Source organism: Harpegnathos saltator, unplaced genomic scaffold, assembly GCF_003227715.2.
Source record: "Harpegnathos saltator strain DR-91 unplaced genomic scaffold, Hsal_v8.6 scaffold562, whole genome shotgun sequence".
Classification (NCBI taxonomy): Eukaryota; Metazoa; Arthropoda; class Insecta; order Hymenoptera; family Formicidae; genus Harpegnathos; species Harpegnathos saltator.
The window spans coordinates 1,271,248-1,337,066 of record NW_020230385.1 but is presented as its reverse complement, the minus strand read 5'-3'; the positions used below and the strand labels follow the sequence as shown (position 1 = coordinate 1,337,066).

At 45.7% G+C, this 65,819-nt stretch overlaps 4 protein-coding genes and 1 long non-coding RNA gene across 5 annotated transcripts; 2 read left to right on the top strand and 3 right to left on the bottom strand.

The window, feature by feature from the left end:
• The first annotated feature begins 9,974 nt into the window (after positions 1-9,974).
• LOC112589641 (uncharacterized) lies at positions 9,975-14,661 on the top strand. The gene is made up of 3 exons (XR_003113682.1): positions 9,975-10,178; positions 14,120-14,425; positions 14,490-14,661. It is a non-coding gene; the product is annotated as an uncharacterized LOC112589641 (long non-coding RNA).
• LOC105191871 (probable cytochrome P450 6a13) lies at positions 10,201-16,066 on the bottom strand. Its single transcript, XM_025303704.1, has 5 exons — positions 14,597-16,066; positions 13,776-14,352; positions 13,045-13,266; positions 12,067-12,318; positions 10,201-10,994 (listed from the first exon to the last, which is right to left on the bottom strand). Exons 1-5 carry the CDS (start codon positions 14,951-14,953, stop codon positions 10,828-10,830), a joined length of 1,575 nt encoding a protein of 524 aa, XP_025159489.1. The 5' UTR covers positions 14,954-16,066; the 3' UTR covers positions 10,201-10,827.
• A 4,051-nt stretch (positions 16,067-20,117) lies between these two features.
• LOC105191862 (uncharacterized) lies at positions 20,118-28,190 on the top strand. Its single transcript, XM_011155600.3, has 13 exons — positions 20,118-21,627; positions 22,008-22,196; positions 22,588-22,823; positions 23,078-23,289; positions 23,402-23,478; positions 23,621-23,817; positions 23,885-24,045; positions 24,394-24,562; positions 24,711-24,904; positions 24,985-25,114; positions 25,178-25,367; positions 25,448-25,590; positions 25,938-28,190. Exons 1-13 carry the CDS (start codon positions 20,118-20,120, stop codon positions 27,948-27,950), a joined length of 5,421 nt encoding a protein of 1,806 aa, XP_011153902.2. The 3' UTR covers positions 27,951-28,190.
• Positions 28,191-28,200: 10 nt separating this feature from the next.
• Positions 28,201-33,662, bottom strand: LOC105191882 (nose resistant to fluoxetine protein 6). Its single transcript, XM_011155645.3, has 10 exons — positions 32,461-33,662; positions 31,508-31,793; positions 31,269-31,429; positions 30,871-31,036; positions 30,471-30,664; positions 30,023-30,164; positions 29,618-29,807; positions 29,358-29,500; positions 29,179-29,287; positions 28,201-28,286 (listed from the first exon to the last, which is right to left on the bottom strand). Exons 1-10 carry the CDS (start codon positions 33,159-33,161, stop codon positions 28,231-28,233), a joined length of 2,148 nt encoding a protein of 715 aa, XP_011153947.1. The 5' UTR covers positions 33,162-33,662; the 3' UTR covers positions 28,201-28,230.
• A 9,258-nt stretch (positions 33,663-42,920) lies between these two features.
• Positions 42,921-44,622, bottom strand: LOC112589645 (UDP-glucuronosyltransferase 2B14-like). Its single transcript, XM_025303715.1, has 4 exons — positions 44,614-44,622; positions 43,967-44,189; positions 43,646-43,668; positions 42,921-43,166 (listed from the first exon to the last, which is right to left on the bottom strand). The coding sequence occupies exons 1-4, from the start codon at positions 44,620-44,622 to the stop codon at positions 42,921-42,923; spliced, it is 501 nt and encodes a 166-aa protein (XP_025159500.1).
• Positions 44,623-65,819: the final 21,197 nt, after the last annotated feature.

Sequence of the window (65,819 nt, the reverse complement as noted above, 5' to 3'; positions counted from 1 at the left end):
CTTCTAAACTCCATTTGTACGTCTGCCGCCCCTTTGCGATTACCGATAAATTCAGTTTTCTTGATTGCTCGCGCGATTTCAAGTGGCCATGATATGTGCGAGAATACGGCAATATATGGGAATAATATATGGTAATAATAACGGCAACATATATGGCAACAATATATGGCAACAATATGTGGCAAACAACAATATATGGCAATAATATAGGACAATAATTCATGGAATATATTTTTCGTTACAAGAGTCAATGCAAATTTGCGGCATGCACAATGTAATAATAAAAGTAATAATAAAGTAATAATAAAAGTTCTTTCTGCGAGCTTTGAGTCAGACACTCACCAATGATGATATTAATGATGTCCTGTTGCATCCAACCAGATCCACCAATGTCCGCCCATGTCCGCTGTCGCTCTCCATGTCGCGCAACATCCATCTTGCAGCTCGTCCCACGGTGATCGCTACACTTTCATCACACTTCCGCGACGCGGTCGATACGCGGTATTAGAACGGCGATATTTACATCAATTAACGAACGTTTTACTCGCCATCGGTGGAAACTTTTTGCGCGCTGCGAAACGGACTATAAACTCGATCGGCGAGGAGTAAGAACCGTGTGAAAATTTATTGACTCGTCCAACTGATTTTTACGGTGCTTTTCGCGATTGCGTCTGAAAAGTCGCGAAAATGTGGGATTATCGATATCTACGAGTGAAATATTCGCGACGCGAATGCACGCGAGGAAAGATTAGACAATCAGAAACCGGTCCCCCTTAGGGAGCGCAAAGAGAGAGGAGCGGCGCAAAGTTTTCACACATTATAGCTCTGTCACGACGAAGCTTACGTTCGCGAAACTTTGGCGAAATGAGAATTTAAGTTTTCTTTGTTAGCAACGCGAGTAAAAACGCGTATATTGACAACCGCGGTCGCGATATTCAAAGGCACGCGAGCGAGGATACCTCAAGCTCGGCGTGCGCTGGCGCAATTTCTACGCGCATTATACGCTACTCGAGACAATAGGGATTGTGATGAATAGACAATATTGCCAAATAATTCTACAGCCTGTTTTGCAAATAAAAGAAAAGTAGCTAACGATATCGGCATTTATTTATGAATATATTTTATACGGACAATTGAATATTGTCAAATAATTAAATCGTTAAGTAATTCTGCGGCCCGCTTGAAAAATAAAAATAAAGCAGCTGATGTCGGTGTCGCGTTTGTACATATGAATATTCTCTTATTCAGATGACTGAACATCGAAAGAGAATCATTCAGTATTTTAAATCTTGCATGTAATGCAGGCTATCGATCAAGTAATCCCCTGATTGTTTCGAGCAATGTATTTTATTCAACGTCACAAATACACACATGCAAGTATCTATTTGCAATTCGCATTGACTCGAATGATATTTTTTAGTCCCACATCCGTCATGCAGAATATTGTTTCTCTTTTTATTTTGACTCACCGAAACGACTTGCAGTCAGAGCCGGCCACGTTCCGCTTCAACTCTGTAAACAAAAAATTCACATTTGCTTATCAGATTTGACCAACGAGTGCGGGCGAGTAAAAGAGTAGTTTACCCTCTGCGATCGTAATTCAAGTCGAGCCGGAAATTATATCCCAGCTCTAGATCGCCAAGGGTCAAACAGAGGACTATAGTAAACTTGTAAACTTACCTTCAAGCCGACTCTGCTTCGCCCGAACCGGATCCTCCGGTGCGGCATCCGCGTCCACCGGATTGCTGTTGCTTTCCGCAACAACTGAAACAAAAAAATAATTTTCCCGGTTGATAACCTGCGGTAGAGAGAGAATATCTTTGATCGGGACCAATCGAAAATATGGATATATTTTGATACGGAATTTTTATCTTTATATTTTTGTTCCAACATTGAAAATTTAAATGGGACTTGAAGCTTTCAAGAGAGCTAATGAGGAACAAGTTACAAAGGCAAAGATCGTAAAGAGTTGAACACAGATGTGTAGGAAACTTGTAAACTTTACCTTCCGGCCGACCCTGCTCTGCCCGAACCGGATCCTCCGGTGCGGCATCCGCGTCCGCCGGACTTGCTTCCCGCAACGTCTGGAACAAAAATTTAGCGTTCTTGGTTGGTAAGCTGCGGTAGAGAAAAAATGGTTGGTCGGGATGAGTGAAGAATATTCGCTACGATTTTTTTCTTTATTGACATTGAATGTCTAGATAGGAGCTCTTGAAAGAGCTGACGAAAGAAAATGACAATAAGAAGCGGAGACAACAGTTGTGTGCTCTCGAAAATATTCTTTTACGGATGGACATTTAAATTCAGATCCCGTAACAAGAGTAAACAAACTTGAAAGAAGCGCTGACCGAAAACAAAAAAGGTCGCAGTCTAAGAAGCGATATGACGTTGAATATTCTACACAAGACCAATATTCTCACACAGGAATTGAGAATGATTCAGAATGTTTGATTGAGAACATGATGAATTCGAGATCCACGTCCATGGACCGTTATCCGTCTCTGTCTGGATCAATATCTTTTGTATACAACAGCGCAATAAATAGACAGACAGACAGAAATTGACGAGAGTAATTGCAAATTCATAAAGTGATGATTACTAGTCGGATGATGACGGATTGTGAATGCCGAGCGCGAAATTCCGACTTCTTATTCCCGGAAAATTCGTCAAACGTACGCTCTCGTTATCGGATTGTGAATGCCGAGCGCGAAATTCCGACTTCTTATTCCCGGAAAATTCGTCAAACGTACGCTCTCGTTATCGGAAACCTCCCGCGTAATAAATGATTCCACATACCTGGAAACGTGACGTATCGCTGCCGGCGTTCTGCTTCTCGACTGCTGAAGTCCTCCGGATTTCACTCGCTCACGCTTCTAATGCTGATACTCGCGATTCGACCGTGCAGTTAATGAATGAGATGCCGACGCGATGCCGATTGAGTATCTCGAGGACCGACGAGATATATTTCTTTTAATTACACGAGACGGAAGTGACGAGAGCGTCGCGCACGGCTGCTGCTGATAGAATGAGGTCGAATACATGAGGTGCGCGAGTATTATAATACGAAGGGCAAAAAGTGCCGTCGCTCGCGAGCCGATCAACACAATCGGCGCGATGTAAACATTGCGGGCCTCGGCGGCGGTTGAAGCAAGAGAGACTTGCCTTTGAGCGTCTCTTGTTTTCTCGAAGGTTTCGGAACGACGAGGGGAATGCGAGGAGGCCTTTCAACTGTACGCGACATTGATGCACTCTATTTATTGATTACTGAAAATAAAGAAAATTACTCTGTCGAAGCATCGGACATTTGTTAGCTTTATGTTAATTAAAGAGGAATGTATACGATTAGAAAATGTATTAGCAACTAATTGTACAGAGTGTAAGTTGTTGTGGCGCCGTTTTCAGAGAATAATTAAAGGTCATGGTAGCGTTAAAGAATGGAATTTCATCCTATGCGAATTTAGTCGCGCTCTTATTAAATATTAGTCTGTATAAAATGTCGTATTTAAAAGTATTGTTTCGCATTCACGAGATTTTGTCGTGAATTCTGCTCTCAGATTGGATCGCGGGTGAATACTTTTTAATGCGACGGGGAATAGAACGTGAAAATCTTGTATGCCTCTGAATCCGAAAACGATTAGGAGAAGAAGTGAATATTTTTCAATACGAAAGTTCGCATTTAAAAATTATCGATTGCGATTGAATACAAGGCATATTTGAAACGAATTGAATCCTTGTTAATGCGAAGCATTCACTACTGCCATCTCGCATTTAGCGCGGTGAAATTTAATGGGAACTAATACTTTTTATTTTCCCTTTCTTTGGATCAGAAAGCAGAATTCAGACGTATTCAAAATGTCAATACTTTTTAATGTTTCAGTTCGACATTTTATACAGGGAAATTATCCGCTGCGGACAATAACTCTTCTACTTTTCATTTAATATTCAATGATGATAAATAACATTTAATTGCATTCGTTTGGCTTTTTTTATTTCGAAAATAAGAAAATATATACCGAGGTGAGATTTTACCCATGACAACATTAACGTGATTTTCTTTGATGTTTTTTTAAAAGTTCAAATATTTCGTCTACTCGCGGGATATTTATAATAGGAGTCTCGTCACGTTAATTACGTGAATAACACGTGCTCCTCCGAGCGGATCGAATGCTCACCGACGGCCACTATCAGTGCCACGAGCGAATATCCGGAGCGGACGGGATGCTGAATTAAAAAACAAGACGAAGTGAACGGGACGCGGACAACGATACATCATGCGTCTCCATACATGTCAAATTGTTTATTATAGAAGAGACTTTGATACGGCAATATATATTCGAAGATTTAACATTTAATACGTACTTTTATTTTTTCTGCTCCCCCCCTCTCCCCCACTCTTTTTAGACCACCGGGCATAGTCTGGCATAGAGATGGCAACTGTCATTGCAGCACGGACATAAACCGCCTGAAAGTGTATGTAGCATGGACTTCCACCATATGCAGATTTTACCACCGAGACTTGAAAGTGGATGTACTATCGTAGTTCCCCTCTCAAAATGGATGCAGATGGCGTCCTTTCCCAGTGCGGAAAGTCGGTGTCGCAGAAAATGTCGTATTGGCCGCTCTCAGGTTACTCTCTGCTCCCTGTATTTTATTGGTGACAGAAGTGACTTTAGTTCGTCTGGGATTGGGTACAAAGGCAGGTGGTAGTGCAGTCGACTCGGCATCATCATCTGTTAGTCGCCATATTGAACAGTTTCTGTTTATCAGTGACTTGAAAAGGCGTTTTGCAGTGTTTTGTATATTTAAGTGCCCAAAAAAGAGTATTTCAGTGTTATATAGGAAGAAAGAAGGACCAACGAAAGACAAAGAGCGTGTGGCGTATATTCATAATCATAATATTGACATTTACTTAAGTATTTATGTATATATATGTGTCATTGTGTCTGTGCATGTATTATAAGCTGTATGTGTATGATGCATGGTAGTTTTATGCATTAAATTTTTTTAACCACACCAGATACATAGCAAAAGTGTATTTGACAGTCCACAGTCTGCAAGTGGGACGGGAAAAATATGATGCATTAAACTTTCTTGTAATTAATTTTACTTTTATTGTAAAAAATATAACTGTTTAAAATAATATTTGTAAACATGGCAATAAAAAAATACAAAATAAAAGTTGTAATAAATATATGTAGTTTTATATTTATATTGTATTTCTAAATATGCATATTGAGTTGTGTAGTTGTATATAGTTGTATGCCGCTGATATCTATAATTTTCTATTTTCTATACAATTATTTTATAAAATTATACAGACATAAAAATTCTATCATTTCATTTTACCTAATAATTTTGAAATTATACATATTACACAACTCAATATGCATATATATAATCTTGTACAAATGTGAACGTAGAAAAAGAAATATTTTAAATAAGTATTTTACAAAACTTTATTTTTATGTCTACTCATACGTGCTAATTAATAGGGCAAAATAATGATTAATTAGCATGTATAAGTAGACATAAAAATAAAGTTTTGTAAAATACTTATTAAAAATATTTCTTTTTCTGTGTTCACATTTGCACAAAACAGTATATACAGGGTGTCCCATTTAACCTGACAAATCGTAATATCTGGAAAACTACATGTCGGATCAAAAAAGTGGGTAATGAAATTTGTTCGTCTCGAAGGGGGACATCCATGATATCAAACTCGACCTCCCACCCCTCTCCCGGGGAGTGGGGGTGGGGGGCAACTTTGAAATCTTAAATGGGAACCCCCATTTTTTTTATTGCAGATTCGGATTCTACGCCACGTGCGTAAGTTTCGTCCGAAACTTTTTTTTTTATTCGTGATAGATGGCGCTGTAATCGCAAAAAATTAGATTTTCTGCAACTCTTCAGAATTCTTTTTAGCAACATTTTATGTCATTGCTAGAAGTTTTCCGTGCGGTCTTGAAATATTTCTTCCCTAATTGTGGGCAGTGCGTTGCGAGAAAGATATGAAGATCAAGACGGAAGAGATTTTGGCTTACCGATAAGATCTGCTGCTCGCCTCGTGCTTCCTCTTGTGGCGCGTACGCATCGGTGGTGCGACAAAGACGGAGAGCGATTGATCGTCTATGCTTGTCTAACTTATTATCTCTTGTAAGGGGAAGTAGAGTGAGCAAGAACCGTGCACGCTTTGCTGTTACCGTTAGGACGGATGTAGTGTGCACACATTTTCTCAGGGGACGCGTCGGAATTCGGCAGAAAAAGCGGCCCGCGCTTATATAAAATATTGCAGTAAAAGCAAAGAGGTTACAAATAGACGATTCCAAGGAATTTCTAAATGTGTGTGATTTAATTTTACACAATTATTTAAAGTAGCTTTTTATTTTCTATAAGTATAGCTATCGTCTGAACTACAATCGGAACACAAATAATAACATGGTAGCATTTAGAACAAAAATCGTCTATTTCTGGCCTCTCGGTAAAGTTTAATAAAAAATATTAATTATTAATGAATTTGGTTAATTGTAGTTAAAACGGTAAAGAGAAGTCTATTTTATAATGCTGCCAAGTTGCAAGTCGATTGGTCAAATAGTTATTGAGATATCGTGCGCACCGTGGAACCTCCTTGCTTTCACTGAAATATTTTTCATATTTTTAATCTTATATGTAGAAATTTATATACATTCTTTACAAACATCACATTAAACAAACGCTCAAAACAAAAATCCTGTAATCTTAAAGAAACAGGATATTAATCTAAAAAATAGAAACGATCAGAAATAATCGCTCGGTACTTCTAATATTAACGAATTATATTCCGGTTAAAATAATATAAATCGTATAATATATTCCGGTTAATATAATATAAGTCGTATAATATATTCCGATTAATATAATATAAGTTTATAAGTTTCACTGGATAAGTCCAGTGAAACTGGACCTAAGTAAGACTTACGTTTAACCGTTTCACTGCTACGCGGCGCAAAAGCGCTGCGTTCATTTGTCTCGAAAACCGCGACGCAGCGCTTTTGCGCTGCGAGTTTCAGTGTGTCTTTGTTGCTCCGTGGAAGTGAACGTAGTCTGACCTCACGCGTACTTTGTAACACGAGTGCATTCTAAAATAACTTTTTACCGTTTTTATATATTATTTTTAAAAAATAACCATGTCACGGGCTATTATTTCGGACGTTGATTCGATTGCTAGTGATTCTGAGGATGGTGAAAGAACAGACACAAGTAGTGATGATAGCATTATTATAACTCATCGAAGAAAAAGACTGAGGATTGAAAGTGAGTCTTCTATCTCATCTTCATCTTCAGAAACAGAAGAAATACCAACTTTTACGAATATTCCTCCGACAAATGTGTTTTCCAAAGCAACAAATAATTTTTTCGAGACTCCTGGACCACATCAAAAATTATTGACGATATCGAAAAGGAGTGGATGAATCATAAAAATAGCGTGTCAACACAACCATCTTCATCAACCAAAAAATTTGCGCTTGAAAAATTACCGGGACGTAACTTACGACAATGTGCGGTGTGTAGCAACAGAAGGAGCGGGATCAAGCGATCCCGCCTTATTTGCGCTTGTTGTAAAAAAGGCCTTCACGCTATTTGTGCGGCAAAACATAGTTGTTATACATAAATTTTTCATGTAAGAGTCAGTGATCTTCCCCTAATCAAAATGATCCTTTACGTGCTGATCATAAGAGAAGATCAATAAACTTTAAGTTATCTTTTTATAAATTTTAATTTTCAAAGAAAAAAACAATTTAATGTTTATTTTTTCTTATTCACAATCACAATTAATATTGTTTCTTTATAATACGAAAAGAATTATTAAAATTGATTGATATTTGTCTAAATGAGAGTGTTTTATTTGACAACATCAAGTCAAAATATGTCCCGCAGTTTTCGTGCGTTCTTGCAAGAATTGCTTAGCAGTCAAACGGTTAAGCGAATGTTCTCTTGAAACTGAAAACATTAATAATAATAATAATTATAATTATATTTCTATTTATCTTTTTTCTATACTATCTAACTATCTATCTATCTATTTCTCTATATCTATCTATCCATCTATCTATTTATCTATCTATCCATCTATCTGTCTATCTATTTATCCATCTATATCTATCTCTATATCTATCTATCTATCTATTTATCCATCTATCTTTTTTCTTCCTATGTATCATTGCAACCTATCCTGTTCTATCCATATTTCTTGCAAATGCAAACAATTAATATTACATTAATTTTTATATTAAAATATATTTTTTATACTATAACATGCTGAATTAATAATTAATAAAATTCAACAGGTTATACTATAAAAACAAACACTTATGTAAAAAAATTATTATATTATTAAAAAGTTTGCATTTATTTTTTGACGGAGATCACCATTTTCTCGCGGTTTCCGTTGAGCAACAATATGCACGTTATCTATTCGTAAAATTAAATAATAAAGTCGTAATTGAAATATGATAATAAAACTAATTTCTTCTTTTACTAGACTAAATTTATTTTTGCTACGAAAAGAAAAATGTAACAATGGAATATCTTTTACAAAACAAATAACATTTCATTTAATTTTTAATTTAAATTTATTAGCATAAATAAATTATTCTGTCATATACTTTAATAACAAATCATTTTTAAAAGATGTATATATTGGCTAAGAGTGGATTTCTATTAACTTTTCGTCTCTCATTATAATTCTCTCTTCTTTATTTGTGCATTAATACTAAATATTCTTTATATACATATATACTATATATGTGTCATTTATTTATATATATATATTGTCATGTAATTAATATATTTAACGAAGCCGTAAGAACACGAGAAGAGAGGAAGAGCGAGCAAGTGCGTGAGAGAGAGAAAGAACGAGCGAGAGAGAGAGAGAAAGAGCGAGGTATAGGAGTAGCGAGAAAAATCTCGCGGCTCACGCAGTCAATAAGCTAGACGAGCGGGAAAGAAACAAATAATATGTCGACGCTCGTCTAGTCTCCCATGTGCTACCTCGCGTGCGTGAAAAATAATTCCTCGCTTCGCACGTTCCCTTGACACGAGACGCTACCGCGTCTTTTGATGTCTCTGGAGCGTGAAAGATGAAAGAAAAGCGGAGAGATGTTCGCTTAGTGATAAGATCGCCGCTACCTCGCCTCGTGTTTACTGCCGCGCGCCGCTCAGTAGTGAGACAAAGACGGAACGATTGTCTGTCGTCTGTCTTTTTCTAATCTACTATCCATTGCATGGAAGTAGTACGGACACGAACCTAGGCGCATTTTACTTTTATCACCGTGAAAGTGCGCCTAGCGGACGTAGTTTAGGCGCATTTTGGTCAGATGGCGTATCTAAAATGCGCCTAGCCATATCCCCCGAAATACGGCCGGTGGCCGCTCTCATTCTTCTCTCTGGTTTAATCCAACGTTGCGCAACTTTGCAAATTTATACCCACGGAGACACAGCTCCGCGGCTGGCAGAGAAGCTGGTGTGGTCCCGGGGCGAAAGAGACGGGGCTAGGCGACAGAACGACGGCTACGTGGATGCGGTCCCGCGGCCGGTGGTGGTTGCAGCACGGACATAATCCGCCTGAAAGTAGATGTAGCACGGACTTCCACCAAATTTTACCACCGAGACCTGAAAGTGGATGTGGCATCGTAGTTCCCTTCTCAAAATGGATGCAGATGGCGTCCTTTCCCAGTGCGGAAAGTCGGTGTCGCAGAAAATGCCGTGTTAGCCGCTCTCAGGTTTCTGCATCCACTTTCAAGTCTCGGCGGTAAAACCTGCATGTGGTGGCAAGTCCGTGCTACATCCACTTTCAGACGGTTTATGTCCGTGCTTTTCATCATGATGATGGACCTGCCATATGTAATATCGCATGGCCTGCATTGCATTTAAGCACGAGTTGTCGCGGCTCGTGACACAGCTAGGCGCATGCGCACTAAAGCCTGGTCGTAAAATAATATCCTTCCATTACTGCGCTACTAGTGTTGCGAGAAGTATCGTTCTACCTTTATTCCGTGCTAAGCTTGGACTAGGATGAAACATTTTGAATGCTCGAAGCGGTTTGACTGCAGCCTAATTAACCCATCACAGACTCGACGAATCACATTGTTCAATCATCCAAATTGTCGAGCTCCTGACAGACCTTTCCCGTTTGTTCAATGGTAAGTTGATTAACAATTTCAATTCAATTGTTGCCTATATTTAAGAACATCTATAATTCATCATCGGACATATATGGGTCTTTTTATTGGCTACAAAGCACTTGAGGACGTCGAAGTTCATCCGTAGATTAATTGAGAACGATTTAAATACGAGATTCGATTGAAAATATCTTTGAAATAGATTCAAGCCTTTTTCAGTTGAGATTCAAACCGATTAGTTGAGTTTCAAATATCAAGTTGTACAGTGTGTTTCATGACGCCACTAGATGGCGCCGGGTAGACCGTTTAATGTCGCAATAATATTACAAGTCATTTCATTTAATGCGAATGTCTTGATTTGTGACACTTGCGCTTACTTTTCTTGATAAATTATCTAATATGGATCTATATTTATCTTAAACTGTATTATTACTCTAAATGTTACATATTATAGCACATTCATAAATATTTTGCGTTTAACATAAGATTACATCCGCTTAAAACTTGTGAAACATTTCTTTTTCATTAAAGAAATCTTTATAAATAGTGCATTAAAGGTTATTATTTATACACGCGTATAAATCCTTAATGCAACTATGCAAATGATCGATGTTCATTTCCGTTTCGCAAAAAAAAAAGAAATAAATAAAAATAAAAAGGATCTACAGATCTAAGAAGACTGCGTAACAGAAAGCCAAAAGCCAGCCTCGCTCGAGGTAACGAGACTCCGTCTGCTGAATTTGATCGGCACGATCGATTTATCGCAGATCTCGACCCGATGATTCTTGAGGAACGATATCATGCCCATCTTGATCTGCAGCAACGCGAACCGCATTCCTACAAACATTGCGAAACGTGAATACATCCGCGTCAGTTGTATCGTGATGATGAGGCGGCGCTTTGTAATATCTTTTATTAATCTCTACTAACAAGCTTATCGAAACGTGTTACATGCTTATCGAAACGTGTTGGACGTTTTTTTGCAGAAAGTACGCGCACACGTGGATATTATAATCGTGTCCTGTACGGTGCATAAATCTCCACATTCGTCTGAGCAAATTTGCCGTTCACCCCTCAGCTGAATAATTATTTAGGGCGAAAGTTATCGCGATAATTCGCGATCTCTTGTTCGTTATTTGTCAATTGAAAATAATAAGAGGAGTAAACGTCAGAGGAATTCAATGCGATATTGTTTCGCGCTTGAGAGTTGGCCGAATCGATACGAATCGACGTGAGAGGAAATATGTTCGCGGCAATAAGAGGATCGAAGGCGGAGTTATCGGATATTCGCGAAGTCTATTACTGTACAATGTCTCATTGACCGTCACGAAATAATTCGCGTCGTTGTTCTCGGGTAGCCGATTGGGATGAAGAATCGATAATATCTTTCTGATGTACGCGCGCTACGCAGTGTATTACGTAATGTGGTCGCGTTGAGTCAACAGATTATGAATTCTGTATAGGCTGTTTGCCTAATCGATTATTCGCGATTATAATGCCGATACCGTTCCCAACTATTTCACGAGGCGATTCAAAATGAACAATCTATTCATATCACGACCGCAAAATCACTGACCGCAAAAGTCGTGGCGCAGTCTGAAGTATATCCGACAGATTAGCGAAGTCCATTAATTAATTCCTCGTAGATCAAACAACGCAGTTGGGATTTATGGCTAGACGTGGTTAAAGCGCAGCTAAAATCGAAATATAATTTTCTCCGTTTCGTCGGTAATCGAAAACGCTCGATAAACTTTTTAGCGATAGAACTCTCTCGATTACATCAAGTTGAGCCGCGAATCTCCCAAGAAGTTTTGATTGTTGAAGCAGACGAGGGAGATTTTAACGTAAAACAAGAGCCGGTCGAAATTCGACTGGGTGTCACGGCAGCTGGACGAATCAAAGTCCATACCTATGCAATTACGTGGCCCTTCGCCAAATGGAAGATACGTGTAAGGATGCCTCGTACGTTTATTCTCCTCCGTGAACCTCTCCGGATCGAACGTCGCCGGGTCGGGATAATAATTCGGATCGTGATGAAGTCCGTAAATTGGTATGACCACCCGCATGCCTGCTGGAAGTTCCACTTTGCTATTCGGTATTTGGTACTTGTACTCGCACTTTCTCGAAAGCAGCGGGGCCGGCGGGTACTTTCGGAGAGTCTCTGAGCAGAGGGAGTTCGCGTTTATTACTCATCAGAAATTATTGTCCCACTAGAAAATCGTTTCGCGACGCGAGAAGATTCTTCAATTAATATGTTGATTAGATCATGACCTCTTATTGTTCCTATTACTCCTATTACTCCTATTAGCTGTACGTTTAATTTGCCGTAATTTGTTTAATATCATTCGCATATGCACATTACGTCTTCTGTTGACCAAGAGTTTGCTTTGATCTTCTGCTTCGACGAAAAAAAGGGAAAAACCAGCCATCTTTTACAACATCTTTTATAACAGAACCGCGAGAATTCATAAACAACGACATTTGAGTAAAAAAGATGTTTCTATTGAATGCAACAGAGAGAGAGAGAGAGAGAGAGAGAGAGAGAGAGAGAGAGAGAGAGAGAGGGAGAGAGAGAGAGAGAGAGAGAGTCGAGTTTGACTCGATAGTCGTGCCGTACGTTTTAACCGACTCAGTTCTTGAGATGTGGCTGCGTCATATAGTAGACGTAATGTGTAGAATATCGCTGTGGAAAATCGATATTCTTTCCTTTCTCTCGCGTTTCCTTCCTTTTAAAGATTTCACGCTTTTCACGTAATCTTTAAGAGCCCAACGAACTAGACAGTAGATTGAGGATTTGAAGCCCGTCGTTCGCGAAAATGCCCTTTGACGAGAGCGAATCAAGTTTCAGCGTTCTCCTCGTATCAATGATATCGCTTCAGACCCGTACCTAAAATTACCATGTCGAGATATTTCATTTCCTGTACCGCCTCGTAAGTTAATTTTCCACCTCGCGCCTCTATGGCGTCGCGGATATCTCGTCTGGCCCGTTCTTGGATCTCCTGGTTGGAAGCTAGCTCGTGAAGGCAGAACGCGATTGTGTTGGAGGATGTTTCGTAGCCGGCGGCGAAAAAAACGAACGCCTGCGCCGCGATGGTGTTCTCGTCCAATTCTATAAATAATTTCACGCGATCAAGCCGGCAGAGAGAAGGTCCGCATTTGTTTTTCCACGTTCAAGCCCACGTACAAGTCTCTATAAATTTCTCCACATATGGGTTCCGCGGCAACGTACGCACCTTCGCTCTGCCGATCAATATTATTTGAGCGAGTTTGATTACGGAGGGAATTTTATCACGAGGATCTCTTCGTGCCGCTCTTATTTCGTTACTCTTCCCTCGATACCGGCTAATATGCATTGAGAGCATCAAACGCGAGAGTGAACGTTTGCGCAGCTTTATAATCACTTAGTATCCAAACCCGAAGAAGAAGCATATTCGGATGAAAAAATGTTTCAAGCGAACAATTGCGACATTTATGCACGACACTCAATCGATGCGAAGTCTTACATCGATTTTCGTGAAACGAAATGTTCAGCGATCGCTCGAGGAGGTGTCTTTGCAAAGAACCCAACGCTCTCTTTCGCTCAGACCGAAGAGACGGACCGTAACAGGTTGAGTTTACCGATTTCCTTAGCTGCCTGGGCGTCCTCCTCGCTGTAGAACTGCGTGCTTCCGGCTTCGTTCTCCAACGTGCCTCTGTTCTTCAGCTCGACCAGTAAATCCATGAAATCGTGCCTCCTCGTGCTGTTCTCCTCCCTCTGGCTGATCATTTGCGACACCACGTTCTTGAAGAACCTGGTGACACTCGGGTCGATGACCTGCACGCCCAGCCACCTGTACAGCCTCGGCACGGCCGTTCGTAGCATCCTCCAGAGAGTGGCCTTGTAGCTTGGCTTCGAGAGCCTCTTTGCCGCCCTGTGAAACTCGGATTCCTCGTTGGTGAGCGCATTTATCTGTATGCCGAAGGCGCAGCTGCCGATGACGTCGATGGTGAATTTCGCCGCCAGCTCCCGTACCTCGACCACCGTTCGATCCACGTTGCAGCTCGTGTCGATGAGCTTCTGCAGCTCCTCGCTGCACTCCACCAGCAGGTAGAACATCCGCTTGAGCTTGCCCGATGAGAAGGCGGGCGTCAATTTCGACCTGAGGCCCTTCCACTTGCGCCCTTCGAGATTGAACAGGTGTCCGGAGAGCGGGTCCTGACGTGTACACGAAACAGATCGATGTACAAAGCGCGATGAAATTCACGTGCAACGTCAGTGAAAATGCCGAGTGAGTAGAAAATGTGTAGATGTGTGCGTAGCGGGGTTTCGAGACTAACTCAGTTCTCATTCAGTTCCTCTAGCGGAGGAGGCACCGATCGAGAAGGAGACCAATCGAGGACGAAATTAAAGGCAAAGTCGTCGATCGCGAAGAGACCAAAATCCGGACGACGACACGTACCTGAAAGTTATTGATCGGAATCCCACGGTTGGAGAAGCAAGCAAAGTCCTTCACGCACACACTCCTCACCAGATCGGGATCGCGTATTATCAGGACGGGTGATCTTACGCGAAACGCACCGAAGAACCTTTCATCCTTGAACCACTGGTACATCTCTTCGACGCTCTCCGGCACTGACTTGCGGAATAATAGCGAGGAGCTGAAGTTGCCGACGAGCACAGTCGGTTTCCTGAACGGTACGCCGCGGCATTCCCAAAAGTTGAATGTCGCCGTGAAGTATAAGTACAAGGCACCGAGGAACAGGAGCCCGATCAACAGGAAGGGACGGTCCAGTAATTCCGTCGCGACGTCAAGCATTTTCCTCGACTTGTACTCGACGCGCAAATTTCCCGAGAGCAACCGCTTTCTTGTACGCTTTTATAATTTACAGAATTAAATACTTTAACCATTCGCGTCGCGTGCAATAATCTGTAACGTTACGTCACTGCTATGTGCGCGATTTAATTCATAATACGTTTAACAATTAATAATTCATGATGCGTCACTATCAGCGACGCTACAATTGACGATGTATAAACTACACTTGTAATACGGCTTTTAATAATAACGCGACGCTCACACCAAGCGTTGACTCAATTGTTATACCGGATCGTTCACCTCGAGTATCGATTTAACGTTGCGGAATTGTCATCGCGGTGAGGACGTTCGGTTACTGAAGTCTATTTTTAACTCCGCTCTACAAACGCACGCACTTTGCGGCACAAAGGAGTATCGGGAAGAAGGATTATGACGTTTACGGGCGCATTGTGTTTGCAGTGACGGGTTCGATTATACGTGAGCCTAGTCATACGTGCGCGCACAAGCGCTCGCACAGCTGTTTAACGGCCGAGCTCTTTAACGCGAGTGTGCACAGTTCGCCGCTTTAACGCGTATATTTTCCCATCGAGCATTAAAACACTTTCCGTCTGAGCACGAGCTAATATCTATCGTACAAATTGGATGTAAACATTCGGGGAATACTACATCGACATGCGTCCAATATCGTGATGGCGATAACAGTAATCTAATGAAATCTCATGAAAGCAATTAATCTAATCGAAAGGTTTTTCTCACATGAGTTACATGAGTTAATTTGCCGGGATTAGCGCTAGATGCAACTCGAAAGCCTTCGAGCGCCGAAACGAAGCGTGCGTACAGTTTGATGAAGTGCGATTCGTGCGACTCTTGGACTCTTTTAATACTGCATTAATTACGATGATAAGCGTTAGGCTTTATCTAAATTCTCCGTCCCGTGTATGAGAGCGACACTTCAAGTTCTGCGCACTTATAGACGACTTTTACTTCGCTTGTCGCAGACCAGCGTACGCATACCGATCGACGCACTCTGTCACTGAAAAGATGCACACTCACTGGACGCTCGACTTTCCGTGAACATTAGCGCCTCATTAGCGCCTGAGACCGCTTCGTTTAAATCGCCCGTCGCGATGCGAACGGCAGGTAAACGTCGTCGCACAAGGTAGCCACTTGCCGACGCGACTTTGTTTGCATTGTTCGCGATTTCCAGGTGCAAGCCGATGCAACGTGCGGTCGTTGTCGTCGTATGATTGAAGTAGAAAGGAGCACGAAAGGAGGTGACCAAGGGAGAGAGAGAGAGAGAGAGAGAGAGAGAGAGAGAGAAAGAGAGAGAGAGAGAGAGAGAGAGAGAGAGAGAGAGAGAGAGAGAGAGAGAGAGAGAGAGAGAGAGAGAGCGAGAGAGCGAGAGGAATAAGGAGAGGAAAAATAGAGAGAGGGAAAAAGAGAGAGGGAGTGACAAGACGGTGGGAGGAAGGCCGAGAACGATAGAGGGAAAAAGAAAAGCCACGACGTCCGCACATCGATGTGCGTCGTATCGTTCCCGCCGACAGGCTGACCTCCCACCGACTGGAAGTTATGAACGAACGCACGCATTTATACAGACCTTGCGCTCGCATTGGTCTTAAGGCCGGGATCTTTCTGGTAATCGAGTACGTAGACTAGCTGATATCCTTGCAGAGTTACGTCTCGGGTTATCATTAAGATGTTTCTGCTCGCCGTCGTCCGTTCTTCTGACGAATAACATTGGTCCCGTCGAAAGATGTGAGAAATTCGCTTGCATCTTTCGCGCAATTCTGTGTGTCCACCTTTTGCTTGGCCTCCGTTTCGTGTCAGCGCGGGAGATCGATGAGAGAGGAAGAGGAAAGTAAATAAAATTCGCGCGCAACACTTGCTCTCGCGCTGCATTTATAATTTAATGTATATATATATATATATAAAAAATGTATATATATATATATATAATAATTTAGTCACACGCACACACACACACACGCAGAACAATTCTTCGATTGTTCAATTAAATTCTTACAATCATGCGCGTAATCTAATCGTTTTACGATTAAGGTTTATGCGATCGGAGATTCGCAGAACGCGTGACTGATCGCGCGACTGATAGTTATCTTCAAAATACGATACAGTGCATTACGCGCCGGCAAACATGTACGGCACTTATTTATTTTTTATGTTCCATGTAATCATAACAATTTATTGGACTTGAGTCACATCTTTCGTGTTGATTTGCTTTCTTCTTTCTTTTCCTTTAAGAAGATTTCAAGGAGAATGCAAAGTCTTAAAAGAATGAGGAGATTTTAAATATAATTTTATCTACAAATAGTATGCGAAATTTTTTCAAATTGTTTCACCTCCCCCCTAGTCCATTTTTACACAAATTAATAACAAAGTTCTTGATTTTATAGCAGGTTTTTGTAAAAGACTTGATTCTTTCTGTGTCTATTTTCAATAAAAATTTATGTTTAAGATATGAGGAAGCATATAAGTTGTTGATGTGTAATAAACGAAGTATATTATATCGTTGTTGACTTATATTTATCTCAACTTTTTCAAATTATCATCTGTTACTTAGGCAATAAAATAAGAGTACGGGAACGTACTTTGTTCGACAAATAACAAATTTATGAGCGATCCGTTTAATGCGTCATTAAAAATAGGACACTCGGCGACTTTCTTGAAGCTTGATTGTTCTTAAATACGGAAAGCGCGAGAGAAATGCAATCGAAATGAAATCGATCCGTTCTTCCCCGTTGCGGGACACACATCGCTACATCAATGAAATATCGAACGCGCACAAACACTGCGTCAAGATCCAGACGCGTGTCTAGCACGGCAATGTATCGTAAATGAAAATAGATCTTGCGCCTTTGCGCTCATCCTAACAACGTTGATCTCCGCTATGGACACCTCGATGGAAACAAATGGCGGAGTATAGGAAATTGCGTGCACGCGGGTGCTGTCTGGCGCGTTTATTCGACGTACACCTTCTCGGCGAAGGAATGTCTCCTTCGCTATCGATCTTATCAATATGGTACAAATACTCGAAACGGAAACGACGTTGGGCGGCACGGCTCAAGAGTCCGGAGGCAATTAATATTCATCGCATTCTTGCCGAGTATATTTTTAGCTGCTTATCTTATCTGAAATCCTTTGACACTTGGACTTGTTTTTAATTTCCAAGTTTCGCGCATAGTGAGACGTTTCCATCTGGAAAGCAACTCTTACGGTAAAGAACACCGTGATTACGTCGAGATAGTTTCCGCGCAGCAAAATCTCGTCGCAATCGTGCTTGATAAGAGGAACTCAACGTTCTCGTTACTTCACGATAATATTTCGTGTTATATCAGAGGGGTCAATGTATACTTATTTTTCTCATCTACAGGTAACGCGTTATCTCGCGGAGATGTTTCGCTGATTATGAATACGAGGCATTTCATTTACATTATGAGTGATAAGGCAAAGTACTTATCCGCGGGAGCGCGTCATCGCGCCCGATTGAATCCTATATTTTTTTTTATGTACACATTTTAAATTGCGGAGGAAGATTATGTCTGTGACGCTTCACCTCCCTCGAATCAGTGGCCAACTGCGGGTAACTGGCCGACTACAGAGCTCACTGTCTGCTACACGAGCGACTGATTGCCGTCGTGGCAAATGTTTCGCGCGATGCACGACGGATCTCGCGGTGCATTCCCGCATTTTCATTCAATCGTTGAAATTTTCATTTCAACGACGAGGCGTTTCATCACTTTGAATAACGTATCGTCGCTGAGCGATCCGTGTTTTTCTTTGGTCGCAGCCTTCTTTGTGTCGTACAATCTTTTTGCAACTTTGCAATTCTCGAGGAGAGACTAGAGAGAACACGTGAACGTGGACGACGACAATCTCGTCGTCGAGATGACCGTCATGTATAGATGACAATTGGCTGTTCGTAATTTTGTCCTCGCTAATTTGTGCGCAAAATTCGCCGTTCGTGTCCTCTGAGATTGATCAAATTCGTGGTAAGCGGATCACCATGTTTTCGTTCGCTATCTCTCGATCTAAATAGAACTATGAATAAATAATCGCAATTACCAAGTGTAATTGTATTCATTTGAATGGAATCGCTGTTCTGGAAATGCTCATTAAAATTTCATCACTCGCTGCCGCGGAAATCAACCTATTCAGATGCGATCGAATGATGTAAGTAAATTAACAAGAACAAACGTGATTCATTTTAAATGATTGCTAGAGCAAAAGTCGCGCGAAATAGCCAAGAGAAGGAAGAAGAAATTATCGCTTTATAAAACGTTATTCTTGTTATTGTTATTGTTGTTGTTTCTGCATGCACATTTTATCTATCATGTTTGTGCTCTTTATGTGTATATGTGTGTGTGTGTGTGTGTGTGTGTGTGTGTGTTGTGTGTCCCTTTCGCAGATAACCGTTGAAATATATATTTAGAGCACGGAGATTACTGCCAACTTAGAGCGTTCCCTCGGCATTTACCGCCGCCTTGCCGCGGAATAATACGAATCGAAATTCGGCGCGGCCGAGTCGCAGTGGCGCCGCTTTCACGGTGCATTGCATTTTACTTCATTTTTCCCACGAACGTGGAAGAACGTGGAGTTTTGACCTCCTTTCCTTTTGTTGCGAAATTACACACACGTCGGAGAATTACGTGGACACCTGCGTGCGGACACGCTTGCGATTCCAACTTGTGTAAGGAAGATCCGCTCGAGCGCGGGTCGGCTGGGATCGTCGGCGCTCAGTCCGGTAGCGCGGACGCAGTCGCAGCTGCAGTCATAGGAGAGGCCGCTGCCGCCGCTGGTGGTGGTCGAGATGTTGATGCTAAATAAAACTCCTAGCTGCTTGGGCCGATGCCATGCGTTCTAATTTCCCCGAAGGCACGGCCGGCTGTGGACGCGGCGGCCCGGGCTTTGCCACGTTGGCCTGCGCGATAGATCGCCGATTGGTGCCGATTCCGCGTGATCGCGAGCGCGAAGAAGCGAAGGAACGACGAGTCGTGGGTGGAGAAGAAAGCCGGTGCCGGATCGTCCTGGTCGTTAGCCCGGAGGTGAAGTCGAACGACGACGACACGCGTGATCGAAGGACGGCGGGCCTCGCCTCGCCAGCGGCGTCCGGTCCTCGTCTCTTCGATGTGAAGGCCGCTCTGTCATGGCTGTCGCCCTTTTGGGCAAGTGCGTCGCGCTGCTGGGCCTCGTCGTGCTGCTCTACACCACTTGCTATGGCTTCCGGATTCGCGATGTGCCGCAGCCGCACTCGGGGCTCTGCGTTCCCACGCTTGGCAGAATTTGTCCCGACAAAATGACGGTGACAACGGCCACGACGAGCGGGGGACCGATGTACCTGGCTCGAAAGTGGCACGAGAGCGTGGTGTCGAGGGCTGCTGGCAGCCGGAAACCACCTGCCGAGCCGACGTCGGATGAAGAAGCGGAGGAGACTCGTTTGAGGGTCGAGAGGGCCGCGGAATATTCAAGAGACAAGGGTGCAACTAGATCGAGAGGTTCTAAGGTGGAAAGCGTCGAGGTGGAGGACGACGATGAGGAGGAGGAGGAAGAAGTGTTGGTGGAAGTGGAAGACGAAGGGGACGAGGTGACGGAAGAGGATGACGATGGATCAGTAAGGGATTCCGAGAGAGATCAAACGGATGAAGATGAGGAGCAAGCGTCCGGTGCCGAGCTGTCGGATGAAGACATCAAGGATGAGAAGAAGCGCCCGATATTGAAGAAAGAGCTCGACGAAAGTGACGACGACGATGAGGAGAGTGAAGGTGATGATAATGACGATGACGAAGGTGTTGGCAAGAAGATTTCCAAGAAGCAAGTGGGAGGTATCGAGACGAAAATTAAAGCCTCGAAGACTGTCAAGTCGGTGAAATACACTAGAAGAAAAACTGCTGACGACGACGACGACGACGACGAAGAGGATGAAGATGACGATGTTAAGGATGAAGATAGCGAAGGAAAAGAGAAGGAAAAGAAGGTTCGAACTAAAATAGATAAGCGACAAGTCGTAGAACCAGTTAGAAAACAAGTGAGCGTATCATACAAGAAACAAGACCAGAGTAAAATTCAGGTTTCACAAAGCTACGTTGATAAAGACGACAAAGACGACGAGGAAGATAAAGAAGTTGATACTGGGAAGGCCATTCCAACAACTAAAAAGTTGGAGAAAGTAAGACTCGCGGATAAGGATAAAGCTAAGACGGCTAAAATTGCACCTAGCAAGCCCGCTGAGGAAAAGCCGAAACAAGAAGAGAGAAAACCGGCCGAGGTCGCGAGGCCGAAAGTCGAGAGCGTGAAAAAGACAGTCGAAAGCACGAAGAAACCTGAGCCGATCGAAGCTGCGAGGAGAGCCGCGGAAGGTGCGAAGAAATCCGTCGAGGCCACTCAGAAACCAGCCGAGAGCGCAAAGAAATTAGCTGAGAGCGCGAGAAAAGCCGAACCGGTGAAAACGACCGGCCCCAGACCTAAGATCGAGGCGTCCGGTGCCACGGGGAAAGTAGACGAGAAATCGAAGATGCACGCGAAGGCGGAAGCTCCGGCTCCCGCGCCGAAGATGAAGAAGGAGCAAGCGAGACAGAAGCCGCAGAAGGCGGACGTGAAAAAAGCAGCGGCGAAAGCAACTTCGAAAGTAACGTCGAAGGAAGTTTCGCGGGCGGAGAGTGAGTATTATGTGAAGATGCGGTTCGATATGAAAAGCGGGCTTCCCGTCTGAGGATGTTTGGTGTTTCCGCGTGAATAGGCACTCTGTATATATATCGGCGGTATGTAGCAACTTAATTAATAATCTAACTTAATCCAACAGCCGCTTTCTGAGCTTTCGCTCTCATTCTTCTCCCGCCGGAGTTTTCTCCCGCGCGGAGAAATCCCTCATTGTTTCTTCCTAGATGGAGGATTCTCCGCGGAGGGGGCTTTTTCGATTTTCACGGTGCCTCTCGGTTAACGCAGCGCGCATTAGCAGCGAGTGTCTAAATATCCTCGATGCGACGCGGAAGCGACCGCGGGATGAAGCACACTCTTGCGTGATCGTTGTACTTTTTAGAGCGAGAGACGAGGCCGAAAACAAGCAAACATACTGGCGCATCCGTTACATTGTCCGAGCTGAATGATGCAATACTGCATGTGCCGACCTTCGTGCCAAATTTCATGAACGTTGAAGACCCCGAGTGTCAGCGGCACGGCAAGATATTCCTGCGACAATTGAGAGGTTACAAGTTGTGGGCGCTGCAAAGTGAGTCGATTGACAGAAATAACCGTGTTCGCTCTATTCTCGAGCATCGACCGGCCGAAAGTCATTACGATCGTCTCAGTTTCGACGGGTTTCTTCAGAATGCTTCGTCTAATAACTATTATTTCCGTCGAGACTTTTTTGCCAATAGTGTACTTACCGTTCTTACAAATCGAACAGATCGCAAGTTTCCACGTACGATCTAATTGCTCTCTTCGTGATCTTCTTTTTTTCCTTTTCTCTTTTCATAAACTCCGAGCGAAATATGTAGATGCTGTCGAGCGACTGGAGCCTCGGTCCAAGTTTTCCCGTGTTTGTTTGCACAGCCGAGTGTTTTCGGCTTGGAAAAACAGCATCAGAGCTTGGTCGGTATAAGGGCTTACCTTGCTTGCAGTGTTGGACTCGAGCGCAAAGATTCCGTCAGGCTTGTTGCGAGGGAACGTGAATCAACTCGGGGATTACGACCAATGCTTGGGTGTGTTGGCGCATGTTAAGGTGGATGAGAGGGCGATAAGAATTCAGGGGAAATATTGTTTGGCTACGGTGGACCTGCACGCTTCCCATCCGGATATGAGGCTGCCGGTCAATCTAATGCAAGCCCGCGCTTTTATACGAGGCAACATGCACGATGTAAGGAGTTCCGCCGGGAAATAAGTTAACACGAAATAGAACGCTTCTGAGAGAGTGCATCATCTGTCTTAGACTTAGAATGTACATTTAATTGGCTAAGTGCCCGGCGAATGCCAAAGGCACGCGCGTATGCACACACAGATACGCACAGTGTCTTCTGTCTGATTTGAACGATGAAAGAACTTTTCTCGAGGCACAAGTGCGGCGAGAAAAGCATCACGAAATCCCTCCAATGTGCCAATCGAATGTTTCAGCCGGGTCATTTCATTCCGAAATTCACTACGATGAATTGGGCGCTGTGCCTCCCCGCGGTGTGTTCCGCCAAGGACGCTGAGCGCGCGTTGGAAAGCGCCCTGAGTGATTACAATGCAACTGTCGGGATTAAGTTTACGGTGGACGTCGATCCTAATCTGTGCTACGTCAAGCAAAAGTCTCAGAGTTACTCGAAGGAGACGATCGGCGTCTTGTACGTATCTGCCCTTGCTTCGTTACTCGTCCCGAGAGGAAAGAAACGCGAGAATATCCGCGCGAGAATAACCGTCCTAACTCTCTCTCTCTCTCTCTCTTCCATTTTATAGATACTTTTACGCGATGGTCATTTGTCTCGTTATTATAGCGACCGTGAGGGATTACCTGGTGGAGACGCAAGGAAAGGGTATGGCGATTCTCTTTCCCGCGACAGATAGATCTCCTCCTCGACGGAGAATCGTGAAATTATGTTTACGCAAATATTTCAGCAGGGCGCCGCGTGGCGCGTCTTGCGATTACCGCGCATAATACGCGTACCTTTTTCGCAGGAAATTACTCTGAAAGGATAATCATGTCATTTTCCTTGCGAAGGACGATTAAAGCCTTATTGAAGGAAGAGACGGGTGCTGCGGATATTACGTGCATCCACGGAATAAGAGCGCTGGCTATGATCGCTCTTTACGTTGCTCACCAGCTTATAACAATTTCCCGAATACCGCTTAGTAATCGTACCTCTTTCAGCGAGGTAAGACTGCCTTTTGGATTATAACGTTCGGCCGTATCGCTGCATCGATCGAATTCTGTTTAAACAGATCGCCAACAGCCCGGCCAGTTCTATTTTGCGAGTATCGTTAGTTTACACGGACGCCTTCCTGCTGCTAAGCGGCGTCCTCACCGCTTACAATATGGCGTACGAGCTGAGAACTCGCGGAGAGATTCGCTGGTTCTGTCGCTTCATCGGCAGATTCATCAGGTATTTAGTGCTCTCACCGACAGTCGTTGCTGCAGGTCGTTTGATCGATGAAACGACGCGTGATCGTGAAATCGTTATTATCAGACGTATGTTATTTGAACGAATAAAACTTGCCTCTCTTAACACGACAACGTGGGCCATCGCGGTGGCCCACGCGACAAGTCACGTAAAATTAGTCCGGCATGGGACGTGTTAAAACATTAACAGCTGACGACGATAGACAGGCGATAAGTTAAGTTTCAATTTGGCTGCGTTCAGCAGAACATATTTACCGTCGTTCCGGGTGAGACGACTTCCGAACATTGTTTTGGATATCAAACGTTCACCTTACTTCGCGGTGCATTCCAGGCTCACGCCAGCATTGCTCGCCGTCGTGTTCTGGTATGCCTTCGTGATGGAACATGTCGGCTCGGGTCCTCAATGGAACAGCGTTATCGCGGCGAACGCAGAACTCTGCAAGAATAACGCGTGGACGAATTTGTTATACGTGCAGAACTTCTTCCCGTTCGAGGAGATGGTGAGTAGGAGAGAAAGAGAAAGAGAGAGAGAGAGAGAGAGAGAGAGAGAGAGAGAGAGAGAGGGAGAGAGATATGTACATGTGCATTTGAAACATCCAAGCATCGACACGATTTTCTCTTTTCTTCCGGTCCTTTTCGTTCGAACAGTGCGCTACGCACACGCATCAGCTGGCTCTGGATATGCAGCTGTCGCTCTTGGCTCCTATCTTAGTCTTCTTCCTACAATACAAACCCCTCATCGGTATCCTCCTGACGGTCTTCCTCATCCTCCTGTCCGCCACGCTTCGTTACGTCGCGACGGTGAACAATTATCTGTCGCTCGTCATCTTTCACGGGATATCGTGAGTACATCTCGAATCTTGAATCGTCTCTGCGCCGCTACCACGCGATCTCACCACGCTGCGTATTTTCTCGATTGCAGACTGAAACGCCTTTACAAGACTGCTAATTTAACTTACACATTACCACTGCACAGAGCCACGCCGTACGTCTTCGGCGTAGGCCTTGGTGTGCTGTTAGATTACACCGGGAAGAACGTCAGGATCCACAAGGTACGCGAGTGGCGCTTACGTAGTAGTCGCGCCTGATCGAAGCAATCGAGGTCCTGATTGCAGGTGTTAGTGATCTTGGGCTGGTTGATCGCGACGGCCTTGGGTTCATGGTCGTTATTTTCACCCTGGCGTCAGGCCAGACGAGACTATGTGTACGACGCTGAAGAGGCTGCTCATTATGCGGTAATCGGGCCGGTGTTGTGGGCAGCGGCTCTATGCTGGTCAATATTTGCCTGCTTCACGGAGCACGGAGGTCTGTTAACGCGGTCTGATAATGCCGGCCGGTATGCAAATAACACGAAACACTGATGACAATAATCGCTCGCTCCGCAGGCGTCATTAACAGATTTCTCTCCAGCTGTTGGATGCTGATCGTCAGCAGGATGTCGTACGCCGTCTACTTGACGCAATTCGCAGTGTTTTTCCACAACATTGGGACCACGAGATCCTCCGCGGAGTTTCAGCTCTACAGGGCGGTAAGTCGCGGGGATATTCCCGAGATCGCTCGTCGCTTGAAAATATCGCGGCACGGCACTATGCATACACAGCGGCTAAACACGTCTCTCTGATTGTCATTTCTTTGTTAGAGTATATTCTTAGAGCTCCCGAGAAGCTCCCTTTAGAAGCGTCAAGCACTAGAGAAAACAACTTGCCCCGGCTAGAAATAATTTCGACACGTGAGACTTCGTCCGTTCGGAATCGGACAGCCACGTTTAGACGCCGTTTAATGGACGACGGAAACGTACACACGCGCGTGCGCGCGCATACATACACACATACACACACACACACATGCGCGGTTACATTATTTTTATATTTGCAGATCGATCCTCTGGAACTAGCGATAGTGATAGCCGTGTCGGTCGTTTTGACGTTACTTTTGGATCTCCCGATGCAGGAGGTGAAGAGCGTCATGATGGAGAGCACGGACACCTTGGCGCTCGAAGCTTCCGAAGACAAAAAGACAAGCGTCGAGAACAAAGACGAAGTGGCGGAAGCCGCGGAAACGACGGGCGAGCAAGCGAGTGTTCCAGAGGACGACGAAGTCGTCTCGGCTGAGCGAGGCTGGCGAAAGGATGTAGCTGAGGCTGCAGCCGACCTCGTGGAGGAGGAAACGGCAGATGTGCCGACCATGAAGAAAGTAAACGGTAAGCGAACATTCGTCGATAGCGAAACGCACGATTCGCGAGAAGAGGCGTCGAGTAGAAATCGTGCCAAAGCGGCGACTAGAAAACCATCAAGAGACACAGACGATGACGACAATAAGAGGCCCGTGAGCAGTCAGGGATACATGCCTGATGACTCCGAAGAAGATATCGTCGAGTTCCTCAGGAGTCAGCGGGAATATGAAATCGTGGGGCAACGGAACAAGCCTCTGTCGTCCAGAACCAAAGATAGCAAGAGATCAGCGAGGAAGAGCGAAAATGATGACGACTCGTGGCAGTTCCAGCAGCCCGAGTCCAGAGACAGGACTCTGGCCAAGGAAGCGGACGATTATCATTCTTGGGAATTCGTCGGCAAGGACGCTTCGTTCGCCAGAGACCAGCAGGAGTCGGGCGCGAAAGCACGCAGGACATTTTCCTCAGAGAGCGAGGAGGAGCCAGCGGGCAAACGAGCGCCGAGGCCTGAGCGCGTTTCAAGTTCTGAGACGAGGACGAGCGACGAAGAGGAGTGGGAGCACGAGTTGCGAATACGGAGGAAACAGTTCATGGAGAAACTAATCTCCCAGCAGCGCGAGTCACTGGGAGAAGAAGAAGACGAGACTGATGCGGAGACTTTGAAGCGCAGGTCCTCCGCGGAGGGCAGGATAGCTTTGTTGAAGGACGACCTCTTGGGCGAGGACAACATGGACTCGTGGACCGTCAGTGTTGGGCCGCGGCTCGCGTTGCTTGGGTCGTCTCAGGAACGAAGCGAGCCTGAGGATGATGGCGGCATTTACATGCGGCGAAGGGAGTATCGCGAGCAGGGCCCACCATCGAGGGAGGAGAGCCAAAGTGAAGAGGAGAGTAGCCAGGACACGTCGAGGAGGCAGTCGTACACCAGCGGCAGCCAAAAGACTTCCTTGGAGGAGGAGGACGACGTGAATAGCCACAATTTCGTCTTGACGAAAGAAAGCAAGAGGGAGTCTCTGCAAGATCTGTCCAAGTTATCGCAGGAAGAACTGGCAGATTCCGGCTGGAGCGTCGTGAAGAAGGAGGGTGCCGAGCTCTCGGTGAAGCCGTCGACCGGCTTGTTCAAGCGAGAGTCGATCGTGAAGAGTCAAGCCAGCGAGGAGGATCCCGAGTATCTCTTGCCGGAGCGACCCAAGCTGGTTCAGCAGGAGCGCGAGCATCCGTTCAAGAAGGCCTGGCAGATGCAAAAGTCCAGGTCGGAAGAGGACGGCTCTGCGGCGTACGCTATCAAGGATCTTAAGGATCCTAAGGATCCTAAAGATCCCAAGGAACAGCATGAGAAGAAGTCCAAGGAGCAGGAGGCGCCGATCAAACGCGAATATAGCGGTGAGCAATCCGAGGATATCGAATCGTTCGCCGACGATGAGGCTGAAAGCAGTGTGATGTTGCAAAGTAGGAGCACTGACACGGAGGATAACAGGACCGGCTCAAAGTCTGGCACGGACGAGACGGACTCGATCTCGACGGACCACAGCAGGTCTGCGCGCGACGGAGACCACGGGCAAAGTTCGAAGTCTGAAACCGACGAAGATTCCGCGAGATTTAGTTGGCCGGTTGACGAAGAGGAGGAAGTGGAAGAGGAGGTCGAAGGTGAAGGCCGCAGAATCGGCCAGAGAAGGAAGTCAGAGGAAACGGATTGGCATTGGGAGCAAGAGGAGACTTGACGAAAATAAAATTTTAGACAATTTCACGAGAGAGTTATTACGCGTTATCTTCAAGTTCGCTTGAAGATGAGGATATTTTGACGAAGAGAGGTGATCGATCTGTATCATGGCGCTCGAACGTGTTTAGCGAGCGAGAATTTTTACCGAGACACGAAAGACAGGAAGATATCCGAAGAAAGAGAAACGACCGAGATTTATATTAATCATTATATTATAAGTTATAATAAATGATGAAGAAAATGTTCTACACAGACGAGCGTTTTATTTCTCACGTCTTACGTTAAGTGTTGGACGCATCAATTCTCTTATCGGGATTGTGCTTCGGTGTTTGCTTCTCTGAAAAAATTATATATGTTGCATACATACATATATATTGCTTATTTAATTGTTTAATTGCGAGAGAGAGAGGGAGAGAGAGAGAGAGAGAGAGAGAAAGAGAGAGACAGGGAGAGACAGGGAGAGACAGGGAGAGGGGGGAGAGATAGATAGGGAAAGAGGAGAGGAAGGGAGGAGTGAGGAGGAGTGAAAGGGGAGTCAGTTTTTATATTCAGGACCGTCTTGAATTCATCTTCAAATGCTTTTTAGCCAATAAAACGATGCATATAGCATCTGAAGATGAACTTAAGATGGTCTGGAATAGAAATGTTAAACGTCGAAATTCATTGGTTATACGGTTACGCGTTATTATGCAGAAAATATATCATGAAATTTTAAACTGTATGAGTTTAATATATCGTATGTTGAAGTCGGATATTATTAAATTTATATTACACTACAGGGATTATTTTTATGATTTATAATATTTGTTCTAAACTTTAATATAAATAAGCTAAAATGGTGCGCGCGCAGCGCGCGCTTGTAGTGTCCTAGTTTGTTAAAATTAGTATCGTAATTGCAACAATAGTCGATGACATTTTAATTTAATGAGTTCATATATATGAAACAATAATATACAGTGCCTATAATAAACTGATAATAAAATTATCAATAAATCTATGTAGCTTTTAAAAATGCGGCATGATTTGATCGAATCGTTATAATTAAAATAATTTGATTTTCAATAATTAATATTTACCTTGCTACTTTATTTTAATCCTATCGTCGATTATAATACAGGAAGCCTATTCCAATTTTTCATTAAAAATTTACTAAAAGTTTATCATTATTTCCGAAATATAATTTTTTCTGTACAGTTTACAACTATTTTTCATTGGTAATTATGATGTACCTTTTCGCAAAAACATCTGCTCAAGACGAAGTATCGGTGATTCGAACATTGTCGACAGCATGACGGCTCCACCGAAAGTAAGCATTATTTGCGACAATACCGTGCGTAACTAAAAGAAAAAATACATCTGTATTTTACCGACTATATACTCACGCGTTAAATTTGATAGTTGTACTAACTAATTGAAAATTATTTAGATACTGTGGCGTTCGCAGGGTCGCCGTGCTGTGTAACACGACAAGACCATTTACCAAATACGCGGAATATGTCAATCGGCTGAGAACGACAAACACTCTATGTCTCAAAAAATCTCGTATGGGTCCTGCAATCAAAGATAACACATCGTTCTTGGAGAATCTATTAATCATTAATTAATTGTACACAATGTATACAAATTATATCCCATTTTTGAGAGTGACTTTGAAAAGTGACTACCTACCCGCGTTATCAGTAATAGATGCAATTAAAATCCAACCAATACCCGTGCACCAAAAAAATCGATGCAGAGGTGCATATATGGCGGCCTCGACTCCAGTAAAGTCCTTTCTTACAGTATAAAATACGGTGATGGAGAACATCGATATCAGCAGCGACAGTGTTGCAAATAACCATCCGAATTTGACAATTATCTGCGCCGTGCAATTTACATTTTAATGAACCTAATTTACACCACGGCTGTCTATTTTATTGTATATACAAGCGCGAAAATAACACGTGCTATACTTGGCTGTTGAAAGAATTTAATACACCTAACGGTAAACTTTGTTAATTTTATATGACGTTCATACTGATTTCCGCGTTGAAACGGAGAAATATATTCGCAAAAAATTTGCGCTGAATATACCTTCGACAATTGACGTTTGTCCGCTTGCAGCCGATAAGCGATGTAGCCACATACAAGGCCAATGCAGTACGATTCTGCCCTCATGTGGGTTTTAATATAAGAGTTCATGAAGAAGTGATTGGTTGCAGTGTCTTTAATTTCACTGCAAAGATATTTCATCGAATTATCTCGAGAGGGTCGAGCGTTAAAATTCGCACACTATGCAAAGTTAAATATAACTCTTTAGTGTCTTGTATTACTGCAAAATAATTAACAGGTGTAACATATTTTCTAAATATGTTTTAAATCCATCATATTGACCATCATATTAACAGGTGTAACATATTTTATAAATATTTCTTTACACCAACGACGATTACGATAAGAGTTGTAATGAAAATTACATTTATAACTAGGAGCATTTGTGAAATCGTTTCTTGTTAATTTAGAGATTGTCTGAGAAACATACCGCGAGTAAACCATCAATGTTGGATCCAAATTGTCGAGAAGCGTTATCGCGAACGGTATTGCCATCAAAATCGCTGTTACACCGATGAGCAAACATTTTCCAATTTTGCGCCATCTCCACAAAGGATATATGATTGCCGGTGCTAATATGAAAAGTTGAGTATCCACTGCGAGATACCATGATTGGAACATGCACTAGACAGCGGAAGATAATTGCGAGGAAAAATAGACGATTATAAATGCTAAGTAGCACGTAAATAATAACTCCGGAACTGTTTTCTCTCTGCTTTTTATCATTTTGCCAATTGCATGATGTAACGCATTTATTCCGCATAAATTGCTTTTGAGGAAAATCAATAATATCTATAATTCGCGGCGACATTTTTTTTCGGAGAACTTACTATTTTGTCCGTGCTGACGTAATTATTTACGTATAGAAGATTAGTCCACCACGAAGCCAAACACTTCTCTTTCTCACGTCTCATCATAGACCAAAGCGGACCACGATCCAGCTGTGTCAACCACGTGGCATACAGGCCTATTATTACCAAGTAGGCTGGTGTTAATCTGCGTTGAAGGAAATTATACGTATGTTAAAACAATTAACACGTTTAAAAGTACAGGTGCCGTGAGAGCACATGCATTGCTGAAAACGATGTAACTCTCTTTTACTCAAAAATTTCCTGTTCCTTTCTTTCAAAGGTTACGCAAGTTACATCAATGGAGATTGGAAGAGGAATTTGAATATCAATGTTACTTTCATGTTTACTCTCATGGTGCATTCATTTCATATGCTAACCTGATGTAACGTACGGCATATAAGAGAAGAAAATTAATCGATTTCTTCTTATCGAGTTCTTGAAGAAGTATTTTGCAGAGGAGAAAACCGCTCAACAGAAGAAACGTGTCGACCAGCAGAGCATTATTGGTGAATACAGAATTCTCGATCCTGCTTATCGCCTGTAAGACAACGTTCTTCCTTATTAAGGGGACAATAGTCGCTTTTCGAAAGTACGAAACGAGGGTTTGAGTTAATACCTTGTCGTAAAACTTTTTATCTAACAGTGGACCACTCATGATGAATACGAGCGCGTGCCCGGCGACGATGAATATCATTGAGAGAAATTTTATACCGGCGACACAGTCGATATATAAGTTGTCGACGCGCGAGGGGCTGAAAAGTTTCTTCAGATTCCATATTAGAGAGAATGAAATCAGAATGGTGGGCAAGATTCCGTCCGGTATTTTATCTTTGTTTCTTAAGCAGACGGCATGAAACATGGTGCCACCGAGGACTATTAAAACTATAGACAGGATCACGCATCTGTACGATATAGACAGAACAGAAATTACAATATTGTTACATTCCTGTTAGACGAAATCAGGCATTGAATTTATTTAATGAACTTCTCGTACATTGCACACTTTCGCACATTTATGTTGAGGATAACGCGTTCGCTACTTAATAATTTCTTATATATGCACATAACTTTACATTTCGAACCGAGACAATTCATAAACGATTTTGCTGATAAAATTAACAACTAGCGCGAGGTCTGACAAGAGGGCTCTCAACGACCGTGGACTTTGTTAATCGAGAGAGTCGTGGAAAAATATCCGATGGTTTCACTGAATAGCAAATATAGTTTGGCTGAATGGCCTGTAAACTTCTCTTTATCACAGTTGTATCACAATTTACGGACAAAACTGTTACCGTTCTCCTTCCCTCTGTCGTGTCATTCATTTCATTATTCACTTTACTTTCGCACGTCACACAACTAAATATTTCCACAAGTAATATATACTTGGATATTTCCATCGATTGCTATGAATTGTAAATGGTTGTAAACAAGCCCCTTCTGCAACAGCGCGTTTGCCTTTACATGCATCGAGACATTTGACATTTACAAAATGTGTTGTAACATTTATCGGCGATTAACATCTATAAGAGAACAAGAGAGAGAAGGAAGACAAGCATATTCATAACTCACATGTAAACAATATCCAGCGTACCGACGGCCTCGAATTCGTCCTTGTAACACGACGTCTCGGACGTCGCGACCGTCAGCTTCAGACGAGAGTCGCTGAAGGCCGCGTCCAGAATCCTCTGAGCGACCTCCTCGATATCCTCCGCCGCGCATCCGGCCGGCAAGCAGATAGCCCAGTACAATTTCCTTATCGGTTCCCGATACCGTTCCTCGGCGCTTCTGAAAGCCTCCCATATAGAACCGTTCTTACCGAGATAAATCTCGGGCACTTGGACGTCGACTTCGCTCAGGCAGTATCGCCCGCGAATACCCGCCGGTGCACCGTCGTCGAGACCCAGGTCCAGGCACTCGTCGAAGTTGCCCAACTGATAAACGGAACCCGCTAGCACACCCGTCGGAATTTTCGCGCTAGCGTCGTAAAACTTCACCGCCCATCCGGTCAGGTTGTGTAGACCTGCCAAAACGGACCGGCATTCGCTTCTGCAAGTATCGTCGCGGATCGCGTCGATCGTCGGCTGGAGCAACTCGAGCTCTCCAGTTAACAATGCGGAGCTCTCATTGCCGCTGTCATACGGCGGTAGCTGTCGGCGGACACCTCCACGTCGGACGATCCTGAAAATGTGTTCTTCGTCCGTGATGGAAACACCAGCGATCATCAGGAGCAGTGACAGCCGCAACGCGTTCAAGATCACGGTCGATATCATGGCCGACCGAGTTCTTCTCGCGCTTCAATTTGCAGACAAGTCTCGTTCTTCAGGAAGCCACGGCGAGTAATTTCATCGTCGTCCTTGCATGAGCGAGCGAACGAGAGTGGATAAGCTACTTCCGAGACTCGAGTGAGTTGCAGTCTCGCGCGATGATTCAGGAGGAAGCGCCAACGTTGATCCGTCCACCCGCGCGTCGATCAGTCCTGTTCTCGGGAGATCGTGATGTAATCGCGATCTTGAGCGGCCGATTAGTGATTCTTAGTGGCTATCGCGGCTGCTCGCTTCTGAGTCCACGAAGCGACTGCCGCTGATCGTCGAGGAGGAGTCTGTTCAATAACCTTCTTAATTCCCTTTCTCTTGCTTGCTTGCTCCTGTATTTTTACACAGGATCTCGCTTCTCTCTAATCCATTTCCTCTCCTCCTCTCTGTTCCTCACTCCTACTCTTTCAGGGCCTAATGACAATTGTGTGCAATATTAACCCTTTATGGGCCCGTGTAACTTTCAGGTCACATGCTAATATATCGACATTTTACCAAATAATTTTAGTTTTCTTCACAAGATGACGTATACGTCTTAATTATATAATGTCTCTGAGATAACCAATAACAATATAAATAAGAATAATAACAATAATAACAATAATAACAATAATAATAATAATAACAATAATAACAATATAAATTGTTTAAACTGGCAAATCTGCATATATATGTTTATAATTGTTGATTTTCCATTCCATAAATTTTTTTATATTTAAAACAAAAATTCGGCCCATAGAGGGTTAACTTATGAATCTAAATATTACACCGTCGTGATCATAGCAAGATCGAGTCAATATTCCTTGATAAAAATCGATCAAGAAATAAGAATAAGCAGAATGATATATTAGCATTTCCGTATGATTGATCAAATCACGCTTTCAATGTCGGCACTGGATTGCTGCACGTTAATATCAAGCAGTTCTGTGCAATGATTCGGCGAATGACTGCCTACGCGAATCGGCAGTTCGATTATAAAACCCGTTTGGTCGGCGTGGAGACAAGGAAAAACATGTTGTCTCGATTGCAACGCACGTGCGTTGCGTTTCGCAGACGCGACGCGACTCCCTTTGCTTTTCTTCCTGAAGTTTTTGTGATGAATCAAGGGATGGATCGGAGATGTCAACGCGTCCAATTCACGTGGCAACGGGGCTCGGGGATTGAAACCGTCATCATTTCGGTGAATTCAATTTTCGATCCGATGGATGGATGGAGATCAATTCAATTATCTCAGCACCATTGACGCGTTTCTTTTTTATCACAATATAACGCGCCTGCCTTATAAGTCGCTTTGCATTTTTCCGTTCCTCCACCTCCACATCCTGTAATATACATCCTCATTTGCTGTCACGTTAAAGAGAGAGAGAAAGAGAGAAGAGAAAAAGACATATTATTTACAGTCCGGTATTGCGGGATTACGCGACCATCGATGCTAGAGTTACGACGCAATTAGTCCCCGCTAATATCCCGCAATTGTTGTCTGAAATTCCTCGCGAACAGCATCATCGACATATCGCCATAAATGTCATTAGAAGTGTCGAGCGATATTCTTCATCGCTGCCGCCTCGACTACGTGGCGTAAAACATAAAATTCCACGTTGCGACTGTGTTATTAAGAATTTATCGAGATTACGCAGAGATTTGTTAATAAAACGCGCATTAAAAGAAAATGTACACATCTCGGTCGCGAAAAATCGGAAGATCGAGTTGCGATCGATTAGGCTACGTCGCTTACGCAAACAACGGTTGTCTTATTTTCCACCCGCGAAGGAACGCATTCTCAAGGCCGAGGAGGAAAAGGAGGAGGAGGAGGAGGAGGAGGAGGAGGAGGAGGAGGAGGAGGAGGAGGAGGAGGAGAAGGAGGAGGAGGAGGAGGAGAGGAGAGGAGAACTTCTGCCTCGCCGCCTTCTCTCGTCCTTCCGCGGCCGTCTGGTATACTTTACGGAGCAAAATCTCGTAAAAGAGTTGGCGCGCGCGTAACGGGTGGAGGCGATCCTCCGCCGGACGTTATCCACGCGGGTGATGTACGCTCGCGTTTATGGCGCCACGGGGATTACTTCCGTTCACCATGCCCTATCCGCCGCTTACCTACGATCCGCGGATGGCGGCGGCGGCGGTTTTCATTGCTTTCGCCCGGTCGACCGCCACGTGGCGGTTTGCCTCGTTTATGCCTGTCACACAGGACACGAAGGTAAACGAAGGCTTTATAGTACCTTGGCGGGCTCGCACACATCGCCAGGTCGTGCCTGCGCGATTACGCGCCGCCGCGTAAAGCCGTGTAAAGATCGCGCGAGCCGCGCCGCAGCCGATCATATTTCACGCTTACGATCCACCCGCGGCCGTTTTATTATTTATGTCGCGGCCACACTGAGACTAATTACCGATCGTCAGCGTGCCGGCGAGTGCGCTCGCAATCGAGTGCGGGGGTGCACGCGTTCGCTCGGCTGAACGTCGGCGCCGAGACAATTAGCTTACCCCCTTGTTTGCCGGCGTTATTAATGTGTCATACACGGCTTTACGTCAAAGCGCACCACTCGCTTCCGCGACTGTTTGTACACGTGCGACGTCCACATTACGGGATAATACCTGCTTAAAAGACTGCTCGCGAATTGCCTTTGTTTCCGCTCGCGAGGCCAATCGAAACTCAAGTTTTACTCGAGTTCACTGAGTTCCGCTGAAAAGCGCGCACGAGAAACGTATTCGAGCAAGAGGAACGATCGAGGACGAGAGTCTTCTGAGGGGAGCAGAGGATGTGCGTGAAGAATTATATATATGCGTTCGCTTGAAATATTTACTTGACATGATCTCAACACGTTGGAAAAATGTTCGATCGAATTAGCGCGACGATGAACGAGCCAGATCGTTTCAGTCGGAGGCGATCTCTGATTCGCAAGAAGCGAAAACGCGGTTCGCTTCGTTCATTCGCAAACGAGCTCTCTCTCTCTCTCTCTCTCTCTCTCTCTCTCTCTCTCTCTCTCTCTTCCGCGGAGATCGCGCGATAATTCACTGGGACAATCGCAGAAAGGGAGAAAAATGCAGAACGAGTCGACGGCCGCGGCGCGGCGCGGCGGGGCGACCGGCCGATATTACGCGGCGGAATCCTCGCGTGAAATATATACGAATATCCGGAGACTTCGACGAGTGCTTCCGGTTCCCGCGCTCTCGCCGGTATGAGACCGCAAAATTGCATAGTCAACGTGATCTCGAACGTCCGAGGAATCCGAAACGGTTGAGGCGCGAGCGGTACGACCTTCCATGGATCACTTCGAACCAATTTGGACTACGATGCTCCGCGAGATCGTGGCTGTGAGCGAAAGCCTGGAACGGGACCCTTGAGATTCTGGACTCCAAGATCTTGGGCTGTACGGGTCCTTCATAAGCCAAGAATTCGATAGCAGTTCCGGACCGGCTGTTCCGCATCCCTGACGTCTCCGTCGCACGCGGCTACCCGGCAAAGTGTCGATGACGAATCATCGCGAACGAATTCTAAAAGCGCCTCTTTCCCTCCTCGTCGAATATCTCGAACAACGTTCTCAACGTGTAGGGAAAAAGGAGATAGCGCAGTTGCCGCAATGACTGCTGTTTACATCTCCATCATTCGAGGGAAAAATTGTACCACTACAAAACTGCGTCTAGCGTGAAAATACACAAAGAATAATCGTCCCTATTTTTCCTGCGGCAATCGGCCGATAAAAAAGTTCCATGGGCGAGATTCTGAAAACCTCAGTGAGCTCGGCCTGATCAGAAAATAAGGACGTCGTTACCCGACAACGTCCCGTTGTATTCCAGCCGTGGAAATTCGAAAAAGTCTCCGCTCTCTCAGAGCGGCGGACAGAGGAACGTATCGGCGCACGTAGAGCCGTCGTGCACTCGCTGTGTAATACGGGCGGCTCGCGGAATCGATGTTGATGAAGCGGCGGCGACGCGCTCACTCTCGCGCTGGCGCTCTCGCGGCGGACAAAGAGGAGAAGCGACGGGAGGAAGTTGAAGAGCTAACAGAAGGTGAATACAATAGAAAATATTCGTTGGCAGACGCGCGCGGGCCCGTTATTGCCTCGCACGTACACGCGACGTACGTGTCGGTACGTTCTTATTTACTTTATCGAGGAGGCGAATCGCGGCGCCTCCGGTGTGCTGCGATTTCTCCAACCGGGCCGCTCCCTCTACACACACCAAGCCTTTTTTCTTCCCAACCCTTCCGACTAAACCCACTCACCCCGCTTTGTCGCGTCGCATCGCGTCGCGCGCGTCTCTCTTCGGGAGCGGGCCGCCGCCGCCGCCGCCGCCGCTGCCGCCGCCGCCGCCGCCGCCGCCGCCATCGCCGCGTCGCCGGACGTGATCCCTCGGTGCATCGTCTCGTTAGTATGGCTGCTTATCCGCTCTTCTCGTCCCCGAGCGCAACGTGAATGCCGCGCGCTTCCCTATTGTCGTTGATTTCGGCCCGGTCCACGTGCGGCGTGCGAGAACGAAGACGACGAAGAGGACGAGGAGGACGCGTGTTCACACGAGCGCACACGTCGCCGTGCCGCACGACGACGGTCCGTTCCTCTTCTTTATCCTGCGATACGTGCCGCGACTACCGTCAATGGCACTCCCGATTCCCAGGATGCGTTTCCGCCGCCTCTCCCCAGCGCGTCCTCCGCCGGCGCGGCGCCTCCTCCAGGTATGCGCCACCTCACTCTTGCGTCGTCGCGACCGACCGAGCGACAGAGAGAAAGAGCTCGGCCAACGTAAATACCGCAAGAATCAAAGCGTCCGCGCGATACACGTGCGCGTGCTCACACGTGCGCATACCTGCTGCTTGCGACGTTGCGTCTGTCCTCCTTGCGACTTGTCAGGTGGCCGCTGCGTCCGATATTTGTCTTGGCTCGTCATTCCTGGCACATGACATTGCTCGTTAATCGTACGGCCCTAATGGCCGAGTCTCTCGCCAAGGTCGCTTCTTACCTGTGTCATGGTGTCATGGCACGCACGTGCCAACGAGCTGGAGGGAGCTCGTAAAACATCCTGATTCTACAATTCTTACAGCAGATGATGCGGATGATGCGGTTGTTATTCTTGTTATTGTTGTCTCATATATTATATTCTCGCGCAATAATTGAAAAGTAAAGAAGCGGACTTTGGTCTTCCAGCGTGTGCACAAAAATAAGGAAAGAAAAGAAAACAATAACCGGTAACGGATTTGACATCAGCTACGATGTTACGTAATTACGTAATTATTTTAATTATGTTTGAAACAGCTGTCGTATAATTGCTCGTGATTATCCAGGTGATCGGTCGACTGCGATTATCGGCATTAACCACTCATTAACCACTCAATTAGGTGGAGAATGACTTATGTTCGAGGGAACATGTCGTCATGTCTCTTTTTCCTCCGTCGGGTGCGGTTAGCGCGCAATGCACAAACAGGTAACGAGTAACGCGACTCGCGCCGGCGTTAAGGAGTGCACCGACAGCGAGAACTCTCAACCGCCGCTCGAAGGCGAGGAGAAACGTCTAACGCCATGGAGACATTTGCATACTTGGGTATTCATGCAGGGAAAGCTTTCGTCGGCACATTACACGATCCGGGATTGTTGCGCGTGAATACGCGCGACACTGTCTGGGAAGAGGGACTGTGAGAACAGCAAAGAGACGGCGGAGAGACATTGTTAATAATGCGAGCGGGTGTATACACGTCCTCGTCGGGTATTCGCGAGCGCGTCGCGATCGCGGTGGGGGGCGGGGAGGAAGGGGAAGTTCGATGTAAGTAAATTATGACGCGCGTCGCGATGTAATTAGAATTTGGTTTAATACTTCACGCGAGTCTCGCCCGAGCGCGTCTTCGCGCGCGGCGTAGAGGTGTGTCTCTCTCCGAGCGAATTGCGCGGCAAATCACAGAGTTCCCGAACAATTCGGAAGGCGAATCCTGCCGACTCAAGCGGGGAAAGAATTCGTATAATTACGCTTGCCCGCGCGCTCTCGCTCTAGTTGACGCTCGTTCGACCCTTCGCGGAGTCACGCAACGTTTATTTCGCGACCGCGTGACAAACATTGCCGATCTATCCGTCGTGCTGTTTAACAACATCAGAAGACGTCCTGCTCTCTTCATTCACCGCTGTGCGCCTCGTGTAAAAAAAGTCGCGTCGGTCTCTCTGCAGGATCGTCGTCTTCGTGCCACCGAGCCAGGTAATTGCTTCGATTATTTACAAGATTTCCCCGCGGCAGATTAAAGCGATACCTCTCTCTCTCTCTCTCTCTCTCTCTCTCTCTCTCTCTCTCTCTCTCTTTTTCTCGCATCTTCCATGATACGATACTCGTCGCTTTGAGAAATTTCCCGCTTCCTTTTTCACGCGACCCACTCACTATACCTTCCTTCCTCTCTCCCATCCTCGTCGCGCCTCGCCCCTATAAAGCCTAATCCGATCACGATGAAACGAGGTGTCCGTTCGAGTGTAATTCCGCGATAATGGATATTGCTATTCAAAGAGTCTCTCGCATTAAATGACAAGTCTCATCCCGCGAGTTCGCCGGCTGTCGAGGATTTCGCGACCCGGCCGATCCACTACAAGCAAGAAAGAGATCCGGCTGATTTTCATTTCGACCGCTCGTGAGTGACGAAAAAGCGTGTCCTTTGAGAAGGCAGCCAATCTGTCTTCTCGATTAAACGGCCCGCGGTCCGCGACACCGCTCGAATTACCGTGCAACATTAAACCGTGCACCCTTATTGCACCGTCGGGACTCGTTTAATTTATTTACGTTTATCCTTATTACGTCTCTCAATCCGGGCTCAATTGTCTTCCTATTCCATAATCAATAAGGATGAGTGAGCCTCTCGTCCAGCGGCAATAAATCGGATCCGCGTGTAATTTCGCAGGCTCCGGAGAGCTCAATGAGAGACATTTGATATTGAATTATGAATGCGTCGAGCGTGACGGCAAGGGGATGAGAGAAGGGGAGCTGGGGGGAGGCGATGTGACGAGGACCCGACGAGACGGTGTCAATGGAACGGTGGCGCGGTCTCGAAGTGTGCCGCAACCGATCCCACATCGTAGGTAGTATTATAAGTTCAGTCGAATCCTTCGTGGGAATGAGCGGCTTGCGCCTGCGAGAGACTCACCTTTGCATTACTACTATAGCTCGTCCTCAAGTGTAATCTCTAAGCTACTAAAAGGTATTCGCCCCTTTCAGCCCGACCGCGCTGTTCCCTTACACATTCTCCGCGTCTGTACTTTCTCTTCCTCGTAACATAGACCTCGAACTTGGCGGAGGTGCTCGCCAACGCCAAGTTCGATAAAGAGGGGGATACGCGAAGGGGAGCGAAGGCCTTCGCCGTGCGTCGCGCACGACTCGCAATGTTGCTGTGTTCCTCTCTACTTCGGGATGCAAGTACATGCAGATTTCGATAACGATAAATGACAAATTCTCCTCTCCCTCTGCCGTGCATCTGACAGGAGGCGTTTTCGTGGCCATCTTGGCGCTATGTACAAGACACTCGGCATGAATCAATCTCCTTCCGCGGCGCGTAAAAATTTGCCCGCTTGCAGGTATCGAAATAGCGACGGGAACGCGCTTACAATGATAAATTATCGCCGGTAATAGCAGGGACTAAAGTGTTTTGATGACGCGCCTGAAATAAATCTGAGAGCGGTGACTTTCAAGTATCTCGCCTGAGAGCCTGTCAAATCGACGTTTAATCATTCCCGATGTTTCCGGACGCTTTTCAGTCTCCGTGGACGGGGCCGTGCAGTTAACAAAGCGTCATTCGCGTGATATCGTTTGTTACAGACGTTTCTCCTCGTTTCTCTTTCTTTTTTATATTTTTCCTCCGCGGCACGTTCCATCCGCTCCTTCGGGCTTACGTGCGGAGATGCGAGCGCAGCAGCCGTGCGCTCAGCCTGCCGTAAATACGCGCGCGGGCCGCGTGTGCGTGCACATGCGGTCGCGTTTTATTACACGGCGAAAGGGCCGGCGGAACCATCGATAATTGCGCGATCGGCGCAATCAAACGCGCTCGGCGATGCACATTGAATAATATTCGTATCATATCAAACGGCGACTCGTTCTCGGATACGCGTCAAAATTTTCAAGCAAATAATGGCCGATTGCGTAAAGCAATTTCGCGGCTCATTGCTATTGAAACGTACGCCTACACTCGTCCCGCCGCCGCCACCGCCGCGCCGTCGCCGCTGCCGCCGCCATCGAAACGAACGTGCCGGCAGGAACAGCGAACAGTTTTTTTTTTGCCGCGAATATTTTGAATATAGAGAACACAGAAATATAGTGTGAACGAGAGCCCGCTGAAAAGGGACGATATTCGCGGAGTTTTATTGCGAAATTAAATGTATATTTGCACTGAAATCAGCATATTATATTTCGGGGCAGCTCGTGAAGACTTTTGACAGGATGCATTTATAAAAAAAAAAAAAATTATTTTCGCACGGAGTTGCATTTGTTACGTGATATCATGATCTGAATTATTGCATTTTTTTGTTATTGTATTTGTACGATTGCAAGATTGTGCACCAGATACTTCTCTCAATGGCCAAAGTGAAGAAATTACGTTTATCGTTTCTGTAAAAGCGGTTTATTGGTACTTTCTATGTGCACTAAAGCCGCAGTGGATACATGATGAGTATCAAAAGTTACGAAAGAGCAAACTTCTTTCAGTGTTCTATGTGTTTTTTAATTCACAAGGTCTTGATATGGAGGAAATAATATTGCAGTGTGATTATACGTTATTTTTAGTATCTTCGAACATAGTCTCTCTCTCTCTCTCTCTCTCTCTCCATCTTCCTCTGCTATATTTTCTTGCCGAGAATTAATGTATGCCGCAAAGAGAGATGAAATTGTTTTAAATATCGTCGCGTCTGCGCCAAATTGAGAACGAAAAATCGGCGGTTTTATCGCGCCGAAGAGAAAAAGAGAAATATCGTCCCCGAGGCAATGCGAGTCGGCAACATGAAACAAAAAAAGAGACTCGATTTTGCGAGTCATACGGACGTTTCGCAATCTGCGCAATTGTATTGCAATTCGAATATATCGGTTTATATTAGTTCGTCGTTTGACATTGATCGGGCGTTATCAAAAGCTCGCTATTTTATTATGAAAGTGTCAGCACGCGAACGATCGTGGTGACGGAAGCACGTGAGATGCAATCATTTGGACGAATCATTGTTAATAAAAGTCGGAGAGCTAATTGAATCTACATGCAGTGCTACGTGCGTAACTGCTTGTTGAAACGATATATTTTCACCGAGTGTCGTGCTGGCGCCAAAAGTTAAAATAATTTTAAAAATAGTTTCACGGCGGAACAATGACTGCGCATGATTGAATTGTATGGAACTCGAGTAGAACAAGCTAGAACTACCGTCAGAAGTGCAGTAAGTCGGCGGCACGACACATTTTCACCGAGTGTTGTGCTGACGGCCGATATTTAAAATTGTACAGAATTGTTAATTGTTGGAATTTTGTTCTGAAATGCTTCATACGTATAGAACTAGCCTAGAACTAACGGGAAACTTTTGTCAAAAAGCGTATTATTCACTGGCTTCTTGTACTTTAGAGGAGACTGTGTCGTGCTGGAACGTGAAGTTAGCACGACATTTTTTCAATTTCGATTTTTTAGTATTAAGAATACGGAACCTTCTTTTATTTTTATCAGGAACTGTAGAACTATGAAAAATGCTACTGGAACTAACATTGCTTTTTAATAATTTTTAAAACGTCGCGCTAACTTCACAGACACTTATACTGATCCTGGCTCGGGCCGAAAGCTCTCTGCAACGAGTAATCGCCACAGTAACACATGCCGATTCTCCCGAACGCAATCGCCATCACGTCCGACATTCGGTCTTGGTACCAAGGTGTACCTCGCGACTTGTTGCGAAGATGCGGCGGCCCTTTGTGGCGTATCACGCGTTCGATCCAGCAGACGACGTTATCCATCGCCTTGTGCGGCAAATCTCGAAGCAAGTCCCGCAGCTTCAGCATGTTTTCTTTGTATGTGAGGACAAAGAACGGCGAGCAAAAGGATTAACCCTGTATGCTCGTGAGACGCTGCGTCGCGACGCTACCATTGAAAGTCTTTTGTCAAGCCCGAAAATAGAGAGCTATCTCTTTCTCCGTAATGGCGGCTTTTCAGTTCCAGATCAATTCTGAAGTAGCGCTAGTGATATGTTTTCCGTTGAAGGGAGGTACACGCCAAGAATTAAAACCGATACGCGGAGACGCGATCTTGTAGAAGAAATAAATAGAGCGCGTTTACCTGGAATTTGTTATGACCTCGAGTACAGCTTCCTTGAATTCCTTCTCGTTGGTATCAACTCGAGACCTTTGCCGTTCCCAAACGTCTGTAGTTTGTTCGTATTAAAAGTATGGTCGATGGTTACAGGAAAACCAATCACAGACGCAGCGCTGTCTATTATTATCTCGTTGGTGCTATGAATCTCTCCTTAGTAGACGAACAGTTGTACGTTCGAATGCGCTAATTAAATCGATCTTTACAAGACGTTATTCCTCGCGATGAACTTTTATCATTATTTTACACATCTCCGTAAACGTCCGAGTTTGATACAATTTCATCTACAAGGATTGTACGCGGGAGAGAGAGAAGGTGTTTGAGAATAAATAGCTCAGGTCTCAATGACGATCCTTCAAGGGCCGAATTGTCGAATCGTCAATCGACTCTGAAGAATCTCTCGTCACGACCGGATCTCTCCAGCACAGTGTATCCTCTGGAGATTTTAGGAGAAGTTCGAGCCCGACGGAAGAGAGCTACGAACGTAGAACCTCCTGCTGCGGCAACCATTTCCTTATCACCACGTTATCGGGCTTGTTCGCGAGTTGATCAGACTCGAACTTCCACAATAGCTCGCAAGGTAAGCCCACGAAAGTTTTTAGAAACATGTTGCACCTGTTGATGGGCAGGCGATTGCTTCTTAAGTTTGTGCCTAAGTTGAGATATATGCAGCCCTCCTTCGCGTCATTTAATATCTTCTTCAAGGCCTGCAACAACACGTTGTTGCATCGAGATTTTTCTCCGCGTATTTGTGGAACATATTAAAGCGCGATGCAATTTGTTAGGACAAACATCGAGTACTTTCTCGCGCGCTGACGCGAACGTTCGTCTGTATGTGACACGAGTTACGCGAGCTCGTATTTTAAAATGCGCATGTGAAAGCGATATAATGAATTTAAGCCGGCTGGTGTATTTTCGATACTCGCGTTTTTCAAACGGGGATCAAACTTTTCCTCAAGCGGACAAATATCGGGCTCGATAAATTACAATATTTCTGTTATGCTAAGCGAAAATATGAAGCAGATGAGCGTGGTGTGAAAACTCATAGTGTGCAACAGGTTGATATATTGTATATGCCAGTTAAATGCAATTCTATTTAATATGTCGCTGCATACAGGTAAGGCGATTTACTTTTGCCATCTCGATCGGTATTGCTGGAATAAAACAAAGCCGAGCGCGCTCGGTCAATCTATAATAATAATACCGTTCGCAGTTAGATTTTATAAAAGCCTTGCGTCGCATTAACAATGTTACACCAATGGCGCTAAAACCCACGTACCGCATTTTATATTTAAGCAGTTTTCTCTCGTTTGAACATTCGATTTATTTCGCGCGATATACCGTGGCCGCGACGTGATAAAATTGTTGTTTGCGTTTCATCTAGCTTTCTTTATCCTTAAACCACACGACGTAAGTGAGGAGGGAATTTAATATCTCATATAATGTAAACACGCCCTCTCTCTCTCTCTCTCTCTCTCTCTCTCTCTCTCTCTCTCTCTCTCTCTCTCTCTCTCTCTCTCTCTCTCTCTCTTTCTCTCTCTCTCTCTCCGTTTGTATAAATCTGCACGATGTAAAGCGGATAAAGGTTGTGTAGATAACTGCATTTTGAACACAGCACGAAATACGTGACCCAATAAAGAGCTGTGCTTTAAAGTATTTTCATATAACGCTTATCCCTTTGCCCACGGCGCACATTCCATGTATGTTTCGAGAAGTTTTATGCTTCCGAACTTATAAAGTCGCTCGAAAAAAGCATTTTTGGAGGCGCTTCCGTTAAACATCTGTTGACTGTCTCGCACAATAAAATATATTCTTTATAATATCTATAAATATAAATATAAATACACGCATATGTGCATTTAAAGCCTCCAAGATTACAAATTAGAGTACCTTGGGATATATAACGAGAATGAGAGCGAAAATTGCAGGCTATATATCTATAAATATTATTCCTTGATATAAAGAATGAAATAGATCATGTTTAACGGAAAGTGCTGAACGAGTAGTTTAATAAAAAAATTTTAAATACGCTTCTAGTGAATTTTCAAATCGCTTATTAATTTTCTCTATTGTTGGCAAAGTACACTTGTATAAGTTATAATTAAAATTGTTAAAAAGAGCAAATCCATATTAAGAATATTGTTTATTTAATACTTAATTTAATTTAATAATTTAATAAATTTAATAATTAATAATGTAAAAAATGCAACGTAACAGTAAGTCATTGATTGTAATATTAATTATGAGCATATAAAAAATCTCTAACGATAAAAAAATATTTATCTCTTCATATGTTAAATGAAAGAGAATATAAATTATTACACACATTATTACAAGTCAACTTGAAATTTTTATGAATGAAATTTTTATTCATATAAGCCAAATACAAATTTATATACAATTCATATAAGTTTTGGCTAATAATTTTGTGATCTATATGAGTCTCATGGTTTCTTTGTTTACATTATTTTTCTATTTCTATGTTGCACGATATCAGTACAGAAGCAAAACTAATTGGTGGTAAGACAAAAGAGAAATCTCTCACGTAGATTTCCTATTTAGAAAAAGTACTAGTGATATCACATTAAATATAATTATGAAGCACACGTTCCTCATTGAAACTGTTAAAAAACAAGGATATGATCACAGGTGTATTTGCCGAGTCTCGTCGCCTCGTCATCTTCATTGAGAGCATCGAGAGATGATCAGTGATGCGAAATGACTGCTCGCGAATTTCTAATTCGCTCTCCCGACGCGCATTCGAATCCGACTGATTAGACTCGCAATGGGCGATGATATTTTTCGCGATACGTTTAGGACGTAACGTTTCACACGATTTGCAGCCGGCAACAACCGCGCGCTTCCGGTTGCACCCCTTTGGCATCTCATTGCCGGTTACGTACAGGTTGCATCGGCCAACGAGCGTTACCATTATCATAGGTGGCACGAAGCGTCATTGGCCTAATTGGCGTCGGTCGGCCGAACGTTTTGCATTCGGTGTAGCCGTGCAGTTGTGCGCAGCCACGCGTGATTTCCCTGTGCACGACCATCTGCACGCATCACAAACCCCGAAAGGGTGCTCTTTCACCGGTGCCACCGCCGCCGCCGCCGCCGCCGCCAGGCCAGGGGTGTGGGGGCACATATCGGATGGACGATGGGTGGCGGTGGGAGATAGCGGCGACGCTACCTACCACCACGGCCGTAGGGGTTGGCTATACGATGGCAGCGGCGGGGGTGGAGGGCACATTGCGGCTGTTCCAAAACAAACATACGACTTGGACAGGCCGAATCGTTTCCTGGTTGGAAGCTCGCCTGGAATCGCTGCGCCGCTCGTACGCGAAAGGCGCGAGTTATTGTCAGCGTTTCGGCCGACCGGTACCGATCGACCGCTGCCTCGTGAATTCCCCGCGAATGCGCCGTTACTTCGTCGTCGTGTCGGCGAAGTTACACGATCGAAGTGAATAGAAGCTGGAAGAGCGATCCTCCGTGGATCCTCGTGTCTCGTAATTCCGACGCAATTCCCGCCCGGTGCTGCATCGCGCGTATCGATTGGCCAATTTCTTTTCGTTAATATCCCTAAAATCAGCGTGATAATTTTGCAGAAGATCCTTCCACCCAGATTCATGAGTCCTGCCTGAACACGAGCGCTCGAACACCAGAATCCAGAGACATCCTGTATACGAAATTCGAAACAAAAAGAAAAAGAGCGAAACGTGCGAGCTAATTCGAGTAAAAACAAATATGGCCTTTCAAATATTTCGAGTTTCTCGATAAAAATTGCCCGCTGAGAACAGCACATAAATCTTCCACAAATTCCCCTGCGAAATTTTTTTCCCACTCGCGGGCGTGACGACGCTTTCCTTGCCAGCCGCTGGAGTTTCGCTTCCTCCTCGCCGACAGCTCATGACAAGGAGATCATACATCGAGACACCCAAGCGCGCGCGTAGAGTACGATCGTCGGAATGAGACTCGACCGACTGGCCGATCGGTCGGTTTTGCGGAACTTCCGCGGGACGCGCGCGAGCGAGCGAGAGGGAGGAAGTCGAGTCGGACGGGTGGTATGTGGGGGTGAGAAGCCCGACCTCTCGGTGGAGAGAGGTTCTTCCTCTGCGCTGCGGAGGAGAGATAGCGGGCATTATCGGGGAACTAATTAAACTGGAGTATAAGAAATAAAACAAAGGGAACGGCCGAGGAATTCTCTCGTCCTTCCCGCGAATAGACGCTCGCCTGGTCTCCCACCGTGCCGGCCAGGTGCTCAACCTGGATACGTCGTGCCTATCTACTTAACTTACCTATCTTACGCCGTGTTAGGTCGGAGGTGGCTCGCGATGGGTCGATGGAGGTGGCTTTACCGTGTTACTCTTGCTCTGCTGCTTCGTTGCTGACGTCGCTGCTGCCGCCGCCGCCGCCGCCGCCGCCGCCGCCGCCGCCGCCGCCGCTGCCGCCGCTGCCGGAGGCCGGAAAGTAATTAGGCTGGAAGCGAGAGATGTGGCGGATATTGTAGTATGGTAGCTGTTTCCCTCCATCGCGCGCGCGATGTGCCGGCAGGATGGGCTATAGAGTCATTGTTATCTAACTTAAATGAACCGCGTAATAATATCGTTAGAGGCGTTTCGGTATCGCCGGTGTCCGGGCTTCTTCGTGCTGCCCGGCTGCCGGGAGGACATCACGAGGCGGCTGGCTCTCTTCGGCTAGTGCATGCGCGATAGTCAAATTGCAGCGAGACTTCGCCGTCGCCGGTGTGGTGCGACGTGCGAGTAGGATCGTGACGTTGGACAGTGGAGCTTTATTCCACGTTCTAAGCTCGAGAAACGTGGATAGAGAGGGCGAGAGCGATGCGTTTTTAAGGAAAGTCCTCCGATCTTGGCTCCTCCGTTCTTTTGCGAGTTCGAACGTTTGCAGTAGAACACGAAATCACGACAGGACGGGTGAGAAGTACGAGACTATGAGACTATGAGAGGTTTATGTAACATAGGAAAATAGCCGGCGGGGTAGGGCGGGAGAGCGAACGAGCGTGAGGAGCTCGCGATAAAGGAGTGCGAAGGAAGATAGATTCTCCAGGAGAGGACGTTCGTGACGTTATCAGGGACGGTCTCGAGAGTGGAAATTAAACGGGGCTCGGCAGGAGCAGATGAAACAATTTTTCGACGGGGGATGCTTAGCGAGAAGGAGCGACGGGAGGGAGGACGGGGGCTTTGAGAGCAGCCTAGGAGGAGCGAGGAAGCGAGTGGGTGGGATTTCAGGAGGGCCCGCTATCTCGACTTATTTTCACGGATCGGATTTCTCCGGGCCGGGGGTAACGGTATCAGCGGTTTTCACGTCCCGCGGCAATTACATTAAAAGTTTCTGTAAGGGGCGCGAGAATTGAGTAGGAAGACGAGGGCAAAGAGAGAAAATGGGAGGATCGTTGTGGGAGGAAGAGAAGAGGGAGGAGGAGGAGAAGGGCGAGAAGAAGAAGAAGAAGACGAGGACGACGATGACGACGACGACGATCGGTGAGAAGAGAGAGAAATATTCGACGAGGAGCGAAGGAGTCCATTGCTCGTATAGGGTGGCGGAGAAGAAAGAGAGGCAGATCAAGCAGAGAGAGAGGCAGAGAGAGAGAGAGAGAGAGAGAGAGAGAGAGAGAGAGAGAGAGAAAGAGGGAGAAAGAGAAAGAGAGAGAGTAAGAAATGGCCGGGATGCTCGCTAACGATCCACCGAGGTTTTTATCTCGTCATTCCTTAACGGTCGCCGCTGTTATTTAGTGCCTCGTCATTATAACCCCGGCCACCTCCTCGCGTTTCACCACCACCGCCGTGCACCCACCTTCCCCGGCGCGGTATAGCCGCTCGTCGGCATCGAGATACCCTCCCGCTTCCACTATTAATTGTTCATTCACCCTCATCGAAGTCACCACCCCCTTTTATTTTTAATTCTGCCGCCGCGTTCGGGCGCACGCGAAGTTCTCAGGGCAAATTCGATATCGAAGGAATCGTCCACGACGGCAATCTTGGATCTGGCCCGTATAGTCGGTGACAAATCGTCGCGGGTGACGCTAATTGTTACTCGCCGGCGACAATGTCGGTCGATCGACGTCGTTTGCGATTTCACGGGGGTAGAAAAGAAGAATTCGTCGCTCGTTTCGATAACACACGCGTATACGGTAAGACGCGCAAACCGCAACGACAATTATCGCCGATTGATGACCGCAGATTGACGATCATTCAGAGGAATAACTGACCAACAATGGACAGTAATCTCTCGATAATGAGCGATATGTAACATAAGCGGGCTTGATATCGGATATTCTTATGTTTATCGGTCGCTGCAGTCACAGAGAGAGAGAGAGGGTACTGAATCTGTGTTCGCAGTTGATCACGATCCCCTTCGCTCTCGAGAGCGTATCGCTCGTCGGCAGCCGATGATTCGATAATGAGGCTCACCTGGCCTAGCGACTATTCCGGATCGAAAGAGGCCTCTAAGTAGAGATAAGATGTCTGGCTGGGACAGCTTCCGCGACGGAGCCACGGTAATCCGAGCGCCGCGATATTTTAATCAGGCCGATACCGCGAGACAGCGATTCCACCCTGTATTTACATATCAAAATTATTGGAGCGTTCCTTGGGGCGAGGAAGGGGGGAGGGAATTACCGGGCGACTGCCGTTCCGGGAACAAAAGCGGCTCGTCGAGAATCGTCTGCGATTCTCTAATGTCCAATACGAGGTGTTCCCGAGGATATCCCGGTCGTTGGCCGATATCGGCGGGAGGAACGGGAAAACCGTTGTCAAAGGAGACGGTCTTTACGTTTTCCCGCACACCCGAGCGAGCGCTCTCTTCTCTCGGCTTTAATTACTTGGCCGTGGTACTTTTTTACCTCTCGGTTTCTTTCCGTCGAGCGCATCCGACTCAGTCGGCGCGGCGCGGCCAAGTCGACTGATTGCTAATTACATTTTGATTATAACGCGCGATCCCGTAGCTTGGCGCGATTTGCGACTCGCCGTGCGCGTTCAGCGGAAACGCGCTTCGCCGTGTAAGCTCCCACTTACTCACGGTCGCAAGAAACAAGAGGAAAGCCTAAGTTCTTCGCGCAAACTGCTTCGGACGGAATGCAATATATGTACGGCGCGTGCGAGCGGCGAGAGGTGGACAATGGCAGCGGAGGCCGAAACCTCCAGGCCGAAGCGCATACATTCACTCACCGAAGATAATAATCGCGACAGAGAGAGAGAGAGAGAGAGAGAGAGAGAGAGAGAGAGAGAGAGCGGAGGCTTGTCCCGGGGTTGTCTCGGCAACGGCGTACCTCCTCCACTTATCTCGCGCCGCGGCGATTCGCGCGATTCTCCTCGCATTCGCGTTGCGTCGTCGTCGCGCAACTTTCCTCCGGCGTCATCCTCCCTTTCCAGACCGATTAATACAACGAACGGAACGGGGCGCGGTAATATCGCGAGGATATGAAAAATGCATTCCTTGCGGTGTAGTCGATGGCAGCGCCGCTGGGAAGGGGCCAAACTTTCGAGACTTCGGTTTCAGAGCGCGAGCATAGCTCCCATGGAACGAGCGACGGCGGTGCTGGCGGTTGCGGGGGTTGGCGGCATAGGAAAGAGTCGGCAACGGGGCAGGGGGATCACGGGAGGGACGAAGGGGTTGGGTTAGCTCTCGGGGAAGGGAGCGGTGGCGGACAGGGGGTTGAGCGTGGAGAACGGAGACTGTACCGTGCTGCGCGACACGTCTCGTTCTTCCTCATAATAATATTTAATCCGATCCATTGCATGGTACAGCAGTTCGCTCTTACCCCAACCTCCGAAATCCTTCAGGGTTTTCTATCCGATGAAAGTCCGCGACGGCGCTGGGATTCGTCCCTCCCGCTAATGCTCGGATGCTCGCGCGGTGCCTCACAAGTCGCGTATATTTTGTCATTGCGATTGCATATTGTACTCCCCTGTAACACGGGCGATATTACGGCGTGGTGCTGGGATATTCTTCTACGTCGGCTGCCGCGAATGATAGAACCCGGACGGGTCGAATGCGCACCAGGCGAATTTCCGCGTAATTGCGTTAGGGAAATCTTTCCTCCTCGCGCTCGCGAGCTCGCGTTTACTGCCAAGTACTCGCGAGCGTTGACTCACGTGTGTGGTGAGATAACTGTGATAAGATTTGATCGTTCGTGTAAGATTTTTTTACGTGTAAGATGTTTTTACATTTCGTCGCTTCGTACGGGATGTATTGAAGATGTGATATTGAAGAATAATGCTACGTGTGCGTGAAGAATCTCTTAGATCGTGGAATAAATTTCTTTCACGAATTTTCACGAGGATTTATCAACGACGAGAAGCGACTGTGTGTGTGTGATATTCGGATGTCTGGCGTGCAACTCTTGAAAATGTTTCCGAGGACGGGCTCTCGTGAAACTGAGATATCGTTTCAGACTTCAGAGCTGAATATGCGAACCGGAAGTGCGGTGCGGCTTTACGGGCCGACAATTTCGCTTTGCTTGCTGCCTGTCGAATTCTCTGCCAATTATGCAGTGTTTGTGATACGCAGCGGGCTGCATCTTTGGCTTCCAGACGCGGAATATAGTCTCGGACCAAGTTGTAGCGGCAAAAGTTGGAATATCACACGAGACATATTCGTTGTAATTGCAATCGGCGGCGGACGAAATCCCTTCTGATGTTCAGGTCGTTTGCTAAAGACCCATTATAGATACGATGATGTCTCAAACATGTTCCCCCGAGCGACAATCAAACCTTTCGCCGCGAAATCTAAAGCCGATCTTTTACGAGCGTTCGCAATCGTTGATCGCGAAATTAAACGCACGAGGAATATAAAAGGAACTCTCGCTTGATCTCGATCTAATTTGGTTCGCGGGTCTTCTCTTTCTCTCTTCCTCCCTCTCGCTCCTTCCTTCTCTCTTTCTCCTCCGCGGACTTACGAGTAATAAATAACGATTTCAAACGTCAACCAAGAATTCGCCGCGGCCAAATTGATACCATAGATCAAGCTATGGAAAAATGGCTTTGGCGTACCAGACTGACTTTCTCCGTTCAATAAGGGACTTTCTCGGACGCTCCGCGTGACGGCGGGAAAGACCAGAAGCCCGATTCCTGAAATTGATACTGCCTTCTAAATTTTCAGATGACAGACTTTCTTCCCGTCCGATATTTTCGCGATTTTGTCCCGTCGCTGGGAAATCCGTTCTTGTCGAAGAGAAACAGGGTCGATCTCTCCCTTGTGTTTACACACGTGACTCGGATATCACACGATGTTTCAATGACATAATCGCCGGTTGCACAGATTACGCGTCCACAATCTGCCGATTCTCGCGTAAGACACAGGAAATCTCCGCAGCTTTCTCGATGTCACAATTTCTAGTACGTCGACCCAATTAAAATCCTTTTTTCCGCCATCGAGATGTGCGATACACATTTTTGGGATAAAAAATAATTGAAATATTCCACACGATGGTAATTACATCAGCTGCCGTCGTCGACGACACTGTCACCTCCCAAAGCGAACGAACGAATGAACGAACGAACGAACGAACGAACGAACGAACGAACGAACGAACGAACGAACGAACGAACGAACGAACGAACGGACGAACGAACGAACGAACGAACGAACGAACGAAGGAACGAGCACGCAGGGAGAGAGGGTGTCGTGCGAAACAGCACCTCTGGCACTCTCGATGTGGCGCCAGTGCCGTGGTAAAAGCGAATTTGGGAACTCGTCCAAATGTTAGCTCATCGGTTAAATCCATGCAACGGGAGAGGGGTATTTGATATTGTGGCACGGTGGAGAGCGGTCGCGTTATAGGCAGAGTCGTGAGCTACCAGCCAAACCCTCTCTGTTTACCATATAGATGACTCGTTAGCGAATGTTAAATCACTGTATTTGCCTAGTCGAGATTTATCATTCATACCGCGGGTCAATCTACCCGCTTCTCGCGATAATAAGTCAGTCTGCATGCGCGTTTCCTTCGCTATCTGTTCGCTAGCTGCTCAAGTCCCAAGTGATAGCTTCAAATCCGCGTGATCGATACGTCGCGTCGGCGTGATGATTCCGTCGTGGCTCGCGCGGCTCGTGGCTGTCTCGACTTAACGATTCCATGAGGTTCCATCATGTCGCTCGGGGTGAAATGAGTGATTTTCAATTCGACGCACGTGTCCGACGCCGCGAAGCACGAAGAAGCGCTAACGCGAAACGAAGAGGGAATCGCCGATCAAACGACTCGACGCTCGTTATCCTTCCTACTGTTTGTTTGCACGCTCTCTGCTTCATCATTGCGCACGCTTGATATTCGCCCTCGATATTTATTCCATTATCCGGTAAAAGATAGAGCGAAGCGCCGCGGGGTAAAAGAAAATCGCTGCGATTAGCGCAGAATGCAATTAGTTCGCCAAGTAAAAGCGAGCGTTTTTTTCCTTCTCTTTTCCCCTCCCCCCTCTCTCTTTCTACCATTCTCTCTGGAACCCCCATAGAGATGGGACTGGCTTCCACCTGAAATTGAAATGTCGGCGTGAGTGAGCACTTAGAGCTGCTTCGAGCGTCAGCGTCGAAGCGTAGAAATATGACTATTTGCACTGTCAATCATGGCTTTTCGGATTATGGATGTGAAATTTCCAAGAATTGCTTCAATTTTTCACAAAAATTTTTATTTAGTAAGAACGTTAATCTGTGGGCGGGTGATTTATGTGTGGGATATAGGAACGGACGTGTGGAAAATGAAAAGCCAGTTTGATCAGCCAGTGTAAAGTCCTTGTCGAATGTTCGGGAAGAAGAAACGATAAAAATCGTAGGCACACTTAAATATGCATATCCACAGAGTTGCCAAAGTGCCAATTGACTGCCAATTAACTACCAAGGAATCAATGTAGACGCCGAGTTTTGAGAGTAAATTATTGCGGCACATATTGATTTGTGCTAAGAAACTCTCACGTAGATATATGCAGCGGGATAATGTGCCGAAGGTTGTCTGGCATTTTTTGCGTGCTTCCTATGCATCGCAGGCACTCTCTTGGGGCGTCAAGGACGCTAGGCACCCTTCGACAGGACACGAACTCCCCGTGGAGCGGCTTCGAGTCTGCCTGCATCTCTGCTTGCGTTTCTCTCGCGCTCGTTCTCGCCCATAGACGCAGTAAACAAAGCTCTAATGAAACTTCTAACGAGTCAAATCTTATTATCATTCAGAATGGAACGAACGGGCGGAAGAGGAGGTGTCGGGAGGGTGAGGTGCCCGTTGCTGAAGAAGGTTGGGTTGGTTCGTTCGTTCGTTCGTTCGTTCGTTCGTTCGTTCGTTTGAGGAGTAGATAAGTTTAGTTACTCCGCGTGCATAAACACACTCCATTACTTGAAATAACAGCAGCCCCGGTTTGGCGCAAGAAAGGGAAAGAGAGAGAGAGAGAGAGAGAGAGAGAGCCTCGAACTTCGACTTCCTAGAAATATTTCCATGGGCACCCTCACTGACTTCCGTCTTAATGTTCTAGTCGCGATCAGTGTTACAAGTTTCTTTTTTATATGATAATACAATTGTTATAAAATTCCGATTATAAATTCGAATGATAATAGATTCGATAAGCATTGGAGTATTCTTGACGTGGCAGGGGTAATCTAATTTTACAAGGAAATATGTCTTACAGGTAGAATAATGGACGTATTTCTAGAACATCTAGGAGAGGAAAAGAAAAATGGGCGATCTATAAATTCATGATACGAGGCCCTCATCATATATTAACCGAGAAGAAGACGTCTGGTTTATTCGAAGAAAGTTCTATTCTTATTTCAGTATCCTCGTAATTATCCGCGGTGCGACCTCCCGGAACAAAATCTCGACTATTTATGGCATATCCCTAACTTTTTATGGCCCATGAAGGTCTAGCGAGAACAATAGTCGGGAGATGGTACAAGGAGAGACGAAGCTGAGAAGCGAGTCGAAAAGACGGAAGCATAAAGAGCCGTCTTCAGACAGAGACAGTGCGGATCTGGCCGGAGCAAATTCGGATTATTCGTAATTAATTAAATACCAACGGACGGCAGCAACCCTCTCTGAAGGTATTTCCGATCTCGCAGAAAGATTTCTGTTCAAAGACAGATTAATTAATTCCAACGACACAATGGAATTGAAATATCCCGGCGCCGCTCCGGGCGATTCTTAGTGTTACTCGATTGAGAATTCATATTATGTCCGCTCACTCGCTGACTTTATTTCGTAGGCCGACTGTAATTTGCATCTGATATTAAATGATACCGTGCTGCCGTGGATGCGTCAAATACGAGAGCGTGAAAAGTATGAGCGATCTCGCGAGAGAGATTACGATCCTTGTTTTCGTTAAAGATCTCCTTTCTTCCTTCTTCCTCTGCTCTTCTTATTCTCCATTCTCCATTCTCCATTACACTTGTTACTTCGGTAGCGACGGAAAGTTAACAAAGTACGCATCATGCGATTGCCCAGGCTGGGGTTTTTGACTTTTCTTTTTTTAGTCTGCTAGACACCGAAATTCTCTTGCCATTGTCTACACCGGCGCGCCGCTTTGCTATATGTGGCCTGAATTAATATCCGCGATTTCACAAAGTCTCTTTTTTCACAGGCGGCCTTTATCTCGTCGTTCCACTCAAAACGGTTGCTAGGCGGGCATACGTAGTCAAACATTTGATAATATTCGCGCGATATTTGGTCGATGCGTCGTAACGAGCCACTTTCGGAGTTCAGCACTTTGCTGTGCCGTCGATGTTGTCACTCACGTAACCCGCATCTTGGAATGTTTATAGCCTGCGATCGATCTCAGTGTGTCGACGGTCACTTGAGTTTATTCTCACGATCTTCGCGCAATGACACACCGGCTGGAGTATAAGTGAGTATCCACGCGCGCGTACTTTCGCGAATGGACAACGCGAGAGCAAAAGTTACAATGAGTCAAAACAACGAGAGCCAATAGGACAACGAAACTGTTCAAGTTTGTCGATATACCCTCGCTAATTCCACTCACATTTCCTGTGTCGTGATTGCAAGAGAGAGAAAGAGAGAGGGGGGGGGGGGAGAGGGAGAATCACTATTGGAAAGTTACCTTACAAATTAGAGTAAATGAAATTAAAAGAAGTTTCCTTCCTGCAGTCTGAATTTTCAAGGAAGTTTGCCGTTGGAAGCAAGCTCTTGCATTCGTCCGGGTTCTATGTATAATGAGAGGAGAGCGACAATCGCGTGTAGTTCTCGGCTTCTCTCTTTCTCTTCCTCTCCTTTTCTGTCTGCCTGTCTGTCTGTCTGTCTGTCTGTCTTCCTTTCTTTCTCTCTCTTCCCTCTCTCTCTTTCGCCGCTTCCCTACGAGAACCCGGATATTCTTTTCCTATTCACTACTTTGCTTTAAACGTTGATAAGACGAGGTTAACACGATTGTGTGTGCGAAATGAAATCAGATTTAACACGAAGGTTGTAAGAAGACATTTTCGACGGGTTCTGCAATTTTTCGACAGATATACTTCAGATATTTTGTATATATAATGTTGCCATGATAACCGTATCGTGTTTTTCTTTCTTTTTACAAATGTGGCAGGATTTTATTTAGGAGATGGTCGCAAACAACTTGGCTGTCAGAGCGATATTCTTAAATATTTGGAAGACGACAGTTATTACCGGCATCTGTTTGATCTAATTTTGAAACCGCGGCATGCGAGTAAACATCGTGCCTGCCTTTCGTGCGAAACGGAAAAAATGAAAGAATCGGTTACAAAAACGATATAGTCGAAGTGCGTTTGCATTGAAAATGTAATACGCACGAGCGCGACGGAATAAAACGTAATTTGAAGCGGATATTAATTTACGTGAAATTTAATTAAATCCTGATTAATTTAAATGTACTCGCGCGTCGGACGTGTCGAAATCGAACACGGCTTTCGCGTTCGCAGCATTTGACGCATTTAACGTCAACGCATTGCCAGCTAGAAAAGATTATTTACAGATAATTATTACGACGACGTACAAGACAAGAGAGATAAGAATTGCAAGTTATATTGGGATTTGTCAGTCGTTTCGAGAGACAATCGATTTTCTGTTGAGCAAATGTCACGGATCCCGCGACTTGCAAATTATAGACTGTCTGTCGCTTGAAAACATGTCAATTATTTTAGCAAATAAACATGTGCGCGCATACGACCGTCTCGTTGCATGCACCAAGCTCGAAATCCCTCCAAACGAAAATTACGTCTTTTTCGTCGCGAATTAAATATGTATTAAATACAGAAAAAACAAGGTACACCCAGGAACTTGTAAACCAGACTTATAAATCTACTCGTGACAGTGTCGCGAGTGACAACAAGAGCGTCTGACATTTCCGTCGAAATATCGTCTTGCGTAAATTCCGTGGCGCAATTGCTAGCGCGAGTGAACATCTCAATGCCGATTGGGACTCGATAGAGGATCGTTGTCGTTGTTTGTGCTTAATTTCCGGCTGACGAGACGCGCCTCGGAGGGACGACTCCACCGTAGACGCTTGACTTTTTAATTACGTGTCATAAATTGGCCGATACGCTTGGCCTGCTCCAGGACACTCCATTTTCTGGGTGGCCGCAGGTTCGATCTACCACCTCCGTGCTTTGAGATGAGCTCCATGGCGGTTCCTTCGTAAATTGTCTCGCTTGATAAATCGATCGGCTAACGGGGCATCCCGTACGTGTATGTAATACGAGTCGGCCAAGCGCCGAAGCCCCTCGGGAGGGAGAGAGGGGAGCATGGCCCGCCGTAAAAGACGTCAGGAGCATAGCTCAAATTGGCAACAAATCTCCTCGCAAATATAAAATTTGCCTCGACTCGCTTCGTCCCGAATATTACGCGATCTTGTTAATGTAGCGGAAAGCCGAGAACTCAAATTCACGAGAACATTGTTTCACGGGACCGTCATAATTCACGAGAACGTTGTTTCAGACAATCGTCGTTATAGGAGCAGTATAATGATTTCTTTCTCCAATTTCGGTTTCTCTTACTTTCTTGGCATCGATCGGTGAGAATCTTCTCTTCTCGCGTGTCCCATCTCGTATCGAGGTTAACCCGAGTCGAAATTTCGACCTGAGCTTTTTCACATCTGTGAATTCTGGAGAGGACTAATGTGGATATTTAATTTAGGAATTGAAATCCTCTTTCTCTTTCACTCTCTCTCTCTCTCTCTCTCTCTCTCTCTCTCTCTCTCTCTCTCTCTCTCTCTCTATTCGTCCCTTTTGGAACGGCAGAAAATGCACAATTTGCCACTCGTAGCTTTTTGAGAGAACCTCGCGACAAAGCTGTAGGCTACATCTAATCAAAAGAGGTCGATATAGTCTCACTCGATAGGCTGTAGGCTTCAGGATATAAAATCCGTGTTAAATGGAATATACTGAGGTCGAAGTAAGATCGAAACTTCGACTCGGGACGGCCCGGGACGGCGTCTCCGTCGCGCGACCGTCTGACAGGAAGCAGCAGCGCAGCTACGTATCCACTGTAGGCGATTTCTGATATTTGCGGCGCCGCGGTCGGAGCTATCGGAGGGATGATTCATGGGGTTTGTTGCTCGGAATAAGTGTTCGACATCGGCCGACCGGCGCGGCGGAGGACATCGCGGTTAGCGGCGGCGACGGAGGGTGGAGAGAAGACCGGTCGTGTAGGTATGCGATTGACAAATCCGAGAACTCATATGCAATAAATCGTTCGTGAGCGGCTGACTGTACGGGTTTTTTGTATTTATGGCCGTTGAAGATGCAACGCGCTGGCGGGCTCGCGAAGGGAAGGAAAATGGGCGGCGGCGATGGCGGCGGCCTCGGTGCGCTCGCGGAGGCAAGAAGGTTGCCAACTTTTCCTATGCATCGATATGAATATAAATAACCGGGGCTCACGCGCGTGCGGCCACGTGGGGACAGGTCCGTCGTCGCACTCAATCTGCTGGCGCAGTCCTTTCCCTCTTTATCTCTCTCTCTCTCTCTCTCTCTTTCTCTCTCTTCGCCACCCTCTTATACAGTGTATATATATATATATATATATGTATATGAGTTATATCGGCCGTATTCAGCTCCTCACGCGGTCCGTAAGATGATTACGTTATCGCAGTGGAGAGCAAAGGGCGAGCCGGGCTTGCAAGTTTTCCAAGTTTTTGCTCGCGAGTTCTCATTTAGTGTCATTCTACGTTTCGGCGGAGTGCCTCGGCGGGAGTTCTTTGCGCGCTTTCACATTGTTTCAGCCCGTCGCAGCGACACACGCTCCGGCGCGACGCGCGACGTTTGTGCGACGTTCCGCACACTTCCTCCGCGTGGTATATACACTTAGACATTTTAAATCTCCGTCGCGCCGCGCTCGCGGCGTAGGGCGGCTGTTACATACCGAGTGTAATTGTCATTCGTATCTCATTGCAAACAGCCGTAGAGACGTGGGGGACGAGATGGCGGGGATGGGAGAGGAGAGGGGGGTCGGTGGAATGAGTAGGAGGGTGCCAGTGGGTATCGTACCTTGGAAGCAAACACCGTCTCGCTACAATGAAACGCAATTTCCTGCTGTTGGTGCCGAGACCGAGTCAGTCGTCTCATTCGTCTTGGCTAAAAGCTTCACTCCTCACGCTTGCTGCGTTAAACAATCGTACCTGCGTAGCATTCGTTAACGAAAGCCGAGGGTAGGAAGGGATTGCCTCGCGCTCGATGCCGAAGGTTTCAGCGGCTTCTGCCGGGCCCCCCTCCCATCGACCGTCGCTTCCCTCGACGTTGCGACATTCGCGGAAGCTAAGAGGGATTATCATTTCCGAAGGAACCAAAGAGGAACCGTTGTGCTGGGGAGAGGAAAAATGATCTTGGATAAAAAAAGGAAAAAAGAGGCAGGATCCTCCCAGAGAGAAGCGGAAAGATTTTGAATATATACACTCTCCGAGAGAAAGAGGGAGGGAGAGAGAGAGAGAGAGAGAGAGCAGTCTTTCTTCTCTAGGACAGCGGTACGGAAGAGATACGAAGAAGAGGATACAAGGAAGAAAAGGGTGAAGTGATGGGCGGAAGGGAGGAGGACAGGGACGAGAGCGAGAGAACCGAGAGAACGAGAGAGAGAGAGAGAGAGAGAGAGAGAGAGAGAGAGAGAGAGAGAGAGAGAGAGAGAGAGAGAGAGAGAGAGAGAGAGAGAGAGAGAGAGAGAGCGAATGGTAGGAAGACAGGCGGTATTATTGCTTTAATCGATCAGCCCGATAATTCTATTAGCATTTGCGTTATTCAAATGATATTTAATTTTCCGCAACGTTACCTTTTCATTCCTCGATTTACATTTCATTCGTTCGGAATTGTCTCGCCCACTCCCGGAATTGTGGCACTCCACCCCCGCGCGCACGGAGTCGCTATTCGGTTTGGCCTTTCTTCTTCGTTTTTTTTTTTCTTTCAGTCATTTAAAAATCGCGGCCTTCCGTATCTGCATGTCATTAACCTCCTCCACCTCCGCACCGTTTCCCCCCGTCTCGACCTGTCGAGATCGTCAAGCGCGTCGATATTAAATGTACATGTAACCGGATTATTCGACGTTAAGCGGCCGCCTTTTGTCGGAATATTCGACGCTTTAATAACCGCTCTGGACGAAAATTTATGCAGATCGCATAAATCGCGCCCGGCGGCGCGAAGGTGGTACGTCCCAATTGGTTTTCTTTCCTCGATTTAACAGACGGCACAGTGCTATATCGTTAACAACGTCGGGCCGGGAGAAGGACAAACGACTGCCGAGGTTTCAACCGATCGACTTAGCGGTATTTACCGCTGGCGTGCTACACGCCTATTATATCTTAGCGCGTGCCGAGTCTCGGTACACCATACGGAAATTAAATTGCCGGCCGCCAAAAAGGGAGACGCCAAATTGGACTTAGCATCGCGCCTAACGAAGGCAGGCTGCCGGCGGAAATCGCATTTGGCGCAAGAAATGCGGTCGCAATCGCGCTGCATTCGGCGCGAGGCGAACCGTTCTGCTTAGCTTAAGAGGTGTAACAAGCGAGACAAACAACGCGCCGAAGCCGTAGATTAATTTCATTAAACCCGCCGCCGCCGGGGCGGGTCGGGGAGATCAAGCGCGCGTGCGCGCGGCTAAATTTCTGTCGTGGAAGCGAGGAGCGTTCGGGGCGGCGGAGGAGGGAAAACAGCCGAGTAGACTTCCGGCTCGCCTCGAAAAACTTTCAAGTTTAGGGATGAAGGTAAAAAGGACGAAGGCCGCGTCGGGGCGGCGGAGCCGTGGGTGGGGAAACGTGGAAATTCCTGGTTACCTCACCTTATCCAATCACTACGGCCGACGTCGGTTTTCTCGCGCGGAGTAGCGCTATCGGAAACTTTCTTTAATCAAGTGTTTGATCAGCGCCTGCTGGCCCTCCTTCTCTCGCCCGCCATTGTCTTCGCTTGGCAATCTGGCCGCCCTCCGCGCGACTTGCACGAGCGCGCGCCGCGCGATACACCGATTAATTTGCATTACGCGTTTGTATTATCCGCAAGGCGTCTGAGCTTTGCCTTTGCGCGCCTTCCTCTACAATTCGCGTGAACAATCGGCGACCCCGATCCCGGGGGTCACCGTGAGATGTGATCTCACGTCGGCCGAGTACTTCCATGCTCAGCTAGAGTTCTCGAATCAGCGGTTGAACAAATGCGATTAGCGATGTATATGTTTGTTGGCTCGTTTTATCGGCTCCCTGTCGGCTATATGTATTTAATTTGTTATGCGCGCGGAGGAAATACCGCAGCAAACATCGGCAATGTTGAAATTGTACTTTTTCCTACAATATTTCCGTAAAACAATTTGCCGACGTTGTAGTGCAAATTACTAAAAAAATAGTAAACAACGAGGGAACGAGATCAATATACTCAATATACTCAAGCGATTTCAGTGTTGTGCAGCAAAACGTCGAACGTGCATAGCATTTTTCCACAAATATGCATGTGGCAGCTTTCGGCCATTTCTGCATGCTCCAAGGTTATCCAAAATTCTCTTGCAGTTTCCGCTGCGACATTTCTTCCGTTTTAACGCTACAGTCACCCGCTACACGTAAATGAGCGAGATCTACGATGATACATATTACAGCGCCGGTCACTGGTGGCTAACACGAGAGTCAACGGGTGAACTATCTCAAGAAGGAAGTAGCTGACAGGTCAGCTTCAGAAGAATCATGCGTTCGATAACGTTCCTTGCGTTCCCCGCGAGGCGACGGGGCTCGTGTGAGCCGGCAAGAAAGGCAACAGAATAGAGCGCGAAACGTCGGTAAGACTCACGAGGTACATAAATGGCGTATTAAGGGCGGCCTCTAAAAACGACGATATAATTACATGGGGTTGCGCTTGAGCCATGATTTAGGACGGTATAATGTATAATTCCTAGCTCGACGTTGTAGCGGGCCATCGCATCGCCCCGCTCACGACAGCGCAGCGCCGTTAGTGTAAAGTGCAGGTGCTTTCGCTAAAGTATCGCGCCTATAAAATGAAATTAAACTTCCAGCAAATTTATCGGCCACCGCGGCGCGCCTTGCGGATATCTCCTCTCCCTTCTTCCTTAACATTCCCGGCCGATTAATTCGTCTCGTCGTTTCCGGGAATCAAATCTCTCCTACCCCCTTGCCTGCCTGCCTGCCTGCCTGCCTGCCTGCCTGCCTGCTTACCTGCCTGCTCGCCTGCCTGTCTGCTTGTGAATCGCGAAGTCTGATGCTTATTCGCCGGTTATCTCTCTCCGACCTCAGCTGTTCAAATAATCTTACGAATTGACTCCGCCGCTCGGCCAGAGTTTAATTGGATCGGCAGAGTTATGCGTGCGTACTCTTATCTTGGTTTATTTCTCGCGTTTCGATCTCCCATCGCATCGATTGCATGGAATTTCGCTGCAATCAATGTAAGACGGGAAGGAAATGTCGAACGGCGAAAAGGTGCATGGTCATATTTTCGGTGCTCATTCGAGGTATTTTTCCAGTTAGCTTTATTAACGGTTAACGAAAGTCGGCCGTATTTTTAATCGAAGCCTCAAGTACCTTCGAATGTATGAAACTTACCGCTCGCAGTTTGTACTAATCTTTATTCTTTTGCAACTTTGCGTAAATTTCATACTTTGAACTGTCTAACATCTGTCGGTTCTGTGGAATTAATTGAGCTTTCTTTTGTATACTGTAGAAACTGAAATTCTATTCAGCACCTTGAAGTGAGAAGACGCATAATTTGCTCCTTGTAGGTTCTTGAAATGGCCACTTTCAACAAAAGCTGTAAGTTAAATTTAATCAAAATAGACTGATAAAGAGGTTTCGGAGCAGTAAAATAGTGTGAAATAGAGTCTTCAGGTCGAAAGTGAGATTGAAATTTCGACTCGATTGTAATATTCTCTGATTCTGAGGTCGCTAGGTCTGACCAGCAATGACTGTTTTCACTGAAATTGGAATTAAGTGGATACTCGATACAGGACGGAAAAAATGAGAAGAGTGAGTAAGATCGAGAGGTAGCTGCTACAGAGTAATACGCACGTTTCCAAGGACCTTATTAAAGGCCGGTCTCTTTGCTTTATCGATATTACGTCCCCCCAGAAGCGATTCGGACCGTGTGTAATAAATCGAGCTCGAGCACGCAGTTAGGGGGATCAAATCGGCATTCCAGATATTCGGCCTGGATCTCTGTCTTTCGCTCAGTATCGTCGACGCAAGTCGATATAAATTTTCGAGGATCGTGATTGGCGATCTGCGGAATACACTTCTCTCGTTCGCCGAGAAAGTATTTCGAATGCGGCGTATGTTAATACATATCCTCCGGCGAGACGCATGTCCTTCCTGAATATTTATTCGAATGGTCGATTCTGCTTTTTAAAAGAAAAAAGTTAAAGAAAATTCCAATTTCACGCGCTTTCCATCCCTCTTTACGGAAATAACTATACAAAGAGAAATTGCTATGGAAAATACCTTATTCGCAGGAAATAACAAATTTAGGAACGTTAAAAATATCTGTAAACGTTAAAATGGAATACAAAGTATATATTATTTATATTTTTTTTCATGAAAGATATATAATAATATAATACGTCTATGTGAGAATAACTTCATATCAAGTATTGCGTTATGTAATAATTTTGCGTATTCATAACTTTTTCAGGGAGGGGGGGAGTGAACAGGAATATACTACTTTTCACGAAACACTCGTTTAATGCATAATGTGTGTAAAATATCTATATGTATCGGTGAGACAAAGAGATGCATATGCGAGCATTCCCAAACGATACACGGACACGGAACGTAACCTATGCTGTCCCTTTCCAAGGTCGCCACATCGAGCGATAATACTATCATTAGACAAAGAGCGCCGAGCGATCAAAACAAAACATTACGGGCAACATCCGGACTTGGAGAAGGTGAAGGGGGGTGGAGTCACCGCTATAAGTCGCGGATTTCGACTGTTGTAGTTATTCGGAGTCGGCGAACGACGCACGTGCGCCGCGCTAAGCGAGCTCTCGTTATCCTCGCTGGACGATTACGATATTTCGCCGGACTGTGAAATTAACAATTAGACTCTCGTGGACATTTTATTTCATACGTGCATATATCTACGCGAGTGTTAGAGTCAGTGACAGTGCTAATATTGGTGCAACGACGGAGCAGCTAGGATGCTGGGTCGAGAAGCCAGGACAAAGGACGAACGGCGAAAGGCGAAGGACTAAGAAGGTATGACGACGCATAACGATGTATTTTCAGGTGTGTCAAATCAATTATTACACAGACTTCCGTTTTTTCGGACGTTTGACGAACTTACCGAGAACTAAAAAGTACCCGAGTCGAAATTTAGGTTGGCATTCATAGATTATCATTATATAACGAATAATTATAGCTTCATTAATTTTCTATCATTGGATAATCTATACTTGTATGCGTTACGTTATTTTACACAAGAAATATTGCAAATAGCGAAGTAATACGGTCCGTGAATACGAATCCAATTCATTATGTTCTCAATCAAAGATTTTGAATAATTAACAACTATGAATACCGGCCTTAAAATATAATTTTATACACATAAAATCTGAATTTTGCAAATTCCATTCTGTCTAATAATCTTGTCCAATAATGTTTTTTGCACCTTGAAGCCGATCCTACATAGAGTCTTTGTTCTCATTGTTATTCTACTTGTTATTATACACGAAGCTCTAATTTAAATCTCTATTGATAGACATAGCATTATTGGACATAACCGTTTTTGCCTTTACAGCTTCAAATAAATAAACAGTTCAATAAACTTTAAATCAGCTCTTTTAAGAGCTATTTCCTATTTACTTTAAACCTATTCTTATCTTTTCTCGGGTTATTAATATTCGTTTATCTTTCACCCTGTGTAAATTATACTTACTGCATATATTATATTACGATGAATAAATTATATCATTAATA

Excerpts from the sequence above, each read along its gene's own strand:
- LOC105191862 (XM_011155600.3), top strand. The coding sequence starts at position 20,118 with ATGGCTGTCGCCCTTTTGGGCAAGTGCGTCGCGCTGCTGGGCCTCGTC. Across the intron at positions 23,479-23,620 it reads GGTGGAGACGCAAGGAAAGG|GAAATTACTCTGAAAGGATA; the intron begins GTATGGCGATTC and ends CCTTTTTCGCAG. Across the intron at positions 24,046-24,393 it reads TTCATCGGCAGATTCATCAG|GCTCACGCCAGCATTGCTCG; the intron begins GTATTTAGTGCT and ends GGTGCATTCCAG.
- LOC105191871 (XM_025303704.1), bottom strand. The coding sequence starts at position 14,953 with ATGCTTGACGTCGCGACGGAATTACTGGACCGTCCCTTCCTGTTGATC. Across the intron at positions 14,353-14,596 it reads TTCCGATCAATAACTTTCAG|GACCCGCTCTCCGGACACCT; the intron begins GTACGTGTCGTC and ends TGTACACGTCAG. Across the intron at positions 10,995-12,066 it reads AGGGCCACGTAATTGCATAG|GAATGCGGTTCGCGTTGCTG; the intron begins GTATGGACTTTG and ends CAATGTTTGTAG.
- LOC112589645 (XM_025303715.1), bottom strand. Across the intron at positions 43,669-43,966 it reads GCCGCAGCAGGAGGTTCTAC|CGCATTCGAACGTACAACTG; the intron begins GTTCGTAGCTCT and ends CGATTTAATTAG. Across the intron at positions 43,167-43,645 it reads ATTCGAACGTACAACTGTTC|CTGCGGGACTTGCTTCGAGA; the intron begins GTCTACTAAGGA and ends AACATGCTGAAG.
- LOC105191882 (XM_011155645.3), bottom strand. The coding sequence starts at position 33,161 with ATGATATCGACCGTGATCTTGAACGCGTTGCGGCTGTCACTGCTCCTG. Across the intron at positions 31,037-31,268 it reads TATGCCGTACGTTACATCAG|ATTAACACCAGCCTACTTGG; the intron begins GTTAGCATATGA and ends CCTTCAACGCAG. Across the intron at positions 28,287-29,178 it reads GCAGATGTTTTTGCGAAAAG|AGAAGCAAACACCGAAGCAC; the intron begins GTACATCATAAT and ends TAATTTTTTCAG.